Below are 71498 nucleotides of genomic sequence, written 5' to 3' on the forward strand. Positions count from 1 at the left end.
TAGTCCCTGCTCCCTCCACAGCTCTTTACAGTAAACACACAGAGAGAATGAAATGGTCAAACACTGTCTGAGAAACAGCAGCCATTCCAGCTCTGCAGCCCTTGTGTATTCGGAGCAGATTCCGCCCAACTTTAGTTCTTTAAATGTGGACGCCGGGCAGGGTGGGATGTGACGGAGGTCCCCGGGGTGTTTGGGTCACGAGGGGAGGGGGGGAGACAGGCTGAGGGTGGGGGGGACTCGGTTTGAGGTGAGGGAAGAGGGGGAGACAGGCTGAGGGTGGGGGTGACTCGGTTTGGGGTGAGGGAAGAGGGGGAGACAGGCTGAGGGTGGGGGTGACTCGGTTTGGGGTGAGGGAAGAGGGGGAGACAGGCTGAGGGTGGGGGGGACTCGGTTTGGGGTGAGGGAAGAGGGGGAGACAGGCTGAGGGTGGGGGGGACTCGGTTTGGGGTGAGGGAAGAGGGGGAGACAGGCTGAGGGTGGGGGGGACTCGGTTTGGGGTGAGGGAAGAGGGGAGACAGGCTGAGGGTGGGGGGGACTCGGTTTGGAGTGAGGGAAGAGGGGGAGACAGGCTGAGGGTGGGGGGGACTCGGTTTGGGGTGAGGGAAGAGGGGGAGACAGGCTGAGGGTGGGGGGACTCGGTTTGGGGTGAGGGAAGAGGGGGGAGACAGGCTGAGGGTGGGAGGGACTCGGTTTGGGGTGAGGGAAGAGGGGGAGACAGGCTGAGGGTGGGGGGGACTCTGTTTGGGGTGAGGGAAGAGGGGGAGACAGGCTGAGGGTGGGGGTGACTCGGTTTGGGGTGAGGGAAGAGGGGGAGACAGGCTGAGGGTGGGGGGACTCGGTTTGGGGTGAGGGAAGAGGGGGAGACAGGCTGAGGGTGGGAGGGACTCGGTTTGGGGTGAGGGAAGAGGGGGAGACAGGCTGAGGGTGGGGGGGACTCGGTTTGGGGTGAGGGAAGAGGGGGAGACAGGCTGAGGGTGGGGGGGGACTCGGTTTGGGGTGAGGGAAGAGGGGGAGACAGGCTGAGGGTGGGGGGACTCGGTTTGGGGTGAGGGAAGAGGGGGAGACAGGCTGAGGGTGGGGGGACTCGGTTTGGGGTGAGGGAAGAGGGAGAGACAGGCTGAGGGTGGGGGGACTCGGTTTGGGGTGAGGGAAGAGGGGGAGACAGGCTGTGAGGGTTTCAAATCAGTAAAATAGGTCCTTGAAATGTGGCTCATTCCAGCAGACAGGTCTCCTGGTCAAACCAGTCCTGCCCTGGGCTGTCCCTGGATTAACATGAGAACGGACAGGTCCCTGAGGGAGACACATTGAGATTCAGTCTAATATCTCAAAGGCTGAAGCAGGGAGCTCCCCGGGGGTAGGGGATGGCCGTGTGTCTCGTCCCAAACCCTCCCCAGGGGCGGGGACAATCTCTCAGTCTGCCGGGGTCCTCCAGCCTGTCCTGGGTGTATTTCTCTCTCTGTCTCTCTCCCAACTTTTCTCTCTCTTTAGATTCTCTGGTTTGTAATCGGGATTTGTGTCTCAGTGTTGGTGCTGAGGGATTGTCGGTGTAACTGGGAGAGGGAGGGGGGAGAGAGGGGGAGTGGGAGGAGAGGAAGCTCTGGGCTCTTGCTGTGCCTTTTTTATCCCTTGCTTTTGTATTTTAATCAATTCCCTCTCTCTCCCTCCTCAGGAAACATTTCGATGAAATGCTGCAAGGAGATGATCCAGAAAGAGACATTTTGTGAGAAGGAGGAATACTGGGCCAAGAATCGTTCTCACCGCTGGGGACTGACTGACTGAGACCTTCACCGCAGCCTGGACCCGATGGGGGCCACGTGAGTAATGTCTGGGTTACTCTGGGGGATCACTGGGACATTCTGGGGACACTGGAGGATCACTGGGACATTATACAGGAGCTGACACTGAGACAAACACTGACCGTCTGACAGTGCAGCGCTCCCTCAGTACCGACCGTCCGACAGAATATCAGCATCTGTTCGATCCCAAATTCCTCCCTTCGTTCATTGCAAGTGCAACTTTTCAGAAATAACACAAAGTGGATCAAACTATTATTCAGAGGCTGACAATGTGACATATCTCGGGTCTTAATTGAAATTAAAAACTCTTTCAGGGAGCGTCCTGCAGCACCCAGAGGGCCCAAATGTGAAAACAGCCTCCAAATGTTTTCTGAGTTTGAAGTTTAATTTTTGAAAAGGTCACTGACAACTCAGAAAGAAATAGTGTTAATTCCGAAGCCATTTTGGGCCCCCATGTGAAATTGTATTGTAATGGAACCACACAGACACATGGGGAAGCTCGGGAGCAAACTGATTGGAATTTGAGATTTTAATCCCATATTCATTTGTGGCACAGCTCAGCTCAATTCAAACCCAGTGTCTGTACAAGGATCACGTGTCTCCTGACTGTACAGTCTGTGTGTGTGTGTGTGTGTGTGTGTGTCTCAGTCTCACTGGTCCCATAACATAACTTTAAAGCAGTAAAATTAACCCGAACCTGCTCCAAAGACAAAACCGATCCAGATCTTGAAGGTGTGATGATTTCCTCCTTCTCTCTGCTCTGTTGGTGGGAGGCTCATTTCCAGTCCCAGTTTTTTGTCTATTCCCCATGTCTGATGGGTTGGTTCCTGTGAACAGTTTGTCAGAGAGTGTTTCACTGCCTCAGGGTGTTTCCAGAGAGAGAGAGAGAGAAGCAGCTCCCATCCTGGTCTGAAGGACCCAGTCAATGAGAGATTTATAAAACAATCCAGCCCAGTGCAGTTAAACCTTGTCCCCCATTAATCCAAACACACCATATTGTGAGCAAAATTCAATATTTCACAGGGCCAGTGAGTCCCAGACACGGATTGTACCCACCTCCCTAAACTAAACTCAACTCCTTTAAAAAGTGTCTGTCAAAACACAGCCCGTTTCGGGACTGAACCCCTCAAATAACCGTTACACTCAACATTGCAATCTCTCAGTGAATCGTTCCCTTTTACCCACTGTGTGCTGTGCATGTACAGGAGCTGACACTGAGACACACACGGGCCGTACCGTACCTGAGTACTTTTCAATCAAGAGAAATTCAGAGAGACAACAGAGAGAGGGGCAGAGAGAGAGAAAAGGACAGAGAGAGAGGGGCGAGAGGCAGAGAGAGAGAGAGAAAAAGGCAGAGCGGGGAGAGAGTCAGAGAGAGAAAAACAGACAGTGCGAGAGGCAGAAGGAGAGAGGGGGATAGAGAGAGATAAAAAGAGAGAGAGGGGCAGAGAGTGTGGTAGAGAGGCAGAGAGTGGATTGGTCCTGCCTGGTGATTTACCCGATTCCCGCGAGCAGCCAGGCCTCTCTGGGCTGTTTAATGGCTTCTCACCAGCAAGGGAGGGCCCCCATCTCCCACCTCGCAATAAACTCTTTCACTCAGATGCTTCCTCTCACCCTCACACATTACCACTGTTGCAAGCCGCACACCCACAACTCATAGGTCACACACACTGGCAGCTATTCAACCATGACAGGCACATCACCCAAACACCCTGCAGGACCCTCACCGACACACGTCCCACTTTCTGGCAGGAGACCCCCTCACACTCTCTCTCCCCCTCGCTCTGTCTTTTTCTCTCACTCTCTGTTCCTCTATCTTTCTCTGCCTCTCTCCCCTCTCTGTCATTTTCTCTTGATCTCTCTGCCTCTCTCTCTGTTATTCTCTCTCTCTCCCCCCACTCTCTCTGTCTTTTTCTGTCTCTGCCTCTCTCTCTCTTTGCCTCTCTGTCCTTCTCTCTCTGTCCTTCTCTCTCTGTCCTTCTCTCTCTGTCCTTCTCTCTCTGTCCTTCTCTCTCTGTCCTTCTCTCTCTGTCCTTCTCTCTCTGTCCTTCTCTCTCTGTCCTTCTCTCTCTGTCCTTCTCTCTCTGTCCTTCTCTCTCTGTCCTTCTCTCTCTGTCCTTCTCTCTCTGTCCTTCTCTCTCTGTCCTTCTCTCTCTGTCCTTCTCTCTCTGTCCTTCTCTCTCTCTGTCCTTCTCTCTCTGTCCTTCTCTCTCTCTGTCCTTCTCTCTCTCTGTCCTTCTCTCTCTGTCCTTCTCTCTCTGTCCTTCTCTCTCTGTCCTTCTCTCTCTGTCCTTCTCTCTCTGTCCTTCTCTCTCTGTCCTTCTCTCTCTGTCCTTCTCTCTCTGTCCTTCTCTCTCTGTCCTTCTCTCTCTGTCCTTCTCTCTCTGTCCTTCTCTCTCTGTCCTTCTCTCTCTGTCCTTCTCTCTCTGTCCTTCTCTCTCTGTCCTTCTCTCTCTGTCCTTCTCTCTCTGTCCTTCTCTCTCTGTCCTTCTCTCTCTCTGTCCTTCTCTCTGTCCTTCTCTCTCTCTGTCCTTCTCTCTCTGTCCTTCTCTCTCTGTCCTTCTCTCTCTGTCCTTCTCTCTCTGTCCTTCTCTCTCTGTCCTTCTCTCTCTGTCCTTCTCTCTCTGTCCTTCTCTCTCTGTCCTTCTCTCTCTGTCCTTCTCTCTCTGTCCTTCTCTCTCTGTCCTTCTCTCTCTGTCCTTCTCTCTCTGTCCTTCTCTCTCTGTCCTTCTCTCTCTGTCCTTCTCTCTCTGTCCTTCTCTCTCTGTCCTTCTCTCTCTGTCCTTCTCTCTCTGTCCTTCTCTCTCTGTCCTTCTCTCTCTGTCCTTCTCTCTCTGTCCTTCTCTCTCTGTCCTTCTCTCTCTGTCCTTCTCTCTCTGTCCTTCTCTCTCTGTCCTTCTCTCTCTGTCCTTCTCTCTCTGTCCTTCTCTCTCTGTCCTTCTCTCTCTGTCCTTCTCTCTCTGTCCTTCTCTCTCTGTCCTTCTCTCTCTGTCCTTCTCTCTCTGTCCTTCTCTCTCTGTCCTTCTCTCTCTGTCCTTCTCTCTCTGTCCTTCTCTCTCTGTCCTTCTCTCTCTGTCCTTCTCTCTCTGTCCTTCTCTCTCTGTCCTTCTCTCTCTGTCCTTCTCTCTCTGTCCTTCTCTCTCTGTCCTTCTCTCTCTGTCCCTCTCTCTCTGTCCCTCTCTCTCTGTCCCTCTCTCTCTGTCCCTCTCTCTCTGTCCCTTTCTCTCTGTCCCTCTCTCTCTGTCCCTCTGCCTCTTTATCCCTCTGCCTCTTTATCCCTCTGCCTCTTTATCCCTCTCTCTGTCTCGCTCTCTCTGCCTCTCTCGCCCTGTCTTTGCCTTTTTCTCTGTCTCTCTCTCGTTCTCTTTCTATCTCTCTCCCCCTCGCTCTCTTTCTCTCTCTCTCTGTTTTCCTCACTACTTATCTGTCCCCCTCGCTGTCTCTCTGCCTATCTCCCACTCTCCCGCTGTGTTTTTCGCAGTCTCCCATGTGAAATTGTATTGTAATGGAACCACACAGACACATGGGGAAGCTCGGGAGCAAACTGATTGGAATTTGAGATTTTAATCCCATATTCATTTGTGGCACAGCTCAGCTCAATTCAAACCCAATGTCTGTGCAAGGGACACGTGTCTCCTGACTGTACAGTGTGTGTGTGTGTGTGTGTGTGTGTGTGTGTGTCTCACTGGTCCCATAACATAACTTTAAAGCAGTAAAATTAACCAGAACCTGCTCCAAAGACAAAACCGATCCAGATCTTGAAGGTGTGATGATTTCCTCCTTCTCTCTGCTCTGTTGGTGGGAGGCTCATTTCCAGTCCCAGGTATTTGTCTATTCCCCATGTCTGATGGGTTGGTTCGTGTGAACAGTTTGTCAGAGAGTGTTTCACTGCCTCAGGGTGTTTACAGAGAGAGAGAAGCAGCTCCCATCCTGGTCTGAAGGACCCAGTCAATGAGAGATTTATAAAACAATCCAGCCCAGTGGAGTTAAACCTTGTCCCCCATTAATCCAAACACACCATATTGTGAGCAAAATTCAATATTTCACAGGGCCAGTGAGTCCCAGACACGGATTGTACCCACCTCCCTAAACTAAACTCAACTCCTTACTGTAAAAAGTGTCTGTCAAAACACAGCCCGTTTAGGGACTGAACCCCTCAAATAACCGTTACACTCAACATTGCAATCTCTCAGTGAATCGTTCCCTTTTACCCACTGTGTGCTGTACATGAACAGGAGCTCACACTGAGACACACACGGGCCGTACAGTACCAGACAGGAGTGAATCGTTCCCTTTTACCCACTGTGTGCTGTACATGTACAGGAGCTGACACTGAGACACACACGGGCCGTACAGTACCAGACAGGAGTGAATCGTTCCCTTTTACCCACTCTGTGCTGTACACGTACAGTACAGTTGTGGTGGTGGTTGTTCTGGTGGCCCAAACGCAAAGGCCGCCGCTCTGGCCTCGCTCTGGGATCCCCGGCTGCACCCTGGCCTCACTCTGGGCTGACTGGGTGCACTCTGGGACCCCGGCATCACTCTGGGGTCACTGGGACATTCTGGGGTCACTGCGGGATCACTGGGGACACTCTGTCGGCCGCTTGCCGCCATCTGATAAGATGGCGGCGGCGGTGGCCATTTTTTCCAAGATGGTGGCCGTGCTTGCCGCCATTGCGCTGCCGCCATGTTTTCCAAGATGGCGGCCGTGCTTGCTGCCATTTTTTCCAAGATGGTGGCCGCGCCGGCCGCCATTTTGTCCAAGACGGACTCTGCACTTGCCTCCATTTTGTCCAAGCTGGCTTCATTTATTATATAAATAATTGAAAAGTTTAAAATGTAATATAAATAACTCAATATTTTAATTCATTAAATAAATAATGAATTGCTTATTTTATTATATCAATAATTTAATTGTTTTCAAGTGTTTAATTTATTAAATGAATACTTCAAATGTTTCATTTATTACAAAGAGAAGTCAATAGTTTAAATTATTCGATTGATTAATTTATTATGTAAATAACCAAGAGTTTAATTTATTGTATAAAAAATTCAATAGCTAAATTTATTATGTAAATAGTTCAATTGTTTAACATTATAAATAATTCAAGTGTTTAATTTTTATGTAAATTATTGAATTGTTTAATTTATTATATGAATAATTAAATTGATTAATATATTTGATCAATAATTCAGTAGTTTAATTATATAATAATTGAAGTGTATAATTTACGATGTAAATAGCTCCGTTGTTTAATTTATTGTATAAATAATTCAATTGGTGAATTTATTATACAAATAAACAAGTGTTTAATTTATTATATGAAGCATTCAAGTGTATAATTTATTACGTAAATACTTCATTTGTTTAATTTATTATTTAGATAATTCAACTGTTTCATTTATTATACAAATAATTCAATAGTTTAATTCATTATATAAATAATCAATTGTTTAATTTCTTACATAACTACGTCAGTTGTTAAATTAAACTATTGAATTATTTTCATAATAACTTAAGTATCCAAATAATTCAATAGTTTAATTTATTATATAATAATGCATGTCTAATTTATTATATAAAAAATCAATTCTTTAATTTATTATATAAATAATTCAAGTGTTAAATTTATTCTATGAAGAAACAATGGTTTAATTCATTATATAAATAATTCGTGTTTAATTTATTATATAAATAATTCAACAGCTTAATTTATTACATAAATCACACGTGTTAAATTTATTATATAAAGAGGTCGTGTTTAAATTATATAATTAATTCACAGGTTTAACTTATCATACAAAGATTCAAGTGTTTATTTAATCATATCAATAATCCATTATTTAATTTATTGAATGAAGACTTTCAAAACATTATTTATCATATAAATAATCAAGTGTTTCATTTATTATATAAATAATCAAGTGTTTCATTTATTATATACATACACATAATCAATTGTTTACTTTATTACATAAAGAAGTCTCGTCTTTAATTTATTATATAAATAATTCAACGAAATATTGAATTCTTTACATAATAAATTAAACAAAGGAATATTTATATAATGAATTAAACTATTGAATTGTTTACGTAATAAATTAAACAATTGATTATTTAATGAATTGAACGATTCAATTATTTAGAAAATAAATTAAACACTTGAATTATCTGCTTCCAATGTCTTTGTTTTCCGGCCTGATATTAAGATCATCAATGGCGGCTGCATCACCCAGCATGCAGCGCGGTACAGATTGTGCCCTATCTGAATCAGTGGAGCCCAGTGCGCAGGCGCAGTAGTGACTCATTACCGGTCAGTGTGTCCTGAGCATGCGCGGCCAGTCGAGGCTGCGGGAGGAGCGCGTTCGGTGCAGGTCAGAGGATCGGAGCAAGAGGATCAATAAACCCCGGGGCCCGGGTCCGGGCTCAGGCCCAGGCTCAGGCTTTACAAACCCCGAGTGCGGCCCCAGACCCGAATATAAAACAGTGAACATTATCCCCCCCTCACTACCCGCCGGGAAATGAAGGGGAAATGGGGATCGGTCAGGGAGCGTCTGTAAATGAAGGAGAAATGGTGATCGGTCAGGGAGCGTCTGTAAATGAAGGAGAAATGGGGATCGGTCAGGGAGCGTCTGTAAATGAAGGAGAAATGGAGGTCGGTCAGGGAGCGTCTGTAAATGAAGGAGAAATGGTGATCGGTCAGGGAGCGTCTGTAAATGAAGGAGGAATGGTGATCGGTCAGGGAGCGTCTGTAAATGAAGGAGAAATGGTGATCGGTCAGGGAGCGTCTGTAAATGAAGGAGAAATGGTGATCGGTCAGGGAGCGTCTGTAAATGAAGGAGAAATGGTGATCGGTCAGGGGGCGTCTGTAAATGAAGGAGAAATGGTGATCTCTATACCTTTCGTCATCCAGGGAGCTCTAGCTTTGGATGCTGTTCCTTTCCTCCTCGTGGGAATCTGTCTACTCTGTACCCAAACCAACTCCTCCTTGAAGGCCTCCCACTGTTCAATTACTGTTCTGCCTGCCAATTTTTGATACCAATCCACCTGGACAAGATCCCTTTTTAACTCACTGGAATTAGCCCTCCTCCAGTTAAGAATTTTCACATTTGACTGTCCCCTGTCCTTTTCCATAACTGTTCTAAACCAAATGAGATTATGATCACTGCTGCCCCACTGAAACATGCTCCACCTGCCCCACTTCATTCTCCACATCGAGCCCACTGCTGTACTCACACTCTCTCACACTCTTTCACACACTCACACTCTCTCACACTCACTCTCTCACACTCTCTCACACCCTTTCACTTATGGTTTAGGGCCACTGAAAGATGATGCGATGGGTTTGGATTTCAGCACAGGGAGGAGGGAGAGTGTGTGGGACGGGGATTTACAGCTTTGAGGAATGAGAGAGGAAATAATGTTCCATAGAAAGTAAAGTTATCTGATCTGAATTTCTATCCTGTAATTACAGTGATAACTTTTATAAACTCCTTTTACAGGGGAGGATTTGCAGAGGGAAACTCAAACCAAAGATCACGTCAAGATCTGACAGAGACACTCGATTCATCAGGACCTGAATATCATCGACCTTTGAATGTGGAAGGAGAAATGTTTGTCTGTTCTGTCTGTGGGAGATGATTTTAGACATCAGTGTGAGTGGAAAAGCACCGAGACACACACACACCTGAGTGAGAGTGTTCCAGTGCACTGACTGTGGAAAGAGCTTCAACCAGTTACACAGCCAGAAAAAACATCGCACCGTTCACAGCGGGGAGAAACCGTACACGTGTTCTGTGTGTGGACGAGGCTTCAACTGATCATCAACCTGGAGAGACACAAGGACACCCAGACCATGGAGAAACCGTGGAAATGTGGGGACTGTGGGAAGGGATTCAATTACCCATCCAGGCTGGAAATTCATCAACACAGTCACACTGGGGAGAGGCCGTTCACCTGCTCCGTGTGTGGGAAGGGATTCGCTCAGTCATCCGGCCTCCTGACACACCAGCGAGTTCACTCTGATGAGAGACCTTTTAAATGTTCTGACTGTGAGAAAAGGTTTCAATGCAAAAGGAACCTGCTGACACACCAATGTACCCACACTGGGGTGAGGCCGTTCACCTGCTCCGAGTGTGGGAAGGGATTCACTCAGTCATCCCTCCTCCTGAAACACCAGCGAGTTCACACTGGGGAGAGACCGTTCACCTGCTCCGTGTGTGGGAAGGGATTCACTCAGTCATCCCTCCTCCTGACACACCAGCGAGTTCACACTGGGGAGAGGCCGTTCACCTGCTCCGTGTGCGGGAAGGGATACACTCGGTCATCCACCCTGCTGACACACCAGCGACTTCACTCCGATGAGAGACCTTTTAAATGTTCTGACTGTGAGAAGAGGTTTCAAAGCAAAAGTAATCTGCTGTCACACCAACGCACTCACACTGGGGAGAGACCGTTCATCTGCTCTGTGTGTGGGAAGGGATTCACTTGGTCATCTGAGCTTCTGACACACCAGCGAGCTCACGCTGGGGAGAGGCCTTTTAAATGTTCTGACTGTGAGAAGAGGTTTAAAAGCAAAATTGAACTGCTGAGACACCAACGCACTCACACTGGGGAGAGACCGTTCATCTGCACCGTGTGTGGGAAGAGATTCACTCAGTCGTCCATCCTGCTGACACACCAGCGAGTTCACACTGGGGAGAGGCCGTTCACCTGCTCCTTGTGTGGGAAGAGATTCACTCGGTCATCCATCCTGCTGACACACCAGCGAGTTCACTCCGATGAGAGACCTTTTAAATGTTCTGACTGTGAGATGAGGTTTAAAAGCAAAATTAATCTGCTGATACACCAACGTACCCACACTGGGGAGAGGCCGTTCACCTGCTCCTTGTGTGGGAAGAGATTCACTCGGTCATCCATCCTGCTGACACACCAGCGAGTTCACTCTGATGAGAGATCTTTTAAGTGTTCTGACTGTAAGAAGAGGTTTAAAAGCAAAATTGAACTGCTGAGACACCAACGCACCCACACTGGGGAGAGGCCGTTCATCTGCACCGTGTGTGGGAAGAGATTCACTCAGTCATCCAACCTGCTGAAACACCAGCGAGTTCACACTGGGGAGAGGCCGTTCACTTGCACCTTGTGTGGGATGAGATTCACTCGGTCATTCATCCTGCTGAGACACCAGCAAGTTCACTCCGATGAGAGACCTTTTAAATGTTCTGTCTGTGAGAAGAGGTTTAAAAGCAAATTTAATCTGCTGATACACCAACGCACTCACACTGGGGAGAGGCCGTTCTCCTGCTCTGTGTATGGGAAGGGATTCGCTGGGTCATCCACCCTGCTGAAACACCAGCGAGTTCACACTGGGGAGAGGCCGTTCACCTGCTCCGTGTGTGGGAAGAGATTCACTCGGTCATCCAACCTGCTGAGACACCAGCGAGTTCACTCCGATGAGAGACCGTTTCAATGTTCTGACTGTGAGAAGAGGTATAAAAGCAAATTTAATCTGCTGACACACCAACGCACCCACACTGGGGAGAGGCCGTTCACCTGCTCAGTGTGTGGGAAGGGATTCGCTTGGTCATCCTCCCTGCTGAAACACCACCGAGTTCACACTGAGAGACCTTTAAATGTTCTGACTGTGGGAAGAGATTTAAAATCAGAAACGAACTGCTGAGACATCGACGCACTCACACTGGGGAGAGACTGTTCACCTGCTCCGTGTGTGGGAAGAGATTCACTCGATCATCCCACTTTCTGAAACATTAACTTGTTCACACTATTGAGTGACCTTTTAATGCAGTGACTGTGAGAAGAGCTTTAAAAGCAGAAATGAACTGCTGTCACATCATCGCATGCCCATTGGTTGAGAGACTGTTCACCTGCTCCGTGTGTGGGAAGGGATTCACTCAGTCATCACACGTGCTGAGACACCAGCGAGTTCACGAAATGAGCAGGTCCAACGAGCCGGTCTGTAACACAGGCCAATGACTCAGTGCAGCTCGTTACCCAGTCACTGGGCTCCGTTATAGCCTCTCCTGTCAGTAACACACAAAGAGAAATTGTAAATCTGAAACAGAAAGAGATAATGTATAACACTTCATATCAACCACCAGTTTTTCCCTCTTTCCGGCTTTTAAAACAATCTGTTTCACAGTTTGTCAAACCCGAAACAGCCTCTGGGATTTGCTGATTGAGAATTTCAGTGGAAATTGGGACCGTCATTAAGTATCGGAACAAATATCCCCGCTGAGGTTTCAGGATTGTTACTGGTTTATTTATATCAGTGAGTGACCAATTTTAAACTAGGTGAGGGTCTAAACCTAAGGTAAGAGCCTGGGATAGACAAGAGATTCTTCAATGTATCAAGTTAAATTACACTGATTCCACCAACACTGGACATCACATCCCTCAAACATTGTTACCTGTTACTGTATAAAACTGGTGAGGGTGGAAATGGGAAATAACTGAAAAAAACTTCATTGTATCAAAGTTAATTATGATCTTTATTATTATTCAAACATTCTACAGCCTATCCCTTAAAAAGGACCCAATATCAAACCAGTCCCCAGTCCTTGGGCCTGTGCCTATGTTGTGATTTGCACCCGCTTCTGACTGACTTGGTATCAGACGCACTCCCGTCAACAGTAAACGGATGGAGCCGGATCCATAAGAGAAAATGAGGACCGACCTCCGCGGTTCTCCCAGAGTGCGGGAGGCGGAGTAACAGCAGCAGACAGAGAGATCTCTCTAAACCAGCCGCTGCCGCCGGAGAGAAGCGAGTCCCGTTCCGAGCCGTGTCTGTCAGGCGCCCGCTGACCCTCTCTTCACTGAAGGGGACCGATTCAGCACCAACTCACACACCCACCATTGGATCATTGAATCACCTTCAACACCTGAATTACATCACCACTTAATCCTCTATACACGAGGAAATACAAACCTTGTCCACGCAACTTGCCCTCATAATGTAACCATTTTAGCCCCGGTATCATTCTGGTCTTTCTGCGCTGCACCTCCTGCAAGGCCAATATATCCTTCCTGAGGTCTGGTGCCCAGGACTGAATGCCGTACTCTAAATGTGGCCTTAGCAGAGTTTATAGAATTCTAACATAACTTCCACCCTTTTGAATTCCAGTTCCCTTGAGATAAAGGCCGATATTCCATTAGCCATTTTAATTATTTTTTGCACCTGTCTGCCAACTCTTCCTGATTTCCCGAAGTATCTCTGCTCACCCACAGTTCCTGGCTTCTCACCATTTTGAAAATACTCTGATTTATCTTGCTTCGGGCCAAAGTGGATGGTCTCACATTTCCCCAGATTGAAACTTTGAACAGTCTGGGGCTCTTTTGTATCGAAAAGAGAAAGCTGAGGCTGACCTGATACAGGACTTTAAGATTATGCAAGGGTTTGATAGGTCAGATGTAGATAAGGTGTTTGTACTGTTGGGAGTGGGGACGTCAGAACTTAGGGCCATGAATATAATAGTCATCAATAAATCCAATCTGGCATTCAAGAGAAACATATTTATCCAGAGAGGCGTTAGAATGTGCAGCTCGCCACCACAAGGAGTAGTTAAGGCGAATCGCATGGATGCATTTACAGGGAAGCTGGATAAACACATGGAGGAGAAAGGAATATTCGGGTTTGCTCATAGGGTGAGATGAAGAGGGGTTGGAGGAGGCTCGTCTGCAGCATAAACACTGGTATAGTCTAGTTGGGCCGAATTGCCTGTTTCTGTGATGTACATTCGATGTAATTCTATGTAAGCTCCATCTGACACAGTTTTACCAACTCACTGAATCTATCAATTTCCCTTTGTAACTTTATCCTCCCATCTACACTACTCACTGTGCACCCAAACTTGGTGTCGTCGACAAACCTGGATATACCGCTCTCTATTCCTTTATCTGCCTCATTTATACAGATCCCTGGGGGACACCACTAATCACATCCTGTCAATTTGAGTACATACCCATTAACCCTACTCTCTGTCTCCTACCTCCAAACCAACTCCCTCCCCATGTCAATGGGTTGCTTTGAATTCCACATGTTCTCATTTCTGTTAACAGTCTCTGATGCTAAACCTTAACGAATGCCTCTGGAAGTCAATATACACATAACCCCCATAGACACTCCATTATTTACCACGTTAGTTACATCTTCAAAAAGTTTTGTTAGACTTAACTTGCACTTTACAAATCCATGCTGGCTCTCTCTGATCAATTCATGTTTATCCAAGTGCTCAGTCATTCTTTCCCTAATAACAGATTCTGGTAACTTCCCCACAACAGACGTCAGACTAATCGGTCTATAATTTCCTGTTTTATCTCTCCTACCCTTCCTATATAATGGAATGACATTTGAGTTTTTTCAATCCATGGAATTATTCCTGAATCAAGAGAGTTTTGAACGATCATGACAAAAGCATATACAATTTCCTCACCTGTTCCCCTTAGTCCCCTGGGATGGTAAACATCAGGTCCTGGAGATTTGTTTATCTTTCGTCGAATTGTTTTCTCCAATACCATTATTTTACTTGCACTGAATCCCCTTGATTTATTTTCAGTTTTCCTCGTGTCTCTGGTACATTATCCTCATGCTTTTCTGTGAGTGTCAAAAAAGGCTGCTATTTCCTGATTTTTCAATTACAATATCACCTCCATTTGTCTTTAAGGGGCCCACATTACTCTTCGTCACCCTTCTTTCTCTTAATGTACGTGTAAAAACTTTGAAAGTTGTCCTTAATTTCACTCACAAGTTTTTCTCGTTTTCCCTCTTTGCACCTTTTACGTTTTTTCGTTTCAGCACCACAATAAACAACTCTTCACTGTGAAATTTACTCAATTAGTTCTTCAGTGTCAGAGCGAGAATTGTCCATCCCGAATTTATTTAAAGTAACAAACACAAGCACAAATATTCATTCGTCTATCAAAGCACTGATGGACACAGAAAGATAAACACAGCCTGAAACGCAGTCAGTATCGGGATTCACAGGGAAACGGGCAAGCGAAATCGACAAAGATCAAACAGTCTGAACCCCCAACAGAATGTGATGTGTAGCTGATAGATATTAATGAGAGGAGGTGGGCAACAGTACCATGACTTGGCACCGTGGCTTAGTTGGTTAAAGCGCTTGTTCAGTAAACAAGAGATCCTGGGTTCAACTCCCAGCAGTGCCTTTGTTTAATTCGTGGTGTTTAGTGAATCTTAGACGGAAAAACACACAGTGCGGTGTTTGTGTTTTGTTCAGGAGCCAACACAGAACTGATCGGGAAGTCTCTTCAAAAATGCCTTTTCATGAAACAGTCAGCCCTCTCATAGAATGTGTCAGTGACACGTTCTTGTTTCTGGGCTCATTGAGGTCGGGGGATAATTCTCGATTCGAGGGTCATACCCTGGAGAAGCCCTAATTTAACCCTAGACTTTTGATCTTGACGTGCGGTTCAAACTTTGCAAAGAGGAAAAATAAATCCCCAAATCACTCCACCTGAATCTCAAGCGCTTTCGGAAGAAGTTCAGTTCAAACAATCAGGACTTTAAAGGCACCTCAATGAGCTGCACTTTCATTGAATGAGCTTTGCTTACAATTACATTCGACCTTGAAACCGCTCTGGGTTTTCATCTCACTGAAGCAGAGTGTGGCCGCTCTGTATCTGTGAGCATGTCGGTGACGAGGTTCGCTTTGATATTGGTCGCTCTCAATTTTTAAGATCTCGTCAAGTTCAGGGAAAAGAAACCGAGAATCGAATTGTCCCTGTAAGTGATGAATTGAAGGGATTGGTGCTCCAAGCAGATCTGGAAAATGCGCAGTGCGGTCTCTCAGGAATTCCAAATCCACTCTCTCGCCACTCGGCGATCATATTAACTGAGCTTTACTCTGGCCCAGTGACACCGCGCTGAAATCGAGTATTTCTCTGGCACGTTTCTCTTAACTTCACAGTTGCTGGTTTAAGAGTGAAGACCGGCTCGTTGGATTTTCACTCCTGCAAGTTTCAACCATTCATTTTGGAAAAGTAAACTGACAGTAGACAGCTGTTATATTGGTCACTGCAGCCTCAAGGTTTAGCTCAGTGAATTACTGGTTTCGCAGGTGACCTCTTCACTTGTCTTGATGGTGCTATTGGTTAGATTGATTCGAGCCCTTATTTTATTTTTCCTCAGGATTCATTGCCTCAATGTTCCAGGGTTTCAATGTGTGTTTTGTCTGCAAGAAAATGTACCGTGATCATTGCCGGCTGAGCAGAGCTGATATTCCACCATTTACCCTGTGGACTAAAAAAAACCTTGTGATCGGAGAGCAGGCACATGAAACTTATAAAGGAATGGAACATTGGCTTCACGGAAATCACAATTCATCTTGACAGACAAGATCCTGAAAGGCGAATTCGCTGTGACATGGAGATTTCTGTAGTGAGCGAGACCAGACTGTTTCTATGTTCAGAGAATAAATGGCGCACGCTTTATGTTGGAAAAGCAAAACGGTGGGGATTTTTGTCATAGCCCGATGCCTTTCGTGTTGTATCAACTGTCCCTCGTTGCGTTACTTTCATCTTGATCGCATAACCAGTTCGGGCGTTCTTGTGATAAATGGCGACAATTGCCTGCTTTGATAAATTTAACAACGGCTGCACCAGATTCCTGGCGTCAAAAACACTGAACTTTTAACCCCACTCTTAAGATACAGTCTGTAAAATAATGAAATTTCATCACATGCAAAGCACAAAAATCAAAGATTCCAACCACTCGCTGTGTAAAGAAGTTTTTACTCATGTCACCTTTGGTTCTTTTACCAATCACCTTAAATCTATGCCCTTTGGTTCATGTCCCTTCCGCCAATGGGAACAGTTTCACTCTATCTACTCTGTCTGGGCCCTTCATGATTTTGAATATCTCCATCAAATCTCCTCTCAGCCTTCTCAGTTCCAAGGTGAACAATCCCAGCGTCTTCAGTCTATCCATGTAATTTAAGTCCCTCATCCCTGGAATCATTCTAGTAAATCTCCTCTGCACCCTCTCAAGGCCTTCACATCCTTCCAAAAGTGCACTGCCCAGAACTGGACACAGTATTCCATTTGTGGCCGAAATAGTGTTTTATAAAGGTTCATCATGACTTCCATGCTTTTCTACTCTATGCCCCTCTTTATAAAGCCCAGGACCCCGTCTGCTTTATAAACCGCTTTCTCAACCTGCCCTGCCACTTTCAACGATTTGTGCACATATACCCCAAGATCCCTCTGTTCCTCTAACCCTTTTAGAATTGTGCCCTCTCGTTTATATTGCCTCTCCTCGTTTTTCCCACCGAAATGCATCACCTCGCATTTTTCCGTGTTAAACTTCATCTGCCACGTGTCCGTCCATGCCACCAGCGTGTCCATATCCTCTTCAAGTCTATCCACCTCACTGTTCTCTACCCTTCCAAGTTTTGTGTCATCTACAAATTTTGATATTGTACCCTTTACTCCCAAGTCCAAGTCATTAATATATATCAAGGAAAGTAGTGGTCCCAGCACCGACCCCTATGGAACACCATTGCCCACCTCCCTCCTGTTCGAAAAACAACCATTCACCACAACTCTCTGTTTCCTGTCATTTAGCTAGTGTTGCATCCATATTGCTATTGCCCCCATTATTCCATGGGCTGCAATCTTGACAGCAAGCCGACCACGTGGCACATTATCAAACGCTTTTTGAAAATCCATATACACCACGTCAACTGCATTGACCTCATCTACCCTCTCTGTTACCTCATCAACCAACTCTATCAAGTTGGTTAAACACAATTTGCCTTTAACAAATCCGTGCTGGCTTTCCCTAATCAATCCACACTCGTCCAAGTGACTGTTAATTCTGTCCCGGGTTATCATTTCCAAAACTTTCCCCCTCACCGAGGTTAAACTGACTGGCCTATAGTTGCTGGGTTTATCTTTACACCCTTTTTTTGAACAAGGTTTTAACATTTGCAATTCTCCAGTCCTCTGGCACCATCCCCATATCTAAGGATGTCTGGAAGATTATGGCCAGTACCTGTGCAATTTCCCCCTTTACTTCCCTCAGCATCCTCGGGTATATCCCATCCGGACCAGGTGACTTATCTATTTTAAGTACAGCCAGCCTTCTTTCTCATTTTTTAGCCCATCCAGTATCTTGACTATATCTTCCTTTACCGAGAATCTGGCAGCATCTTCTTCCTTGGTAAAGAACAATGCGAAGTACTCATTTCGTACCTCAGGCCATGCCCACTGCCTCCATGAGTAGATCTCCTTTATGGTCCCTAATCGTCCCCACCCCTCCTCTTACTACCCGTTTACTGTTAACATGTCTGTAGAAGACTTTTTGATTCCCTTTTATGATGTCCGCTATTCTTATGCTCTCTCTTTGCCCCTCTTATTTCCTTTTTCACTTCCCCTCTGAACTTTCTATATCCTCTCTGGTTGGCACTTGTGTTATTAACCTGACACCTGTCATACACCACTTTTTCCCACTTCATCTTACTCTCTATCTCTCTTATTATCCAGGGAGCTCTGGCTTTAGTTGCCCCACCTTTCTACCTCGTTGGAATGTACCTTCTCTATACCCGAATCATCTTTTCAAAAGCCGCCCACTGTCCAATTATAGTTTTGCCTGACAATCTTTAATTCCAATTTACCGGGGCCAGATCTGTTCTCATCGCACTGAAATTGACCCTCATCCAATTGAATACTTTTACTTCAGAGTGGACAGAGTCCATTTCCATAGATAGTCTAATCCTTATGATACTGATCGCTGCTCCCTAAATGCTCCCCCACTGACACTTGCTCCACTTGGCCCGCCTCATTCCCTTGAACCAAGTCCAGCAATGCCTCCTTCCTCAGTGGGCCAGAAACGTACTGGTCGAGAAAGTTATCCTGAACACATTTCAAAAATTCTTCCCCTTCTTTGCGCCTTATATTATTGTTATCCCAGTCTATATTAGGATAGTTGAAATCCCCTGTTATCACTACTCTATGACTTTTGCAACTCTCTGTAATTTCCCTGCAAATTTGCTCTTCCATATCCGTCCCACCAGCTGGTGGCCTATAGAATACACCAAGTCGTGTAATCGGACCTTTATTGTTCCTTAACTCGAACTCAGTACCCAGTAGAAATCCCCTCGTTCCTGGGAACTTTGTATTAAGCAGAAGTGAGCAGCAAAAAGTGTTCGTGGTGGGACTGAGAAATGCTGAAACAGCCGGCTCCCTGTAAAACAGAGCTCCAAGTATCGGTTTAAATAAAGTCCTGAACTGACAGAGCGGCGGGCAGATGAGGATTGAATTAAATCCCAATTCACTGAATCTAAACAAGGTTTAAATCACTGAACCTGTCAGGAGTGGGATTCCTGAGCTTGTGTGTGAGCTGAAACTGGATCGGTCCCGTTCTGTAAAGACTGAATGGCAGGCGGCTCCCAGACAGGGCTCAGGCCGGGACTGGCAGCTCTCCGCTGGGAACGGCTGGATTGGAGAGCGGGGCTCCTGCGGTGTTGCTGCTGCTGCTTCCGCCTCTTCGAGTCCCTGTGGCGGTCGGTACCGATCTCCCTCCTATGGATCCGGCTCCAGGTGGGCGCTGTGGACCTCGTGGCGCAACGGTAGCGCGTCTGACTCCAGATCAGAAGGATGCGTGTTCGAATCACGTCGGGGTCATTGCATTTTCACAACGTTTCAGTGTCACTCTGTTTTATCGCGGGGCAGTCTTTCAGGGATGGTCTGTTCACTGTGTGTAAAATAATATTTATCACAGAATGAACACACCACAGAAGGAGGCCATTCAACCCATCAATCCCTTACCTGCCTTTTGTAAGACCAATCCCATTAGTCCCATTCCCCGTCCCTTTCCCCGTGGCCCTGCATTTTCCCCTTCAAGTATTTATCAAATTCCTTTTTGAAAGCCACGATTGAATCTGCTTCCACCGCCCTTTCAGGCAGCGCATTCCAGATCATAACCATTCGCTGCGTAAAAAGATTTTCCTCATGTCGCCTTTGGTTCTTTTGCCAATCACCTCAAATCTGTGTCCTCTGGTTCTCGACACTTCCGCCAATGGGAACAGCTTCTCTTTATTAACTTTATCTGAACCCTTCATGACTTTGAACACTTCTATCAAATCTCCTCTGAACCTTCTCTGCTCTGAGGAGAACAACCCCAGCACGGCGTAAATGCGGTCAATTAGCTCCAATTTATTTATTTGGGCATTAAACAAAATGTGAGAGACTGGCGAGGCGTTGTGTGAACGGAGCTCACTACTTTAAGACAATAAATCCAATCACTGCGTGGGCGCTGGGTTCAAATCTCACCACTGATAGAATTTCTGGCAATGTTCATTTTGACCTGTTCGCAGAAAACCCGATTGTCGTGCGATGGAGCAGAGGATGTGAAAGAAGCTGAAAGTGGAAGTGCAGATATTAGTTTCATCACAGTGACTGGACACGTTTCCACAGGTTCGGGCCTCTCACCTTAAGATTCTTTCCAGCAGAGCGGGACAGGTGATCAGAGTGACCGGGCTCCAGCGGCGCAATCGGTCAGTGCGCGGTCCTTATCTGACAGGACAGGGTCGGGAAATACCGAGGTTGTTAATTCGAGTCTCACCGAGATCAAACAATCCTTTTGCTTGTCAACATTTCGACCGGAGTTGAAGGTACAATTAGTTTGTTCCAAAATGCATCTACTTATTTGTATTGCCATGTGGTTCCTCCGGTCTGCGCTGTTGCAATAGCAGATGAGATGTTCAGTATTACTTGTTTACAGGAGGGAGGCTGCGGTTTTGGAGACACAAACTATGATTTTGAACCATCCACAAATCGTGGGATTTAACTGGAACTTTATACCAGCGCCTTAGACCGCTCAGCCAGGATACTTTCCAACCTACACTTCAGGAGCTAGTTTTACAGGAATAGAATTACTGCAAGCAAGAATTCTACCCCTCCAGCACCAATGCTCACACGGCAGCAGGATGCATGTGTCCAGTTAGAAACCTGTCTGAAGGAACATTCAGTCTGACAGAGCCGGAAGTCCAGCAGATTGACTTTCGGTCTGAGCAGATGATGAGTCTCCTCCTTGAGAGAGTTTGCGCGGTTTTGCTGCAAAATTTCACTTCCCAGCTCCTGATCCGTGAACTAAAACCCAACTCTGGTGGGACTCGAACCCACAACCTTTGAATGTCCCCTCCGATTATTAAGTAGAAGTCCAACACGCTATCCATTGCGCCACAGAGTCGGTGATGGAATTTGAAGGAGAGCGGGGATCCTGTGCTGTGGTTGAGGCGGTCAGGCTGCTCCTGTTTCCGCCTCTCACATTCCGAGAGCCGCGGCGGCAGTCTGCACCGATCGCCCTCCAATGGATCCGGCTCCAGCCGCTTGTTGTGGGCCTGGTGCAAGAACAGTCGCGTCTGACTCCACATCAGAAGGCTGCGTGTTTTGAACCAGGTTGAAATCACAGCATTTTCACTGTGTCTCAGGGTCCTGCCGACTGATTTTAGATCGGGACAGTGTTTTAGCGATGGGATGTTCAGTGTTTGTGCAACAATATCAAAATTAAATTTGATACATTAATGAGCTTTTTGTTCTGTTACTTTCTATTTACACCCTCTCCAGTTTTATGTAGAAACAGTTAACAATGTTTAAGGGATGTGGTGTGCAGTGTTTGTGGAATCAGTGTAATTAAATTTGATACTTTCATCTGTTCCTTCTCCAACCCAGACCCTTATCATTAGATTTGTAGTTTCACCCTGTTTAAAATAGGTTACTCAGTGATAGAAATAAATCAGTAACAACCCCGAAACCTCAGCGGGTATATTTGTTCCAATACCTTGTGATGGTCTCGATTTCCATTTAAATTTTCAATCAGCAATTCCCAACGGGTGTTTTGGGTTTGACAAACTAATTTAAGTTCTTGACTGTTTCCTGGAAATGATCCAGTGGGGATTTCCTTACCGGTACAGATATAGAAATAAATACATTCCATCATTTCACAAATGACAGTTGTGTAAATAAATATATCGCGATCTGTAAGATGGAAAAGCAGCTCTTCATGTTCATAAAAAAATGTCCACGTTTTATTGTATTAATCCTCTCACATTTCAATGTAGAACATATATTCAGAGCATCCCTCTAAACTTAAAGAATGGTAAAACAATTGCAGATTTTACAAACACATAACACGCTATCGTATAAGTAAGATTAATCCCTACTTTGTGAAAGTTGTATTCTAATTGTCTTTATGATGTTAAGAAAAATATTTCTAGATGTACATCCCCAACTTAACGGAGAAACTAAGATGTAAACCGAAAGGATTTTTCAAAAACTATTTGGGGCGATATGATCAGTTCCCCATCTCCTTTCTTTAATTGTTACCTTTTGCTAATTGTTCATCTTGATCCGTTTGCTTCATTTTTTTCTCAGTCATTTATGGTGAATTTTCTATCTGTTAACATTCTTAAATATTTGATTTGTTTGTTCCTTTCCTCTTGACTTGTGATTTGTTGACCTCCAGGTTAAAGTGTGAAACAGAAATGTGTTTATATTCAGGCGTGACTCTGAAGTGTGAGACCGAGAGGTGATGCCGGATGTGTGACCGAGAGAACAACTGCTGGAGGCGGAACTGTCCGTGACCTAACATACCCCGTGTGGCATTGCTCATGGTGGGTCGGATGACAATGTTTTATATTGACTGAACGGCTATGTATATAACACACAATGGATTTTACTGCTGCTTTAACTCCACAAAGTATAATCACCATAAATGACCAAAGTCTCAGATCAGTTAGAATTGAATTGCTGTTGGTGAGGGGAGTTTGTACATTGGAAGGAGTTTATCCATTTCCAGCTCCAGGTAAACCTGCAAACCTCCCTCGCCTGTAGGTTACGTCACCATGAGGTTTCGACCTTCCTTTGCGCTTCTGGTCTTCTGAAGTGTGATTGAACCTGACCAAAAGTTTCCTATAATTAGTGAGGAAGGAAGGTATCAGTGTAAATGGGAGATAGAAACGTGGATATTTCACTGGGTACCATGGGAACCAGATACACTGCTCATTACAGTTAATTGTCCAGCAGCAAACAGAAATCATTCTCTTCAACTGTACTCGCCCGAAGGAAAAGGAAACAAACAAAACTGCTCAGTTCTTTGTTTTAGCTTCTTCTGTTGGTTTACGTTCACTCACCGAGAAAGTGAGAGAGAGACTGAGAGATTGGATTGGCTTTTTTCACTTTATAATCAATTCTTCTTTGTACTTATTGTTAGAGACGGTTCCATCCCAACAATCCTGTGCCTGACCTTCTCATTGATACTCAGATGTGTTCAAAATGAGTTTCAACCAATTTTACAAAAGCTGAACAGCGAAAACTGCTCTGAAACGAGCTTCGCTTCGCAACTTTTAATAGAGATTCGGTTGCTGGTTGTAAGTAAAGAAGTTTGTACAATCAGCCCTCTCGAGCAATATCCTCAAAAGGTGTTTCGGACACATTGTATGAGAGGTCCGCCTGTACAGTGCAGGAACATTTACATACTGCAGATCTGGAATCCTTTCCTTGTTGACTCCGGAACTAATACAAATACCGCTCTGTGTTATTTTGTTGCTTAATTCACAAATTGGGTAAATATCACAAAAGGCCCCGACCAAACGGGCACTTTGAGCAGCTCAGCCACGGAGCCAAATCAAACTGCAACTTCACCACCTCCTCTCACTGATACCTGTCAGATACCCGCCACTGTCTGGTGGAGTTTGAGGCCGTTTGGCACATTTCTATATCTCTTGTCTATTTCGCTGTGTTCACCGACACTGTCTGTATCTCTCGCTGTGTTTATCGCTCTGTGTCAATCTTTGGGTTGATTCTGAATGAAAAATGAAATCAAACAGATCAGCTGGGCCAGTGGCGCAATGGATAACGCGTCTGACTACGAATCAGAAGATTGTAGGTTCGACTCCTACCTGGCTCGGATTTATGCAATTTTCCCTCTGACACTGGGGAACTGAGAATCAAATTTCATAATAAAATATTGTTTATGGTGAATCAGCGAAGAAAACATTCCATTTTCAATGATTTCCGTTCAGTTATGTACAGAATGAAACTGTGACCACAGCGTGTTTCGAACACGCCGACTTTTAAGTTGATGTCCGGCTCGCTAACATTACAGCACGAGGTGTGGGCACCGCACTGATAACCTTCAGGTGTATCCGGGCCTTTCAGACACTTCGTGTGACACAAGAGCTTTCCAATCCCCGCCAGCTCCTGGACACCGAGACTTCCGTTCGAAGCAGCATTCACCGCCAGGACCGCTATTCCGCTCCCTTTGCCGGTCTGCATAAAATCCGATGCTAAAATTACAAAGTCGGACGGACAGTAACTGGAAAACAGTTCAACTTTCAGTGTTCAGACTTTGGTGAGAGCTGTGAACAGGACTTTGGGTAAATATAAATTGGGTGTGGATTCGGAGTGCGCTGTTCTGTTATAAACTGTGGGTGTGGAGATATGAGTGTGATGTTTATATATGAACTGTGTGTGTATATGAGTGTGATGTTTATATATGAACTGTGGGTGTGTATATATGAGTGTGATGTTTATATATGAACTGTGGGTGTGTGTATATGAGTGTGATGTTTATATATGAACTGTGGGTGTGTATATGTGAGTGTGATGTTTATATATGAACTGTGGGTGTGTATATATGAGTGTGATGTTTATATATGAACTGTGGGTGTGTATATATGAGTGTGATATTTATATATGAACTGTGGGTGGGTATATATGAGTGTGATATTTATATATGAACTGTGGGTGTGTATATATGAGTGTGATGTTTATATATGAACTGTGGGTGTATATATGAGTGTGATGTTTATATATGAACTGTGGGTGTGTATATATGAGTGTGATGTTTATATATGAACTGTGGGTGTGTATATATGAGTGTGATGTTTATATATGAACTGTGGGTGTGTATATATGAGTGTGATGTTTATATATGAACTGTGGGTCTGTATATATGAGGTTTTTTTTTATTCGTTCACGGGATGTGGGCGTCGCTGGCGAGGCCGGCATTTATTGCCCATCCCGAATTGCCCTCGAGAAGGTGGTGGTGAGCCGCCTTCTTGAACCGCTGCAGTCCGTGTGGTGACGGTTCTCCCACAGTACTGTTAGGAAGGGAGTTCCAGGATTTTGACCCAGCGACAATGAAGGAACGGCGATATATTTCCAAGTCGGGATGGTGTGTGACTTGGAGGGGAACGTGCAGGTGGTGTTGTTCCCATGCGCCTGCTGCTCTTGTCCTTCTAGGTGGTAGAGGTCGCGGGTTTGGGAGGTGCTGTCGAAGAAGCCTTAGCGAGTTGCTGCAGTGCATCCTGTGGATGGTGCACACTGCAGCCACAGTGCGCCGGTGGTGAAGGGAGTGAATGTTTAGGGTGGTGGATGGGGTGCCAATCAAGCGGGTTGCTTTATCTTGGATGGTGTCGAGCTTCTTGAGTGTTGTTGGAGCTGCACTCATCCAGGCAAGTGGAGAGTATTCCATCACACTCCTGACTTGTGCCTTGTAGATGGTGGAAAGGCTTTGGGGAGTCAGGAGGTGAGTCACTCGCCGCAGAATACCCAGCCTCTGACCTGCTCTCATAGCCACAGTATTTATATGGCTGGTCCAGTTAAGTTTCTGGTCAATGGTGACCCCCAGGATGTTGATGGTGGGGGATTTGGCGATGGTAATGCCGTTGAATGTCAAGGGGAGGTGGTTAGACTCTCTCTTGTTGGAGATGGTCATTGCCTGGCACTTATCTGGCGCGAATGTTACTTGCCACTTATGAGCCAAAGCCTGGATGTTGTCCAGGTCTTGCTGCATGCAGGCTCGGACTGCTTCATTATCTGAGGGGTTGCGAATGGAACTGGACATTGTGCAGTCATCTGCGAACATCCCCATTTCTGACCTTATGATGGAGGGAAGGTCATTGATGAAGCAGCTGAAGATGGTTGGGCCTCCGACACTGCCCTGAGGAACTCCTGCAGCAATGCCCTGGGGCTGAGATGATTGGCCTCCAACAACCACTACCATCTTCCTTTGTGCTCGGTATGACTCCAGCCACTGGAGAGTTTTCCCCCTGATTCCCATTTACTTCAATTTTACTCGGGCTCCTTGGTGCCACACTCGGTCAAATGCTGCCTTGATGTCAAGGGCAGTCACTCTCACCTCACCTCTGGAATTCAGCTCTTTTGTCCATGTTTGGACCAAGGCTGTAATGAGGTCTGGAGCCGAGTGGTCCTGGCGGAACCCAAACTGAGCATCGGTGAACAGGTTATTGGTGAGTAAGTGCCGCTTGATAGCACTGTCGACGACACCTTCCATCACTTTGCTGATGATTGAGAGTAGACTGATGGGGCGGTAATTGGCCGGATTGGATTTGTCCTGCTTTTTGTGGACAGGACATACCTGGGCAATTTTCCACATTGTCGGGTGGATGCCAGTGTTGTAGCTGTACTGGAACAGCTTGGCTAGAGGCGCAGCTAGTTCTGGAGCACAAGGCTTCAGCACTACAGCTGGGATGTTGTCAGGGCCCATAGCCTTTGCTGTATCAAGTGCGACATGAGTGCGATGTTTATATATGAACTGTGGGGTGTATATATGAGTGCGATGTTTATTCATGAAGTGCGGATTGACCGGGAGGGGCAATTCCTCCTGGGGTTTTATTTTCTTCCAACATAATGACACAAAGTTCAATTTGCAGTGGGACGGAAATCGCTCAGTTGGGAGGGCGTTAGAATAAAGATCTAAAGATCTCGGGTTTCACAAGTTTGAGTTATTTAGTTTCTGCCTCTTTGAATCCCAGAATCATTGAATGGTGACAGCACGGAGGGAGACCGTTCGGCACGTCGAGTCCGTGCTGGCACTCTGCAAGAGCAATCCAGCTTGTCACAACCCCCCGCCCCACTCCCCCAGTTTACCCGTAGCCCTGCATTTTTTCCCTTCAAGTACTTATCCAATTCTCTTTTGAAAGCCACGATTGAATATGCCTACAGCACTCACTTCGGCAGTGAATTCCAGATCTTAACCACTCGCTGTGTAAAAGCGTTTTTCCTCATGTTGACTTTGATTCTTTTGCAATCTCCATAAATCTTTGTCCTCTGGTTCTTGACCCTTCCGCCCATGGGAGCAGTTTCTCTCGATCCACTCTGTCTGGAATCTTCATGTTTTTAAAAACATCGACGAAATATCCTCTCAACATTCTCTGCTCTAAGGAGAACAACCCCAGCTTCTCCAGTCTATCCACGTTACTGAAGTCCTTCATTCCTGGAACCTTTCTAATAAATCTGTTCTGCACCTTCTCAAAGGCCTTCACATCCTTCCTGAAGTGCGGTGCCAAGAACTGGACACAATACTGCAGTTGTGGCCGAACCAGTGTTTTATAAAGGTTCATCATAACTTCCTTCCTTATGTACTCTATGCCTCTATTTGTAAAGCCCACGATCCTGTATGCTTCTTTAAGCGCTTTCTCAATCTGCCCGGCCATCTTTAAAGATTTGTTCACATGAACCCCCAGATTTCTCGGTTCCTGCAGCTCCTTTCGAATTGTGCCCTTCAGTTTATTTCTCCTCTCCTCGTTCTTCCACCAAAATGTATCGCTTCGCACTTCTTTGCGTTAAATTTCATCTGCCATGTTTCTGCCCATTCCACCAACCTGTCTTTGTCCTGTCACTCTCCTCCTCACTGTTGTTGGACTGGATAAATACGCTTGTGAACCCAGATCCAAACCCTCCAGCCTCCCCTCACCTAACCTGATATATATATAATAAAGAATGATTAGCCACTCCTATCCTCACAAAAATTCGATAGTTAAATCGCACATGTCGCATTTAGGTAGCAGCAAAGCATGATGGGATACTTGACCATTATGGGAGCAGTTCGTAACCCACACTGTAAGAGCTGACAAAGGCAGGTTTGTTGGATTTATGGCCACCCCCTCGCTTATCTCCAGAACACACTAAGGAATGTTTACTCAAGGACATTGTTTATCCTAACTAACTCACTTGGGATGATTAAGGGAGGAACGATGGATATCTCCAAGGTCACCCCAGCACAAAAGGGAGTGAGGGATGAGCTGGTCAGGACTTGTGAAGACCCCCGCCCAGTCTCAATGTTTGGGACTTAAGTGTTTACTGATAAGGGTCCTCCTCAGGAATGTGAGATGTTTAATGTCATGGGACGATCCAAGGTAGCACCTGACAAGTGAGTGGCAGACTATACCACCCAATGAAACCCACTGTAGTTATGTAAACATGTACCCTCACCTTTCACAGCAGGTGGGTGTTGCTTATTGAAAGGTATAAACATGCTTGTAGTGCTGATGTTCCTTTGAGAGTTAGTCACGAGCTTGAGGAAGCTGACCACTCTCCCTTTGTGCACAAAGCTTTCTAATAAACTTTAACTTTGTCAGCAGTTCAGTCTCCGTCTGGTTTTGCTCCAAAAATTCGAGTCTAACAGTTGGTGTCAGAAGTGGGATACTGCGCTGCAGGTCGGCTAACGGATCCTGTATTGGAGGGTACGTGGTATAGTGAAACAGGATAGCCCTGTACTCCAGATGGGGGGTGCCCCTGTTATAAAGCCCTCGAGGGTGAGGCCGGTAGCCTATGGTAGGGGCTCGGCTCATTATTGGAGACAGGATTGGCAGTGGCACTTGCCGCAGTATTAAAATTATCACGTAGTAAAATTCCTCACGGAGACCACGGATTGACGGAATTGACTAGACCTGTAGGTTTATAAGATATAGTGTATGTGTTTGTTTGCTTAGAGTATAAGTTTATGCCGCTATTCCGATACAGTATAAGGTTGGATTTTGAGAGTCACGTGGTGATCGACACGGACAAGGGTGGTGGTTTATCTCAAACACCGAGCCTGAGCCTGAATTAAGAGGACCAAGTCCCACGTGACGGCCAGGATTAAGTAGGCGAAGGGAACGACAACCACCACAGGATTGTGATCCGGGGACCAGTGAGTGTGTATAAATTAGACTATAAGGTGATACGTTTGTGCCGATTAAAGTATAAGATTAGAGTAAAATAAATTAAAGTATAAGATAGAGCATAAGGATATACGTAATGATTGACATGAGTAACGAGGGGAAACCCCTTCCTCCGGACGTCCCGGCTCTGCCCACCAGTGTCTCTGTTGTAAAACGAGTCCAAGAGGCTAATTTAAAATATCAAAGTGAAATGATCAGGAACGGATGGAAGGAGACGAGTCCAGTCGTCGATCAAATAAAGTGGTGGGCGGGACACAAGGCTGCTAAACAAATTAATTATGGTACCGTTCTGCTCGCTAGTTGGGCAGATCAGACAGGATATTTAATCGTGGACAAATGGGGGAGACCGTCTTCTCTCCAGGACTTTTTGAGACCTGTACAAGAGGCTAAAGTTCGAGTTTGCAGCCTTTTTGGATCTGGAAGGGCCAGCAACGGAGGAGTTAGACGATTTACAGGAATGTGGGGGGAATGGTTAAGGCAATGGAGGCTCTGCAGCACAAAACGCCGCAGCCTGAGTGCCTCCCGAATACAACCGTATCTGCCCTTCGGCACCGGGACAACCTGGAAATGGGGAGCCGAAACCCCTGGCCCCTGTCCGAGTAAATCCAAACCCAGCCGGAGGGGCAGCAAATGGGGAAATGGGAGGCAGGGGCACATTGGGGGGAATCTCAGCCTTTAACACCACAGGAGAGATCCAGCCTGATCCTTCTCATTCCCGACCTGAAGTGACATAATCCCAATGTCGACGTATGGGCAAAGATACAAAGCGCCGCCCGACATTTTAATCTGTCCATAAAGGACATAAAAGATATCATTGAGGTTAAGTGCCTCTCTGCTGTCTTTGGGGCGTTGCCCCCTTGGGATTTGCAGGTCCCAGCCACTATGGTCGAGTGTGACACCCAATTTGAAGCTCTAAAGACCTGGGTTCAAGATGGATTGGGTAACGGCACTGCCACCTGGACAGAACTCACGGCCCCACGACAAAACCCGGGGGAAGACCCCAGTGCGGATATTGACCGGGTAATTGAACGGTATGAACATTGGGGACAGACCAACGGCATCCCCGCCAAACACAACGATCCAAGATTTACAGATAGCTTAATTCGGGGACTGGATAAACCATACCAAACAGCGCTTAGGATGGGGGCCAGTCCACAGGCCACTGAGGCAGGGCTTCGGGAATGGACTCGTCGGCTTTTCGGGTTCTATCTGACAGACACCCACACTCTCCGCCAGGGCCACACCCTATCCGTCCTGCCGTGGATCCTGCACCACACTAGCCCAAAAATTAAAACAGAACCGGTGGTAGTAGCCCGAGAGGATCGTGCCTGCTCTAATTGCCAGGAAACAGGCCATTTATATCGAGATTGCCCCGTGTAAAGGAAACCATGCACCAATCGTGGGCGCCCGGGGCATAGCCAAGCCACGTGTTACGGAAAGGGGGGGGAAGGGAAGGACAGGGGCCCCGGGGAACCACTCAGGGGTCGCAAAGACCTACAAGGGAGGGGGGCGTGTTATCCGACCGTGAATTGGAGGGACTGCGAGCTCTCCTCCTCCCATCTTCCCCTCATCAAGGATTGGACACCACGGCCTCCTCCGTCGGAGGACCGGGGGCCACCCGCCCGTGTCTAAACGTACTGTTAGGAGGCCGGCAGTATTGTGCTCTTTTATACACGGGAGCCTCGGTGTCGATAACCGACTCAGATTTTCCTATCGTAAACAAAAAAATACATATCAGCGGGGTTAGTGGGGAGAGCGTGATCCTTCGCCAGAGCATTCCAATCCCCCGACAGCTATCCCCCGGGCCAGGCTCTGGGAAGATCCCAATAACCAGGGTCTGATTTTGGGAATGGACATCTTGCACCAGATAGAGGCGAACCTGCCTTGAGTGACCACTCACTGCAAATAGGGGGGCCGGGAGGGGGAGGTTTCCCTTTTCAGCAGATTATACCCAACAGTGTGGGGTCCAGGTCCTCCGACCGATTGGGCGTGCTTGGGCGGAGGAAGGGATATGGGGGAAAGTTTGCGCAGCTTACCCTCTCGCATGGGCTACCCACAAGCTAGATTGCGGTAGGGCACAGATGGACCCTGTCAGGGTTCACGGACCCTACCACGAGGCTCACCGGCAGTATCCCCTCCGGCCGGAGGCCCAACGTGCCGTTGAGTCAATAGTGGGAGATTTGTTAGAAACCGGGATAGTGATTGAGACCCGTTCCCGGACCAACTCCCCCGTATGGCCTGTGCAAAAGCCAGATGGGTCCTGGAGGCTGACCATAGACTATACGGCCCTGAACAAAGTCACAGATAAACTCCACGCTCGAGTAGCAAACCCCGCTACCATTTTAAACGGACTCCACCCAGGCCTGTCCATATTTACGGCACTGGACATCCAAAACGGGTTCTGGACCTGTCCTCTGGACGCTGGGTCCCGGGAATGTTTTGCCTTCACTGTGCGGTCCACTCAATATACCTGGACCCGGCTGCCCCACGGATTCCACCATTCCCCCATTATTTTCCACGAGTCTGGAAAAGGCTCTCCAACCGGCAATGGTGGATGCCCGCATGCAAACCCCCGCCTGTCTCCAGTATGTAGACGAATTTCTCATCAGAAGCCCTTCACCCTCAGATCATTTAGACGCCCTAACATGTGTCTTGGAGACGCTAATCGTCGGAGGTTTTAAACTGAATCCGACTAAGGCCCAAATGGGGCTCCCACGGGTTATCTATCTGGGTCAGATCATCTCCCCAGAAGGGAGGACGTCAACCCCCGAGGGGGTCCCAGCACTTTTTCAAATGCCGCGACCGTCTCCGTCCTGCGGAGTGTAATGGGTTTGTTCAATTACTGCCTCACGTACGGAACTGACTTCACCGAATTGGCAAGTCCCTTAAACAACCTCCTAAAGGGAGGGCCCCCGGGAGAGGCGAGACTGGATTGGACACCTGAGGCAGTCGAAGCTTTTGAAATGGTCAAAATCACTTTGGCTAATGCACCTGCCCTGGGTCTCCCGGACCCTGCAAAACCCTCCCATTTGTGGAATTGGGTGGGCAATCGGGCGTATAGTGCGGTGGTGGGACAATTCCGGGACGATCACATCCGGCCGGTGGGGTACTATTCCTGCCCAATACCACCCTCTATGACAGGACAGCCTCCATATCTGGCCGCCACCGACTGTGCGGCACCGGCTGTAGAAGCAAGAGAGCCCATGGCAGGTCCCGGTAAAGTTATCCGACACACCCGTCACAGCCTCGTTAAACTCCTCACAGGCAGCGTAAAAACAACTTCCAATCAGGGGCGTGCGAGATGGGAGGCGTGTTTGTTCGGTAAGGGGATCCGGATTGAGGTGATAACTGACCCTCGAACGAACCCGGCGTCTTTCCTGATTGATGAAGGGACTCCTCATGATTCACGACTATTTTACGCTCCGAGAGTCAGGGACCTCTCCTTACGGAACCCATCGTCCGGGCCTGTTTAGAAATGTCTGTAGACGGGTCCAGCTTTTACCACGAGGGCCGACGGGTCAACGGATGGGCCGTGGTGGGTCCGTCAGGACAGACTCTTGCTCAAGGGGCCTTGGGAACGGAGGAGGGGGGCAACTGGCAGAGATCACCGCGCTCACCAAAGCCCTCCAATTGGCGGAAGGGACAACGGCGAACATATAAACTGACAGCCAGGATGCTTACTGTGTCGTCCATGACTACTCGCGTCTCTGGCAGCGACGAGGCTGTTTGACTACCTTAGGCCACTCAATTAAACACGGCCACTGCGATCGCCGAGCTTATTCGGGCAGCGGATGGTCCCACCTTGGGGGCTGTCATTAAGATTCGGGCCCATCAGACGGGGGAGACCCGTCCGGGCTGCGGACTTGGCCGCTCAGCAGGCGGCCTTCACCCCCCCTGTGACGGCTCTTAATTCTGCAGAGGGGAAGCACAAGGGAAGGGTTCCCAAGCTAGCGAGGTAACAAGGGAGTCCCTCCTAACCGCGTACCTTTCTGAGTCCACCGAGAATATCCACCTCTGGGTGCAAGAGGGAGCACATCAAGACGCCCAGGGGTTTTGGCCTCATGAGACCCGGTATGCGGTCCCGAGAGCCTTTAGACGAGCCCTGATACAATCCGACCATGAACCCACACACCTGGGAGGGTACAAATTATACTACCTCATAGCTGACACCTGGTGGTGGCCCGGCCTGGCCAGGGAAATCCACGAGTCCGGACGCTTCTGTTTGCCCTGTCTCCAAACGGGAATTGCCCCCTCCCTCCCAGTGGCGGGTACAGCCATGTTTTTGTCATCATTGACCTTTTCACTCGCTGGGTGGAGGATTTCCCGACCAGGGGGAATACGGCCGAAGCAGCAGCAAAAATCCTAGCCATGGAGGTCATTCCTCGCTGGGGAGTGTCCCACCAGATAGGTTCGGATCAGGGGACTCATTTCACCGGCAAGACAATGAAACAGGCTTTGGCTCTTTTGGGGGTCCGACAGCGGTTCCACATCCCCTGCCATCCTCAATCGTCTGGAATGGGAGAGGGAATGAACCGCACGCTAAAACAATCCATCAGTAAAATCATCCTGCAGACCGGGAAAGGGTGGAACACCGTCCTCCCCGCTAATCTTTGGCGATTACGGGCCACGCCAGCCAAAAGCACCGGCTTTACACCATTCGAACTAATGACTGGACGGGGCATGGTGTTACCCCAAGACGCACCCCCACTGGGCACAGGGGACACCTCCCAGTTCCAAAACACCCTCCTGACATACCTGCGTCTGCTCAGTGAGACCAACCAGGCTAACCATTTCCGGGTCCAGCATTTACAGGAGGCACACTATCTCTCTAGATGTCAGCGTCTCCCTCCTCAAGCTGATTGCTGCAGCATGAACGGATCGGACTGGATTGGAACAGGACGTGTGGAGGGGTTAACAGATGCGTAATAAATCGTTAAGAATAATGCGAATCAGCTCTCTTGTTTTTTTTTTCCAGGACCAAGGTCAGAAGATCGAGTCAATTGTTTAGGATGTTCTGTATCTCTCTCTCTGCCTTACAGGTACACGGGCCGGCCCCAGTACTGCCACCGCTACCGGACATATTGACTCTCCAACTATTGGTTACCCAGGCTGGAATATTTCCCTCCTCTTCATCCTCCCCTCTGTTTCTTTCCTCTTTTCCCAGGTCTATCGGACCCCTCTTCGCCTACCCCGGCCCAGCACTGGTCCCTGAACCTGGGACAGTGGCGACATTGACACTATGAATTGGTCTGTATCAGGGATGATAGGATTGTTTGGACTGCTGGTTTATGGACGGGCAGCTACTGACTCGGAGTTAGAATGGTGCCGGGACGAGTTTGGTACACACACGTGCTATCTGGATGATAACCGAGGTGGGTATGTGTTAGTTACGCTACTTAATGTGTGCCATCCCCAGTCCGGAGTTTAGCTTCACCCCGGAAATTCCTGTACGAATTGGACATGAGGATCTGGTGGACATACACCAGGACAACACGACCTTTCTTCAAGTGTCTGAAGACATTAGGAACGACGTATGGAACTACATCAACACGTTTGGATATCCAATACCTCCATTGCCCGAACACCTGAGACAGTTACGAGAGAAGGTTGAACATTCCCAGCAGGTGTATTATACCATGGAACAGGGGAGCAAGGAGTTGAGGAAAGACATAGACGCGATCAAGGTGACCATGTGGTGGGATGACTTATGGGACTGGGGACTAAATGGACAGATTCACCCATGGATCCGACTAATTTCCCATGTTTTGGTCATGGTGCAGTTAATACTGGTCTTTATTCTGCTATGTATGGCATGTAAGAAATGGAAACGGGCTGAGGCAAAACATCTGGTGGGACAGGTGGTTAAAACAGCTGGTGTATGCGCCCCTCCCCCACCCGTGATTCAGACGATTTCAGCCGCTTATGGGAAAAATCAAGTGTGTGGGTGAGGAGAGCAGCAGGAGATTGAATCGGGAATGGTTTTAATGTAAATGACTAATTACCCTCTTTTGATGCAGACCCGGTGCCTCGACAGGCGGCCGCCTCGACAGGACTCATGTCGGATCATATGGGACCAATAGAGGATCCCCCTGGAATAGCCAGTGGGCTGGGGAGGGGAGAGGGCGAGTAAATTAGGTTGATTATTAGACAAAACCTCAGTCACTTGCGCTCTTGCTTTTCCCTGAATAATCCAATGTCCAGGTTTGGAGGGGGGACTGTTGGACTGGAAAATAGGCTTGTGAACAGAAATCTAAAACCTCCAGCCTCCCCTCACCTAACCTGATATATATATATATATATATATTAAAGAATGATTAGCCACTCCTATCCTCACACACACAAGTAGTTAAATCGCACATGTAGCATTTAGGTAGCAGCAAAGCATGATGGGATACTTGACCATTATGGGAGCAGCTCGTAACCCACACTGTAAAAGCTGACAAAGGCAGGTTTGTTAGATTTGTGTCCACCACCTCGCTTATCTCCAGAACACACCAGGGAATGTTTATCCAAGGCCGAAGCCGACATTGTTTATCCCAACCAGCTCACTTCGGATGATTAAGGGAGGAGCGGTGGATATCTCCAAGGTTACCCCAGCTCAAAAGGGAGTCAGATAGGAAGCAGCTGCTCAGGACTTTGTGAAGACCCTTTGTGTAGTTTCAATGTCTGGGACTTGTGTTTATTGATAAGGGTCCTCCTCAGGAATGTGAGATGTTTAATGTCATGGGACGACCCAAGGTAGCACCTGACAAATGAGTGGCAGACTATACCACCCAATGAAACCCTCTGTAGTTACGGAGACCTGTACCACATTCTACGGCAGGTGGGTGTTGCTTATTGAAAGGTATAAACATGCTTGTAGTGCTGACGTTCCTTTGAGAGTTAGTCACGAGCTTGAGGAAGCTGCCACTCTCCCTTTGTGCACAAGGTTTTCTAATAAACTTTAACTTGGTCAGCAGTTCCGTCTCCGTCTGGTTTTGATCCAAAAATTCGAGTCTAACAAGTCTGAGGATTGATTTAATTGAGGTGTACAAATTTATGTGTGGCCGAGATAGGCTGGATAGGAAGGACCGATTTCCCTTAGCAGAGAGGTCAATAAAGAAGGGGCAGGGCATAGATTTAAAGTGATTGGTGGAAGGATTATTGAGGAGCTGAGGAAGACATTTTTCACCCAGAGGGTGGTCGTTGTCTGGAATTCACTGCCTGAAAGGGTGGTAGAGGCAGAAACCCTCAACTCATTTAAAAGGTAGCCGGATATGCACCTGAAGTGCCGTGACCGACAAGGCTATGGACCAAGTGCTGGAAAGTGGGATTCGGATGGGTGGCTCATTTTCGGCTGGCGCGGACACGATGGGATGAATGGCCTCCTTCTGTGTTGTAAATTTTCTATGATTCTATGATTCTGATTAACAGTAAGCAGGGTAGTTCAGGGATCATGAGAACACTACTGAAGAAAAGTAACTGCTGGGAACCAAGCAATGTGTCCTTGTAAACCACAGATTAGGGAAGTTCCAGCTCCAGTGACAGAGATGGATCACAACAGGGTATAAAAGTGAGGGGATACTGATGTAAGGGGCAGTTGGGACTGGAGACACCGGAGATCAAGCTCAGGGAGTCCGTGGTTCCATCCAGAGGGCTGATCTCGTCCACACGGGGGATTTGCATGTTTAGTCTGGTATGGGAGAGGAAAGAGAATTTACTCGTATATTTCTTCATGAGGTATTAAAGTTGCTGACTCTCAGACTTGTTAATTAATAAGACAATGCATTATTTAGAACCTTCCATCCCTAAGTCTCTCTGCTCCTCTACTTTTAAACTTTGTCCATTTAGTTTACATTTCATCTCATTTTTCTTCCTCTCAAAATGCATCACGTCACATTTCTCTGCATTAAATTTCACCTGGTCCATTTACTAACCCGTGGACGTCACAGTGAAGTCTCTGACACTCCTCTTCACAGTTGCCCCGGTGCCAATTTTGGCGTCATCTGGAGATTTTCACCTTGTGTCCCACATACCCAAGCTCATATCATTCTCTGTATTGTGGTTAGCAATGGTCCCAACACTGACCCTGTGGGACACCACTGTTCACATCCCTCCAGTCTGGAGAACATCCATTAACCACTACTTTCTGTTTTCTGCCCTTCACACAACTTCCTATACACACTGCCTCATTCCTTTTAATACGGTAAGTACTAATTTTATCAACAAGCCTCCTGTCCGGCATCTTACCAAACACCCTTTCACAATCAATGTACACAACAACCACTACATTCACTTCATCAGTAGACTTGAGTTATCTCAAATGATCCATGTTGGCTGTTCTTAGTTAATGTGTTTTTCTTAGAAATGTTGAAATGTTTGCTCCACCTCATCTGGTTTGATCTGTTTCAAGACGCAACAGAAAGGTTGAGTTGTCTCCAGGAGTTTAAGATAAATTAGGTTTTAAAAATTATGTTTCAGACAATGAGGGACATCTGGGCTTCGACCCGCCCATTCGGTGCCACAACTCCCACCCCTCACACACTCCGATTGGTTGGAGGACCAACTCACCCCTCAGCCGCCCACCCCTCAAGTCAATTTCCGCTCCTCCTCTTGGTCCGGAACTCTCCTTAATCACCAGGGCGGGATTAGTGTTGAGACTGACATCCTGAGGTGCAGTTCGAAAATAAATATTAATTGAACCCGTCAGTTGCAACATTTAATAAAACGAAATTAATAAAAGTTACCGAAAAAATATTTTCTGGAGTTCACCAAAGTGGTGGAGCGTCTGCGCTGTGTGTTTGTGCCGATTTAAATGACACGAAGAGCTGGTATTTCAGTTTATTTTATTATCTTTGTTCCAAACGCGCTCTTCCTGCTTCCAATGCCTTTGTTTTCCGGCCTGATATTATGATCATCAATGGCGGCTGCATCACCCAGCATGCAGCGCGGTTCAGATTGTGCCCTATCTGAATCAGTAGAGACCATTGCGCATGCGCAGTAGTGACTCATTATTGGGCAGTGTGTCCTGAGCATGCGCGGCCAGTCGAGGCTGCGGGAGGAGCGCGTTCGGTGCAGGTCAGAGGATCGGAGCAAGAGGCTCAATAAACCCCGGGGCCCGGGTCCGGGCTCAGGCCCAGGCTCAGGCTTTACAAACCCCGAGTGCGGCCCCAGACCCGAATATAAAACAGTGAACATTATCCCCCCCTCACTCCCCGCCGGGAAATGAAGGGGAAATGGGGATTGGCCAGGGAGCGTCTGCAAATGAAGGAGAAATGGTGATCGGTCAGGGAGCGTCTGTAAATGAAGGAGAAATGGTGATCGGTCAGGGAGCGTCTGTAAATGAAGGAGAAATGGTGATTGGTCCGGGAGAGTCTGCAAATGAAGGAGAAATGGTGATCGGTCTGGGAGCGTCTATAAATGAAGGAGGAATGGTGATCTCTACATCTTCAGTCATCCAGGGAGCTCGAGCTTTGGATGCTGTTCCTTTCCACCTCGTGGGAATCTGTCTACTCTGTACCCAAACCCACTCCTCCTTGAAGGCCTCCCACTGTTCAATTACTGTTCTGCCTGCCAATTTTTGATACCAATCCACCTGGACAAGATCCCTTTTTAACTCACTGGAATTTGCCCTCCTCCAGTTAAGAATTTTCACATTTGACTGTCCCCTGACATTTTCCATAACTGTTCTAAACCTAATGAGATTATGATCACTGCTGCCCCAATGAAATATGCTCCACCTGCCCCACTTCATTCTCCACACCGAGCCCACTGCTGCACTCACACTCTCTCACACTCACACTCACTCACACTCACACTCTCTCACACTCTCACACACTCACTCTCTCACATTCACTCTCACATTCCTCTCTCACATTCTCTCACATTCCTCTCTCACCCTTTCACTCATGGTTTCGGGCCACTGAAAGATGATGCGATGGGTTTGGATTTCAGCACAGGGAGGAGGGAGAGTGTGTGGGACGGGGATTTACAGCTTTGAGGAATGAGAGAGGAAATAATGTTCCATAGAAAGTATAGTTGTCTGATCTGAATTTCTATCCTGTACTTACAGTGATAACTTTTATGAACTCCTTTTACAGGGGAGGATTTGCAGAGGGAAACTCAAACCAAAGATCACATCAAGATCTGACAGAGTCACTCGATTCATCAGGACCTGAATATCATCGGCCTTTGAATGTGGAAGGAGAAATGTTTGTTTGTTCTATCCATGGGAGAAGGTTTCAAACATCAGTGTGAGTGGGAAAGCACCGAGACACACACACCCGAGTTAGAGTGTTCCAGTGCACTGACTGTGGAAAGAGCTTTAACCAGTTACACAGCCAGAAAAAAAACATCACACCATTCACAGTGGGGAGAAACCGTACACGTGTTCTGTGTGTGGACGAGGTTTCAACTGATCGTCCAACCTGGAGAGACACAAGGACACCCGGACCACGGAGAAACCGTGGAAATGCGGGGACTCTGGGAAGGGATTCAATTACCCTTCAGAGCTGGAAACTCATCGACGCCGTCACACTGGGGAGAGGCCGTTCACCTGCTCCGTGTGTGGGAAGGGATTCGCTCAGTCATCCGGCCTCCAGACACACCAGCGAGTTCACACTGGGGAGAGACCTTTTAAATGTTCTGACTGTGAGAAGAGATTTGAATGCAAAAGTATTCTGCTGAAACACCAACGCACTCACACTGGGGAGAGGCCGTTCACCTGCTCCGTGTGTGGGAAGGGATTCAATCGGTCATCACACCTTCTGTCACACCAGCGAGTTCACACTGATGAGAGACCTTTTAAATGTTCTGACTGTGAGAAGAAGTTTAAAAGCAAAAGTAATCTGCTGATACACCAACGCACTCACACTGGGGAGAGGTCGTTCACCTGCTCTGCTTGTGGGAAGGGATTCACTTGGGCATCCAACCTGCTGAGACACCAGCGAGTTCACACTGGGGAGAGGCCGTTCACCTGCTCCGTGTGTGGGAAGGGATTCAATCGGTCATCACACCTTCTGTCACACCAGCGAGTGCACTCCGATGAGAGACCTTTTAAATGTTCTGACTGTGAGAAGAGATTTAAAAGCAAAATTCATCTGCTGACACACCAACGCACCCACACTGGGGAGAGACCGTTCACCTGCTCTGCGTGTGGGAAGGGATTCACTCGGTCATCCACCCTGCTGATGCACCAACGCACCCACACTGGGGAGAGGCCATTCTCCTGCTCGATGTGTGGGAAGAGATTCATTCAGTCATCCAACCTGCTGAGACACCAGCGAGTTCACACTGGGGAGAGGCCGTTCTCCTGCTCCGTGTGTAAGGAGAGATTCACTCGGTCATCCCTCCTTCTGTCACACCAGCGAGTTCACACTGAGAGACCTTTAAATGTTCTGACTGTGGGAAGAGATTTAAAAGCAAAATTCATCTGCTGACACACCAACGCACCCACACTGGGGAGAGACCGTTCACCTGCTCTGCGTGTGGGAAGGGATTCACTCGGTCATCCACCCTGCTGATGCACCAACGCACCCACACTGGGGAGAGGCCATTCTCCTGCTCTATGTGTGGGAAGAGATTCATTCAGTCATCCAACCTGCTGAGACACCAGCGAGTTCACACTGGGGAGAGGCCGTTCTCCTGCTCCGTGTGTAAGGAGAGATTCACTCGGTCATCCCTCCTTCTGTCACACCAGCGAGTTCACACTGAGAGACCTTTAAATGTTCTGACTGTGGGAAGAGATTTAAAATCAGAAACGACCTGCTGAGACATCGATGCACTCACACTGGGGAGAGACTTTTCACCTGCTCCGTGTGTGGGAAGAGATTCACTCGATCATCCCATCTTCTGAAACATTAATACAGTCACTAATGTATCCAATCTGGCATTCAAGAGAAACAGACTTACCCAGAGAGGCGTTAGAATGTTCAACTTGCCACCACAAGGAGTAGTTAAGGCGAATAGAATGGATGCATTTACGGGGAAGCTGGATAAGCACATAGAGGAGAAGGGAATATTAGAGTTTGCTCATAGGTTTAGATGAAGAGGGGTTGGAGGAGGCTCGTCTGCAGCATAAACACCGGTATAGTCTAGTTGGGCCGAATTGCCTGTTTCTGTGATGTACATTCGATGTAATTCTATGTAAGCTCCATCTGACACAGTTTTACCAACTCACTGAAAAATGAAATAAAACACATCAGTCAACAGTTGGGCCAGTGGCGCAATTGATAACGCGTCTGATTACAGATCAGAAGATTGTAGGTTCGACTCCTACCTGGCTCGGATTTATGCAAATTTCCCTTTGACACTGGGGAACTGAGAATCAAATTTCATAATAAAATATTGTTTATGGTGAATCAGCGAAGAAAACATTCTATTTTCAATGATTTCGGTTCAGTTATGGAAAGAATGAAACTGTGACCACAACGTGTTTGCAACAAGCCGCCTTTTAAGTTGATGTCCGGCTCGCTAACATTACAGCACGAGGTGTGGGCACCGCACTGATAACCTTCAGGTGTATCCGGGCCTTTCAGACACTTCGTGTGACACAAGAGCTTTCCAATCCCCGCCAGCTCCTGGACACCGAGACTTCCGTTCGAAGCAGCATTCACCGCCAGGACCGCTATTCCGCTCCCTTTGTCGGTCTGCATAAAATCCGATGCTAAAATTACAAAGTAGGACGGACAGTATCTGGAAAACAGTTCAACTTTCAGTGTTCAGACTTTGGTAAGAGCTGTGAACAGGACTTTGGGTAAATATAAATTGGGTGTGGATTCGGAGTGCGCTGTTCTGTTATAAACTGTGGGTGTGTATATATGAGTGCGATGTTTATATATGAACTGTGGGTGTGGATATATGAGTGAGATGTTTATATATGAAATGTGGGTGTGTATATATGAGTGTGATGTTTATATATGAACTGTGGGTGTGTATATATGAGTGAGATGTTTATATATGAAATGCGGGTGTGTATATATGAGTGAGATGTTTATATATGAAATGTGGGTGTGTATATATGAGTGTGATGTTTATACATGAACTGTGGGTGTGTATATATCAGTGTGATGTTTATATATGAACTGTGGGTGTGTATATATGAGTGCGATGTTTATATATGAACTGTGGGTGTGTATATATGAGTGCGATGTTTATATATGAACTGTGGGGTGTATATATGAGTGCGATGTTTATATATGAACTGTGGGTGTGTATATATGAGTGCGATGTTTATATATGAACTGTGGGTGTGTATATATGAGTGTGATGTTTATATATGAACTGTGGGTGTGTATATATGAGTGCGATGTTTATATATGAACTGTGGGTGTGTATATATGAGTGCGATGTTTATATATGAACTGTGGGTGTGTATATATGAGTGTGATGTTTATATATGAAGTGCGGATTGAACGGGAGGGGCAATTCCTCCTGGGGTTATATTTTCTTCCAACATAATGACACAAAGTTCAATTTGCAGTGGGACGGAAATCGCTCAGTTGGGAGGGCGTTAGAATAAAGATCTAAAGATCTCGTGTTTCACAAGTTTGAGTTATTTCGTTTCTGCCTCCTTGAATCCCAGAATCATTGAATAGTTTCAGCACGGAGGGAGACCATTCGGCACGTCAAGTCGGTGCTGGCCCTCTGCAAGAGCAATCCAGCTTGTCACACCCCCTCCCCCCACTCCCCCAGTTTACCCGTAGCCCTGCATTTTTTTCCCTTCAAGTACTTATCCAATTCTCTTTTGAAAGCCACGATTGAATCTGCCTACAGCACTCACTTAGGCAGTGAATTCCAGATCTTAACCACTCGCTGTGTAAAAGCGTTTTTCCTCATGTTGACTTTGATTCTTTTGCAATCACCATAAATCTTTGTCCTCTGGTTCTTGACCCTTCCGTCCATGGGAACAGTTTCTCTCGATCCACTCTGTCTGGAATCTTCATGTTTTTAAAAACATCGACGAAATATCCTCTCAACATTCTCTGCTCTGAGGAGAACAACCCCAGCTTCTCCAGTCTATCCACGTAACTGAAGTCCCTCATTCCTGGAACCTTTCCAATAAATCTGTTCTGCACCTTCTCAAAGGCCTTCACATCCTTCCTAAAGTGCGGTGCCAAGAACTGGACACAATACTGCAGTTGTGGCCGAACCAGTGTTTTATAAAGGTTCATCATAACTTCCTTCCTTATGTACTCTATGCCTCTATTTGTAAAGCCCGCGATCCTGTGTGCTTCTTTAACCGCTTTCTCAATCTGCCCGGCCATCTTTAAAGATTTGTTCACATGAACCCCCAGATTTCTCGGTTCCTGCAGCTCCTTTCGAATTGTGCCCTTCAGTTTATTTCTCCTCTCCTCGTTCTTCCACCAAAATGTATCGCTTCGCACTTCTTTGCGTTAAATTTCATCTGCCATGTTTCTGCCCATTCCACCAACCTGTCTTTGTCCTGTCACTCTCCTCCTCACTGTTGTTGGACTGGAAAAATACGCTTGTGAACACAGATCCAAACCCTCCAGCCTCCCCTCACCTAACCTGATATATATATAATAAAGAATGATTAGCCACTCCTATCCTCACAAAAATTCGATAGTTAAATCGCACATGTCGCATTTAGGTAGCAGCAAAGCATGATGGGATACTTGACCATTATGGGAGCAGTTCGTAACCCACACTGTAAGAGCTGACAAAGGCAGGTTTGTTGGATTTATGGCCACCCCCTCGCTTATCTCCAGAGCACACTAAGGAATGTTTGCTCAAGGACATTGTTTATCCTAACTAACTCACTTGGGATGATTAAGGGAGAAGCGGTGGATATCTCCAAGGTCTCCCCAGCACAAAAGGGAGTGAGGGATGAGCTGGTCAGGACTTGTGAAGACCCCCGCCCAGTCTCAATGTTTGGGACTTATGTGTTTATTGATAAGGGCCCTCCTCAGGAATGTGAGATGTTTAATGTCATGGGACGATCCAAGATAGCCCCTGACAAGTGAGTGGCAGACTATACCACCCAATGAAACCCACTGTAGTTATGTAAACATGTACCCTCACCTTTCACAGCAGGTGGGTGTTGCTTATTGAAAGGTATAAACATGCTTGTAGTGCTGATGTTCCTTTGAGAGTTAGTCACGAGCTTGAGGAAGCTGACCACTCTCCCTTTGTGCACAAAGTTTTCTAATAAACTTTAACTTTGTCAGCAGTTCTGTCTCCGTCTGGTTTTGCTCCAAAAATTCGAGTCTAACAGTTGGTGTCAGAAGTGGGATACTGCGCTGCAGGTCGGCTAACGGATCCTGTATTGGAGGGTACGTGGTATAGTGAAACAGGATAGCCCTGTACTCCAGATGGGGGGTGCCCCTGTATAAAGCCCTCGAGGGTGAGGCCGGTAGCCTATGGTAGGGGCTCGGCCCATCATTGGAGACAGGATTGGCAGTGGCACTTGCCGCAGTATTAAAATTATCCACGTAGTAAAATTCCTCACGGAGACCACGGATTGACGGAATTGACTAGACCTGTAGGTATATAAGATATCGTGTAAGTGTTTGTTTGCTTAGAGTATAAGTTTATGCCGTTATTCCGATACAGTATAAGGTTGGATTTTGAGAGTCACGTGGTGATCGACACGGACAAGGGTGGTGGTTTATCTCAAACACCGAGCCTGAGCCTGAATTAAGAGGACCAAGTCCCACGTGACGGCCAGGATCAAGTAGGCGAAGGGAACGACAACCACCACAGGATTGTGATCCGGGGACCAGTGAGTGTGTATAAATTAGAGTATAAGGTGATACGTTTGTGCCGATTAAAGCATAAGATTAGAGTAAAATAAATTAAAGTATAAGATAGAGCATAAGGATATACATAACAATTGACATGAGTAACGAGGGGAAACCCCTTCCTCCGGATGTCCCGGCTCTGCCCACCAGTGTCTCTGTTGTAAAACGAGTCCAAGAGGCTAATTTAAAATATCAAAGTGAAATGATCAGGAACGGATGGAAGGAAACGAGTCCAGTAGTCGATCAAATAGAGTGGTGGGCGGGACACAAGGCTGCTAAACAAACTAATTATGGTACCGTTCTGCTCGCTAGTTGGGCAGATCAGACAGGATATTTAATCGTGGACAAATGGGGGAGACCGTCTTCTCTCCAGGACTTTTTGAGACCTGTACAAGAGGCTAAAGTTCGAGTTTGCAGCCTTTTGGATCTGGAAGTGCCAGCAACGGAGGAGTTAGACGATTTACAGGAATGTGGGGGGAATGGTTAAGGCAATGGAGGCTCTGCAGCACAAAACGCCGCAGACCGAGTGCCTCCCGAATACAACCGTATCTGCCCTTCGGCACCGGGACAACCTGGAAATGGGGAGCCGAAACCCCTGGCCCCTGTCCGAGTAAATCCAAACCCAGCCGGAGGGGCAGCAAATGGGGAAATGGGAGGCAGGGGCACATTGGGGGGAATCTCAGCCTTTAACACCACAGGAGAGATCCAGCCTGATCCTTCTCATTCCCGACCTGAAGTGATATAATCCCAATGTCGACGTATGGGCAAAGATACAAAGCGCCGCCCGACATTTTAATCTGTCCATAAAGGACATAAAAGATATCATTGAGATTAAGTGCCTCTCTGCTGTCTTTGGGGCGTTGCCCCCTTGGGATTTGCAGGTCCCAGCCACTGTGGTCGAGCATGACACCCAATTTGAAGCTCTAAAGACCTGGGTTCAAGATGGATTGGGTAACGGCACTGCCACCTGGACAGAACTCACGGCCCCACGACAAAACCCTGGGGAAGACCCCAGTGCGTATATTGACCGGGTAATTGAACGGTATGAACATTGGGGACAGACCAACGGCATCCCCGCCAAACACAACGATCCAAGATTTATAGATAGCTTAATTCGGGGACTGGATAAACTATACCAAACAGCGCTTAGGATGGGGGCCAGTCCACAGGCCACTGAGGCAGGGCTTCGGGAATGGACTAGTCAGCTTTTCGGGTTCTATCTGACAGACACCCACACTCTCCGCCAGGGCCACACCCTACCCGTCCTGCCGTGGATCCCGCACCACACTAGCCCAAAAATTAAAACAGAACCGGTAGCAGTAGCCCGAGAGGATCGTGCCTGCTCTAATTGCCAGGAAACAGGCCATTTATATCGAGATTGCCCCGTGTAAAGGAAACCATGAACCAATTGTGGGCGCCCGGGGCATAGCCAAACCACGTGTTACGGAAAGGGGGGGGGGAGGGAAGGGAAGGACAGGGGCCCCGGGGGACCACTCAGGGGTCGCAGAGACCAACAAAGGGGGGGTTATCCGACCGTGAATTGGAGGGACTGCGTGCTCTCCTCCTCCCATCTTCCCCTCATCAAGGATTGGACACCACGGCCTCCTCCGTCGGAGGACCGGGGGCCACCCGCCCGTGTCTAAACGGACTGTTAGGAGGCCGGCAGTATTGTGCTCTTTTATACACGGGAGCCTCGGTGTCGATAACCGACTCAGATTTTCCTACCGTAAACAAAAAAATACATATCAGCGGGGTTAGTGGGGAGAGCGTGATCCTTCGCCAGAGCATTCCAATCCCCCTACAGCTCTGCCCTCCGGGCCAGGCTCTGGGAAGGTCCCAATAACCAGGGTCTGATTTTGGGAATGGGCATCTTGCACCAGATAGAGGCGAACCTGCCTTGAGTGACCACTCACTGCAAATAGGGGGGCCGGGAGGGGGAGGTTTCCCTTTTCAGCAGATTATACCCAACAGTGTGGGGTACAGGTCCTCCGACCGATTGAGCGTGCTTGGGCGGAGGAAGGGATATGGGGGAAAGTTTGCGCAGTTTACCCTCTCGCATGGGCTACCCACAAGCTAGATTGCGGTAGGGCACAGATAGACCCTGTCAGGGTTCACGGACCCTACCACGAGGCTCACCGGCAGTATCCCCTTCGGCCGGAGGCCCAACGTGCCGTTGAGTCAATAGTGGGAGATTTGTTCGAAACCGGGATAGTGATTGAGACCCGTTCCCGGACCAACTCCCCCGTATGGCCTGTGCAAAAGCCAGATGCATCTTAGAGGCTGACCATAGATTATACGGCCCTGAACAAAGTCACAGATAAACTCCACGCTCCAGTAGCAAACCCCGCTACCATTTTAAACGGCCTCCACCCAGGCCTGTCCATATTTACGGCACTGGACATCCAAAACGGGTTCTGGACCTGTCCTCTGGACGCTGGGTCCCGGGAATGTTTTGCCTTCACTGTGCGGTCCACTCAATATACCTGGACCCGGCTGCCCCACGGATTCCACCATTCCCCCATTATTTTCCACGATTCTGCAAAAGGCTCTCCAACCGGCAATGGTGGATGCCCGCATGCAAACCTCCGCCTGTCTCCAGTATGTAGACGACTTTCTCATCAGAAGCCCTTCACCCTCAGATCATTTAGACGCCCGAACATGTGTCTTGGAGACGCTAATCGTCGGAGGTTTTAAACTGAATCCGACTAAGGCCCAGGTGGGGCTCCCACGGGTTATCTATCTGGGTCAGATCATCTCCCCAGAAGGGAGACCGTTAACCCCCGAGGGGGTCCGAGCACTTTTACAAATGCCTGTCTCCGTCCTGCGGAGTGTAATGGGTTTGTTCAATTACTGCCTCACGTACGGAACTGACTTCACCGAATTGGCAAGTCCCTTAAACAACCTCCTAAAGGGAGGGCCCCCGGGAGAGGCGAGACTGGATTGGACACCTGAGGCAGTCGAAGCTTTTGAAATGGTCAAAATCACTTTGGCTAATGCACCTGCCCTGGGTCTCCCGGACCCTGCAAAACCCTCCCATTTGTGGAATTGGGTGGGCAATCGGGCGTATAGTGCGGTGGTGGGACAATTCCGGGACGATCACATCCGGCCGGTGGGGTACTATTCCTGCCCAATACCACCCTCTATGACAGGACAGCCTCCATATCTGGCCGCCACCGACTGTGCGGCACCGGCTGTAGAAGCAAGAGAGCCCATGGTAGGTCCCGGTAAAGTTATCCGACACACCCGTCACAGCCTCGTTAAACTCCTCACAGGCAGCGTAAAAACAACTTCCAATCAGGGGCGTGCGAGATGGGAGGCGTGTTTGTTCGGTGAGGGGATCCGGATCGAGGTGATAACTGACCCTCGAACGAACCCGGCGTCTTTCCTGATTGATGAAGGGACTCCTCATGATTGCACGACTATTTTACGCTACGAGAGTCAGGGACCTCTCCTTACGGAACCCATAGTCCGGGCCTGTTTAGAAATGTCTGTAGACGGGTCCAGCTTTTACCACGAGGGCCGACGGGTCAACGGATGGGCCGTGGTGGGTCCGTCAGGACAGACTCTTGCTCAAGGGGCCTTGGGAACGGAGGAGGGGGGCAACTGGCAGAGATCACCGCGCTCACCAAAGCCCTCCAATTGGCGGAAGGGACAACGGCGAACATATACACTGACAGCCAGGATGCTTACTCTGTCGTCCATGATTACTCGCGTCTCTGGCAGCGACGAGGGGCTGTTTAATTAAGCACGGCCCCTGCGATCGCCGAGCTTATTCGGGCAGCGAGTGGTCCCACCTTGGGGGCTGTCATTAAGATTCGGGCCCATCAGACGGAGGAGACCCCGGAAATCAGAGGGATCCGGGCTGCGGACTTGGCCGCTGAACAGGCGGCCTCCACCCTCCCTGTGACGGCTCTTAATTCTGCAGAGGGGAAGCACAAGGGAAGGGTTCCCAAGCTAGCGAGGTAACAAGGGAGTCCCTCCTAACCGCGTACCTCTGAGTCCCCCGAGAATATCCACCTCTCGGTGCAAGAGGGAGCACATCAAGACGCCCAGGGGTTTTGGCCTCATGAGACCCGGTATGCGGTCCCTTCAGCCCTTAGACGAGCCCTGGTACAATCCGACCATGAACCCACACACCTGGGAGGGTACAAATTATACGACCTCATAGCTGACACCTGGTGGTGGCCCGGCCTGGCCAGGGAAATCCACGAGTCCGGACGCTTCTGTTTGCCCTGTCTCCAAACGGGAATTGGGGGTCACATACGAGTACGTATGGGACACGCCCGACGGCCCAGCGGACCATGGACTCATTTACAGATGGATTTCACTGGCCCCTCCCTCCCAGTGGCGGGTACAGCCATGTTTTTGTCATCATTGACCTTTTCACTCGCTGGGTGGAGGATTTCCCGACCAGGGGGAATACGGCCGAAGCAGCAGCAAAAATCCTAGCCATGGAGGTCATTCCTCGCTGGGGAGTGCCCGACCAGATAGGTTCGGATCAGGGAACCCATTTCACCGGCAAGACAATGAAACAGGCTTTGGCTCTTTTGGGGGTCCGACAGCGGTTCCACATCCCCTGCCATCCTCAATCGTCTGGAATGGGAGAGGGAATGAACCGCACGCTAAAACAATCCATCAGTAAAATCATCCTGCAGACCGGTAAAGGGTGGAACACCGTCCTCCCCGCTAATCTTTGGGGATTACGGGCCACGCCAGCCAAAAGCACCGGCTTTACACCATTCGAACTAATGACTGGATGGGCCATGGTGTTACCCCAAGACGCACCCCCACTGGGCACAGGGGACACCTCCCAGTTCCAAAACACCCTCCTGACATACCTGCGTCTGCTCAGTGAGACCAACCAGGCTAACCATTTCCGGGTCCAGCATTTACAGGAGGCACACTATCTCTCCAGATGTCAGCGTCTCCCTCCTCAAGCTGATTGCTGCAGCATGAACGGATCGGACTGGATTGGAACAGGACGTGTGGAGGGGTTAACAGATGCGTAATAAATCGTTAAGAATAATGCGAATCAGCTTTCTTGTTTTTTTTTCCAGGACCAAGGTCAGAAGATCGAGTCAATTGTTTAGGATGTTATGTATCTCTCTCTCTGCCTTACAGGTACACGGGCCGGCCCCAGTACTGCCACCGCTACCGGACATATTGACTCTCCAACTATTGGTTACCCAGGCTGGAATATTTCCCTCCTCTTCATCCTCCTCTCTGTTTCTTTCCTCTTTTCCCAGGTCCATCGGACCCCTCTTCGCCTACCCCGGCCCAGCACTGGTCCCTGAACCTGGGACACTGGCGACTTTGACACTATGAATTGGTCTGTATCAGGGATGATAGGATTGTTGGGACTGCTGGTTTATGGGCGGGCAGCTACTGACTCGGAGTTAGAATGGTGCCGGGACGAGTTTGGTACACACACGTGCTATCTGGATGATAGCCGAGGTGGGTATGTGTTCGTTACGCTACTTAATGTGTGCCATCCCCAGTCCGGAGTTTAGCTTCACCCCGGAAATTCCTGTACGAATTGGACATGAGGAGCTGGTGGACATACACCAGGACAACACGACCTTTCTTCAAGTGTCTGAAGACATTAGGAACGACGTATGGAACTACATCAACACGTTTGGATATCCAATACCTCCATTGCCCGAACACCTGAGACAGTTACGAGAGAAGGTTGAACATTCCCAGCAGGTGTATTATACCATGGAACAGGGGAGCAAGGAGTTGAGGAAAGACATAGACGCGATCAAGGTGACCATGTGGTGGGATGTCTTATGGGACTGGGGACTAAATGGACAGATTCACCCATGGATCCGACTAATTTCCCATGTTTTGGTCATGGTGCAGTTAATACTGGTCTTTATTCTGCTATGTATGGCATGTAAGAAATGTAAACGGGCTGTGGCAAAACATCTGGCTGGACAGGAGGTTAAAACAGCTGGTGCATGCACCCCTCCCCCACCCGTGCTTCAGACGATTTCAGCCGCTTGTGGGAAAAATCAAGTGTGTGGGTGAGGAGAGCAGCAGGAGATTGAATCGGGAATGGTTTTAATGTAAATGACTAATTACCCTCTTTTGATGCAGACCCGGTGCCTCGACAGGCGGCCGCCTCGACAGGATTCATGTCGGATCATATGTGACCAATAGAGGATCCCCCTGGAATAGCCAGTGGGCTGGAGAGGGGAGAGGGCGAGTAAATTAGGTTGATTATTGTACAAAACCTCAGTCACTTGCGCTCTTGCTTTTCCCTGAATAATCCAATGTCCAGGTTTGGAGGGGGGACTGTTGGACTGGAAAATAGGCTTGTGAACAGAAATCTAAAACCTCCAGCCCCTCCTCACCTAACCTGATATATATATATATATATATATATTAAAGAATGATTAGCCACTCCTATCCTCACACACACAAGTAGTTAAATCGCACATGCAGCATTTAGGTAGCAGCAAAGCATGATGGGATACTTGACCATTATGGGAGCAGCTTGTAACGCACACTGTAAAAGCTGACAAAGGCAGGTTTGTTGGATTTGTGTCCACCACCTCGCTTATCTCCAGAACACACCAGGGAATGTTTATCCAAGGCCGAAGCCGATATTGTTTATCCGAACTAGCTCATTTCAGATGATTAAGGGGGGAGCGGTGGATATCTCCAAGGTTACCCCAGCTCAAAAGGGAGTCAGATAGGAAGCAGCTGCTCAGGATTTTGTGAAGACCCTTTGTGTAGTTTCAATGTCTGGGACTTGTGTTTACTGATAAGGGTCCTCCTCAGGAATGTGAGATGTTTAAAGTCATGGGACGACCCAAGGTAGCACCTGACAAATGAGTGGCAGACTATACCACCCAATGAAACCCTCTGTAGTTACATGGACCTGTACCACATTCTACGGCAGGTGGGTGTTGCTTATTGAAAGGTATAAACATGCTTGTAGTGCTGACGTTCCTTTGAGAGTTAGTCACGAGCTTGAGGAAGCTGCCACTCTCCCTTTGTGCACAAAGATTTCTAATAAACTTTAACTTTGTGTGCAGTTCCGTCTCCGTCTGGTTTTGATCCAAAAATTCGAGTCTAACAAGGCTGAGGATTGATTTAATTGAGGTGTACAAATTTATGTGTGGACTAGATAGGCTGGATAGGAAGGACCGATTTCCCTGAGCAGAGAGGTCAATAAACAAGGGGCAGGGCATAGATTTAAAGTGATTGGTAGAAGGATTATTGAGGAGCTGAGGAAGACATTTTTCACCCAGAGGGTGGTCGTTGTCTGGAATTCACTGCCTGAAAGGGTGGCAGAGGCAGAAACCCTCAACTCATTTAAAAGGTAGCCGGATATGCACCTGAAGTGCCGTGACCTACAAGGCTATGGACCAAGTGCTGGAAAGTGGGATTAGGCTGGGTGGCTCATTTTCGGCTGGCGCGGACACGATGGGATGAATGGCCTCCTTCTGTGTTGTAAATTTTCTCTGATTCTATGATTCTGATTAACAGTAAGCAGGGTAGTTCAGGGATCATGAGAACACTACTGAAGAAAAGTAACTGCTGGGAACCAAGCAATGTGTCCTTGTAAACCACAGATTAGGTAAGTTCCAGCTCCAGTGACAGAGATGGATCACAACAGGGTATAAAAGTGAGGGGCTACTGATGTAAGGGGCAGTTGGGACTGGAGACACCGGAGATCAAGCTCAGGGAGTCCGTGGTTCCATCCAGAGGGCTGATCTCGTCCACACGGGGGATTTGCATGTTTAGTCTGGTATGGGAGAGGAAAGAGAATTTACTCATATATTTCTTCATGAGGTATTAAAGTTGCTGACTCTCAGACTTGTTAATTAATAAGACAATGCATTATTTAGAACCTTCCATCCCTAAGTCTCTCTGCTTCTCTACTTTTAAACTTTGACCATTTAGTTTACATTTCATCTCATTTTTCTTCCTCTCAAAATGCATCACGTCACATTTCTCTGCATTAAATTTCACCTGGCCCATTTACTAACTCGTGGACGTCACAGTGAAGTCTCTGACACTCCTCTTCACAGTTGCCCCGGTGCCAATTTTGGCGTCATCTCGAAATTTTCACCTTGTGTCCCAAATACCCAAGCTCAGATCATTCTCTGTATTGTGGTTAGCAATGGTCCCAACACTGACCCTGTGGGACACCACTGTTCACATCCCTCCAGTCTGGAGAACATCCATTAACCACTACTTTCTGTTTTCTGCCCTTCACACAACTTCCTATCCACACTGCCTCATTCCTTTTAATACGGTAAGTACTAATTTTATCAACAAGCCTCCTGTCCGGCATCTTACCAAACACCCTTTCACAATCAATGTACACAACAACCACTACATTCACTTTATCAGTAGACTTGAGTTATCTCAAATGATCCATGTTGGCTGTTCTTAGTTAATGATTTTTTCTGACAAATGTTGAAATGTTTACTCCACCTCATCTGGTTTGATCTGTTTCAAGACGCAACAGAAAGGTCGAGTTGTCTCCAGGAGTTTAAGATAAATTAGGTTTTAAAAATTATGTTTCAGACAATGAGGGACATCTGGGCTTCGACCCGCCCATTCGGTGCCACAACTCCCACCCCTCACACACTCCGATTGGTTGGAGGACCAACTCACCCCTCAGACGCCCACCCCTCAAGTCAATTTCCGCTCCTCCTCTTGGTCCGGAACTCTCCTTAATCACCAGGGCGGGATTAGTGTTGAGACTGACATCCTGAGGTGCAGTTCGAAAATAAATATTCATTGTACCCGCCAGTTGCAACATTTAATAAAACGAAATTAATAAAAGTTACCGAAAAAATATTTTCTGGAGTTCACCAAAGTGGTGGAGCGTCTGCGCTGTGTGTTTGTGCCGATTTAAATGACACGAAGAGCTGGTATTTCAGTTTATTTTATTATCTTTGTTCCAAACGCGCTCTTCCTGCTTCCAATGTCTTTGTTTTCCGGCCTGATATTATGATCATCAATGGCGGCTGCATCACCCAGCATGCAGCGCGGTTCAGATTGTGCCCTATCTGAATCAGAGGAGCCCAGTGCGCATGCGCAGTAGTGACTCAAAATCGGGCAGTGTGTCCTGAGCATGCGCGGCCAGTCGAGGCTGCGGGAGGAGCGCGTTCGGTGCAGGTCAGAGGATCGGAGCAAGAGGCTCAATAAACCCCGGGGCCCGGGTCCGGGCTCAGGCCCAGGCTCAGGCTTTACAAACCCCGAGTGCGGCCCCAGACCCGAATATAAAACAGTGAACATTATCCCCCCCTCACTACCCGCCGGGAAATGAAGGGGAAATGGGGATCGGTCAGGGAGCGTCTGTAAATGAAGGAGAAATGGTGATCGGTCAGGGAGCGTCTGTAAATAAAAGAGAAATGGTGATCGGTCAGGGAGCGTCTGTAAATGAAGGAGAAATGGTGATCGGTCAGGGAGCGTCTGTAAATGAAAGAGAAATGGTGATCGGTCAGGGAGCGTCTGTAAATGAAGGAGAAATGGTGATCGGTCAGGGAGCGTCTGTAAATGAAGGAGAAATGGTGATCGGTCAGGGAGTGTCTGCAAATGAAGGAGAAATGGTGATCGGTCAGGGAGTGTCTGTAAATGAAGGAGAAATGGTGATCGGTCAGGGAGAGTCTGTAAATGAAGGAGAAATGGTGATCGGTCAGGGAGAGTCTGTAAATGAAGGAGAAATGGTGATCTCTATATCTTCAGTCATCCAGGGAGCTCGAGCTTTGGATGCTGTTCCTTTCCACCTCGTGGGAATCTGTCCACTCTGTACCCAAACCCACTCCTCCTTGAAGGCCTCCCACTGTTCAATTACTGTTCTGCCTGACAACTATTGATTCCAATCCACCTGGACAAGATCCCTTTTTAACTCACTGGAATTAGCCCTCCTCCAGTTAAGAATTTTCACATTTGACTGTCCCCTGTCCTTTTCCATAACTATTCTAAACCGAATGAGATTATGATCACTGCTGCCCCAATGAAAGATGCTCCACCTGCCCCACTTCATTCTCCACACCGAGCCCACTGCTGTACTCACATTCACTCTCTCACACTCACTCTCACACTCTCTCACACTCACTCTCTCACATTCCTCTCTCACCCTTTCACTCATGATTTAGGGCCACTGAAAGATGATGCGATGGGTTTGGATTTCAGCACAAGGAGGAGGGAGAGTGTGTGGGACGGGGATTTACAGCTTTGAGGAATGAGAGAGGAAATAATGTTCCATAGAAAGTAAAGTCATCTGATCTGAATTTCTATCCTGTACTTACAGTGATAACTTTTATGAACTCCTTTTACAGGGGAGGATTTGCAGAGGGAAACTCAAACCAAAGATCACATCAAGATCTGACAGAGTCACTCGATTCATCAGGACCTGAATATCATCGGCCTTTGAATGTGGAAGGAGAAATGTTTGTCTGTTCGATCCATGGGAGAAGATTTCAAACATCAGTGTGAGTGGAAAAGCAACGAGACACACACACCCGAGTGAGAGTGTTCCAGTGCACTGACTGTGGAAAGAGCTTTAACCAGTAACACAGCCAGAAAAAACATCGCACCGTTCACAGCGGGGAGAAACCGTACACGTGTTCTGTGTGTGGACGAGGTTTCAACTGATCGTCCAACCTGGAGAGACACAAGGACACCCAGACCATGGAGAAACCGTGGAAATGCGGGGACTGTGGGAAGGGATTCAATTACCCTTCAGAGCTGGAAACTCATCGACGCCGTCACACTGGGGAGAGGCCGTTCACCTGCTCCGTGTGTGGGAAGGGATTCAGTCAGTCATCCGGCCTCCTGACACACCAGCGAGTTCACACTGGGGAGAGACCTTTTAAATGTTCTGACTGTGAGAAGAGGTTTAAAAGCAAAAGTATTCTGCTGACACACCAACGCACTCACACTGGGGAGAGGCCGTTCACCTGCTCTGCTTGTGGGAAGGGATTCACTTCGGCATCCAACTTGCTGAGACACCAGCGAGTTCACACTGGGGAGAGGCCGTTCACCTGCTCCATGTGTGGGAAGAGATTCACTCGGTCATCACACCTTCTGTCACACCAGCGAGTGCACTCCGATGAGAGACCTTTTAAATGTTCTGACTGTGAGAAGAGATTTAAAAGCAAAATTCATCTGCTGACACACCAACGCACTCACACTGGGGAGAGACCGTTCACCTGCTCTGCGTGTGGGAAGGGATTCACTCGGTCATCCACCCTGCTGATGCACCAACGCACCCACACTGGGGAGAGGCCGTTCACCTGCTCTGCGTGTGGGAAGGGATTCACTCGGTCATCCACCCTGCTGATGCACAAATGCTCCCACACTGGGGAGAGGCCATTCTCCTGCTCTGTGTGTGGGAAGAGATTCATTCAGTCATCCAATCTGCTGAGACACCAGCGAGTTCACACTGGGGAGAGGCCGTTCTCCTGCTCCATGTGTAAGGAGAGATTCACTCGGTCATCCCTCCTTCTGTCACACCAGCGAGTTCACACTGAGAGACCTTTAAATGTTCTGACTGTGGGAAGAGATTTAAAATCAGAAACGAACTGCTGAGACATCGATGCACTCACACTGGGGAGAGACTTTTCACCTGCTCCGTGTGTGGGAAGAGATTCACTCGATCATCCCATCTTCTGAAACATTAATACAGTCACTAATGTATCCAATCTGGCATTCAAGAGAAACAGACTTACCCAGAGAGTCGTTAGAATGTTCAACTCACCACCACAAGGAGCAGTTAAGGTGAATAGAATGGATGCATTTACGGGGAAGCTGGATAAGCACATAGAGGAGAAGGGAATATTAGAGTTTGCTCATAGGGTTAGATGAAGAGGGGTTGGAGGAGGCTCGTCTGCAGCATAAACACCGGTATAGTCTCGTTGGGCCGAATTGCCTGTTTCTGTGATGTACATTCGATGTAATTCTATGTAAGCTCCATCTGACACAGTTTTACCAACTCACTGAATCTATCAATTTCCCTTTGTAACTTTATGCTCCCATCTACACTACTCACTGCGCCTCCTAACTCGATGTCAGCGACAAACGTGAGTGTTCGGCTCTCTATTCCTTCATCTCCCTCATTTATACATATCGGAAAAAGCTGATGCCCCAGAACTAATCACATCCGGCCAATTTGAGTACATCCCTTATTATCCCGGGCCTCTGCCTCCCACCTTCTAACCAACTCCCGACCCATTTCAATCGGTTGCCTTAAATTCCACGCACTCTCATTTTTGTTGCCAGTCTCTTATGTGGTCCCTTATTGGATGCCTTTGGAAGTCAATGTCCATCTCTCACCCAGAGACACTCCATTATCGAGCACGTTAGTTACATCTTCAAAAAGTTCAACGAGCTTTGTTAGACTTGACTTCCCCTTTACAAATCCATGCTGGCTCTCTCTGATTACTCCATATTTATCCAAGTGCTCAGTCATTCTTTCCCCAATAACGGATACTGGTAACTTCCCCACAACAGGCGTCAGACTGATAGGCCTAGAATTTCCAACTTTATCTCTCCGACCCATCCGAAATAATGGAGTGACATTGACAATGTTTCAATTAAAGCAACAATTCCTGAATCAAGAGAGTTTTGATCGATCATGAGTAAGCATGTACAAGTTCCTTACCTATTCCTCTTATTCCCCTGGGATGGTAAACATCAGGTCCTGGAGATTTGACAATCTTCAATCTAATTATTTTTTCCATTGCCATTATTTTATTTACACTGAATCCCCTTGATTTATTTACGGTTTTCCTCGTGTCTCTGCTATGTTCGCCTCATCCTTTTCTATGAAGACCGATCTAAATTAAATATTTAGCAACTCTGCCATTTCCTGATTTTCAATTACAATATCACCTCCATCTGTCTTTAAGGGGCCCACATTACTCTTAGTCACCCTTCTTTCTCTTAATATACCTGTAAATACCTTGATTGTTGTCGTTATTTTCCCTCACAAGTTTTTTCTCCTTTTCCCTTTTTGGACCTCTTCGGTTTTTTCGTTTCAGCACCACAATAAACAAGACTTCGCTGTAAAGTTCAGCTCAATAGTTCTGCAATGTCAGAGCGAGAATTGTCTGAACCCCGAATTTATTTAATGTAACAAACACAAGCACACTTAATCATCCGTGTATCAACACACTGATGGATACACAAAGATAAACACAGCGAGAAATGCAGGCAGTATCAGGATGCACAGGTAAACGGACAAGGGAAATAGACAAAGATAAAACGGTCTGTGCCTCGAACAGACAGTAACGTGTCACTGATCGATATTAGTGAGACGAGGTGGGGAACAGGTGCTGTGAATTGGTGCTGTGGTTTAGTTGGTTAAAGCATCTGTTTTGTAAACAGGCGATCCTGGGTTCAACTCCCAGCAGTGCTTTGTGTCACGTATTATTTTTACCTAATTTGTGGAATTAAGCGACAAAGTCACACTTTGGAATTGGTATTTGTTGAGGTTTGAGGAGGAAACCGATATCAGAATGACTGTTCAAAAACTCCATTTCATCGCACAGACAGACCTCTCATGGAATGTGTCTGTAACACTTCAATTTAAGGACACGTTCTTGTTTCTGGGCTCGTCGGGGTCAGGGTATAGTTCACGATTTATGTCATAGAGGAGCGAATGGTTGTCTCCTCGACCTCCGGATAGCAGTGATAAAGTTCGAGGACACACAGAAGCGGACAGGGTGGTCGGGGTCTGGAACTCACTTTCTGAAAGGGTGGTCGAGGCAGAAAACCTCAACTCATTTCAAAAGTGCATGGATGTGCATTTGAAGTGCCGTAACCTACAGGGCTGCAGACCAAGCCCTGGAAAGTGGGATTAAGCTGGATAGCTCTTTGTCGGCCGTCACAGACACGATGGGCCGAATGGCTTCCTTCTGTGCTGCAGCTTTCTCTGATTCTATGATTCCGTGTGTGGGAAGGGATTCACTCAGTCATCACACGGACTGAGACACCAGGGAGTTCAAAAGTGACGACAGGAGTTGGATTCTGCTGTTAATCCCATCCAGGACTGAACCATGTTCATTCTGACTGTTGGGGTTTGTTTCTCCTGATGTTAATAAGCCCTATAACTGGGCTGGAGTTTAATATTCTGGATATCTGTCAAATAAATCAGCTTTGTTTTAATCACCTTGTTGTAGATTTTGGTCTTTCCCATCTGAGTGTTTAGCATCACCTGACTGGAGCTCAGAAAGGACAATCTGGGGGGAGGATCGTCCGGTGGGAACAGAACTTCAGCCTGGACACAGTCCTTCAGGGCCACACTGAGAGGGGCAAACGGCACTTTGGTCTTTCTCGTCTCTCTTCACTGACAGCAAAGTCACCGTGCAGCGTCCAGTCTAAAAATGACCGTGGTAATTATTCTATGAAGATTTAACCTGTTTGTGTGACAGTCCTGAGTCTACCATTTAAGGCAGGCGTTGACTCATTTAAAATAAACCCGTTAAAAATAAATGGGTTAAAGTCTGCGTTAAAATAGCAGAGGGAGGAGTTCCCAGGAGCCTGTTAACTGCTGGTACAATTATACAACAGTCATTCGATCTCCAGATAAAGAAGGACCTGCAGTGTGTTTCCAGAATTCCCGGTTTTATTGATGTGTGCGTGTTAGACACCAGGATCACTAAAAATACACGATCCGGACCATCCACAGGGTGGGAGCGATCCCGACAGTTACTCTGGGATCACTCCCACTGTGGAACTCCACCACTGACCCTGCTGAAGGTTGTCGGCTCAGGGAGTGGGGCCTCCAGGAGTGGACTGTAAGATAGCTGACAAAGATATGCTGAGGTACCAGAGGAATCCTTACTAAGGAACCGTCTGGGGTTTTCCCTCTCAGTGTGGGTCCAGCGGTGAATGATTCCTGACTCCCCGAACTGTCTTACATTTAACCCAGATCGGATCAGGATGAATTCAGTTTGCAGGAGAATTGGGACAAATATCACCCACAATCGAGGGAGACAAAAGCAGCCATTAGAGAAGCTCAGAGATCTTTGGAAAAGAAGATGGTGCCCAATTCTGAGAATAATAGCAAATGTCTTTCCAGCTACGTCAGGAGTCAGAAGACCATTAAAGATGCTTCAGGGCCACTGAAAGACAGTTCAGGACAGATTCCCGGGCTATGGCAGAGCTGTTGAATGACTATTTCTCATCAGTCTACACTCCTGTGGATGATGCTCAGATTCCAGCTGTGGGATGTGCTGTCAACAATAACATCATAAATATTAAAATAGAAAGGGATGTCACTTTGGATAAAATATGAATTCTCAAAATGCATTGTGCTCCAGGTCCAGATGATATCCACCCCCGGGTGTTTAAAGAGATGGGACGGGTGCTCTGTGAGCCCCTTGCCTGTATCTTCAACAGCTCAATAGAGTCAGGGATTGTCCCCTGAGATTGGAAGGGAGCTCATGTAGTTCCCATTTTCATTAAAGGGGACAAATCAGAGCCGGGGAATGACAGGCCCATCAGTGTGACCTCGATCAGAGGGAAATGCTTGAAGGGATCCTAAGAGATGCTGTTTATGATCACGGGGAAAGAGAAGGAGCCATTGGAGATACTCAACACGGCTTCTGGGAAAGAAATTGGTGTCTTACAAACTTGCTTGAGTTTTTTGAAGAAGTTGCTGGGTTAGTGGATGAGGGTAATCCGGTTCACATTGTCTATCTCAGGGATGTCAAACTCATTTCCGATGGTGAACCTGACCCGATATCCTGGCACTTGGCCTGGGCCACATTCAGCAAACGTTATTAAACTAGAAATAGATGAAGATGAACTGTATTGGTATTTACTTACATTTAGATTTTATTTACAGCTACTGCTGCTCCCGATACCTGGCACCTCTGAGCTTGAACTATTGCACCAACATTTAGAGTAAATGACTGGGCTGAGGCCTGTCTTGGATAAAAACATGAGGACCACTTGTCATTACAGAACTGTGTGCCCCAAACACTAACCGTGGAAGTGAATTCCACAGACTGCCTACTCCCGATGTAAAGAAGTTTCTCTTGACTCCTGCTCTAAAACAGAGAGTGGGGTTAATTGTAGCGACTCACACTGTATAAGGTGGAAAGTGGGGCTCCACAAGGATTGGTTCTGGGACCACTGTTCACAATTCACATCAACGAATTGGACTCGGGAATCGGAAGTACAATTTCAAAATTTACAGATGACGCCAGATTGGCGGGGTGGGGTGGAGTTTGGATAATATTGATGAAGATTGCGACCAAATACAAAATACATCAATAAACTTGCAAAATGGGTCTATAATTGGCCGATGAATTTTAATGCAGATGACAGTGAAGTGGAGCATTTTGGGAGCAAGAATTTGGAAATTGTGCCCTGTATCCCCAAGTCCAAGTCATTAATGTATATCAAGGAAAGCAGTGGTCCCAGCACCGACCCCTGGGGAACACCACTGTACACCTCCCTCCATTCCGAAAAACAACCGTTCACCACTACACTCTGTTTCCTGTTATTTAGCCAATTCTGTATCCATGCTGCTACTGCCCCTTTTATTCCATGGGCTTCAATCTTGATGACAAACCCATTATGCGGCACTTTATCTGACGCCTTTTCGAAGTCCACACACACCACATTAACTGCATTGCCCTCATCTACTCTCTGTTACCTCATCAAAAAACTGTATCAATTTAATTAAACACGATTTGCCTTTAACAAATCCGTGCTGGCTTTCCCTAATCCTTGTCCAATTGACTGCTAATTCTGTCCCGGATTATCGTTGCGAGAACTTTCTCCACTACCGAGGTTAAACTGACTGGTCAGTAGTTGCTGGATTTTTTCTTTCACCCTTTCTTGAACAGGGGTGTAACATTTGCAATTCTCCAGTCCTCTGGCATCACCCCCATATCTAAGGATGTTTGGAGGTTTTTTGCCAGTACCTCTGCAATTTCCACCCTTACTTCCCTCAGCAACCGAGGATGCATCCCATCCGGACCAGATGACGTATCGACTTTAAGTGCAGCCAGCCTTTCCAGTACCTCCTCTTTATGAATTTTTAGCCAATCCAGTGTCTCCACAACATCTTCCTTTACTGACACTCTGGCAGCGTCTTCTTCCTTGGGAAAGACAGATGCAATGTATTTATTTAGTACCTCCGCCATGCCCACTGCCTCCCACTGCTACTAATTCGTTATAATCTGGGCCAGTGGTGCAATGGATAACGCATTACGTTCGATTCCTACCTGGCTTGGATATTTTAATGCAAAATTTTATGGCCTTCAATACCTTGCAAGCTGTCCTACTTGGTGGTGCTGCCTGGCTCCATACCTGGTAAGTGCCTTCTCAGTGCAGCAAGCAGTGCATCAGTGTCATAATCTGAAGGTCCTGAATTCAATCTTCAGAGAAGGTATCAAGGATTACGAAGCTTTTTTTCCATCTCTCACCTCATCTTTCCATCTTTGCTGCATCGCAAAATCAAGAACTTTTGCTAACTGCAGCACATCAAAAGATTTGCTGCCCCTTGATCTCTCTGTACCCAAACACACAGTGAAGTTTAGGAAGTCCATGGGCGATGGACTCACTGACAACACTCTTGTTTCTGTATAATTGCCCCAAGACAAACGGTGAGTGGAGAATATAATCAACGATCCCGCTACTTCTCACAGGCCAAGTGAGCGCTCCACCAGTTGAGCTAATTCCTCGTTTGCTGTTTGTAAATCGCCCCTCACAGTTCCTGCCTCACACTCGCCTTCAAGCTGCTCCAAGACCAGCAGAGAAATCTTGCCTTGGGTTGTCGCTCCCTGAATATATTAAATACTTTGCTCCAATCGGCGGTATCGAGCATCAGCAAGTGAGGAACAGCAGAACGGGAAGCCACAGTAATCATGAGCGATGCTGAGAAGAGCCCGAGCCTTCGGAAGGAAGACGAGGTCACCGGAAAGCAACAGCCGCCCGAGCTCGAGGAGCAGTGAGAGCCCTGACTGACTGACTGATCGAAGACCATTTTGCCTGAAATTGAGGGCGATTTGAAGTGTTGCTGCTCAAAGGCACTTCCTGCTGGTGAGCAGAGGGAAATGCTCGAGTGAAACAGCCGTGCTCAGGCAGACACAGAAAGCTTTCAGGTTTTGGAAAGGAAAAGTGGTGTCCTGTGCCTGAGTGGCAACATGTTAATCTGTGAGCTGCCTGCAAAGTTCAGAGAGTGACCTTGAGGTTATTGCTGCTTATTCCAAAATCACACTCACTCCTTCGAGCCGGAATTGAACCAGCGACCTAAGGATGACTTTATTTTGTTTTATTCACTACAGTCCTCCGCTCTACCAGCTGAGCTATCGAAGGGAAGTGATAAACAGTGCTGTCTTTGGTGATTGTTCACCGTGCGCCTGTTGACACGTTCAGACTCGTGGAGTCCGGTGCTGATCGAAGACTTCTTTTGCCTGAAAGCGAGAGCTGAGTGTTTTGAAGTATTGCTGCTCAAAAGCGCTCCCTGCTGGTGAGCAGAGGCAGAGCAGCCTTGTTTGGGCAGACACAGAAAGTTTTCAGGTTTGAGAAAGGAAAAGAGGCGTCCTGTGCCTTCATGGCAACATGTTAATCTGTGAGGTGCCTGTAAAGTTAAGAGAGCGACCTTGAACTAATTGCTGCTTATTGCAAAATCACACGTTCTCCTTCGAGCAGGAATTGAACAAATGACGGAAGGATGACTTTGTCTTATTTTCCACGACAGTCTTGTCGCTCAACCAGCTGAGGTATCGAAGGGAAGCGGCAAAAATGTTTCACTTCGGTGATTGTTCACCGTGCACCTTTGACACACCCGGACTCGTGGATTCCAGTGCTCATGACTGAGGCTGACTCGGTACCTGCTCATACCACAGTGCTGTGGGAGTGGGAGCTGCTCCGTGTTCTCCACAGCCTGGGCCAGTGACACAATGAATAATGGGACTGATTATTGATCTGGAGATTGTGGGTTCAAGTTTACGGAGGGTGTAAAGTGGAAGGCCGGGCCTGGAGAGCATTGGAATAGTCGAGTCTGGAGATAAACAAAGGCACGGATGAGGGTTTCAGCAGCAGAACCTCATTCTGGAAGTTGGGATTTGTTTCTGCTGATGTTAATAACCGCAATAACTGGGCTGAAATTCAATATTCTGGATCGATGTCAAATAAATCAACTTTGTTTCAAACAGAATGGGTCAATTACTTGATGAATTCAAGATAAGAGACTAATTGATGTCCTCATTACCGATTATTCTGCCTGTTCTCCTTTCTCACTGTAGATTATTTCAGTTCTCATACCTTCAATTACTCTCATGGCCAAGTCCCAGCTCCCCGGTCCTTCCCGAGTGCCTCTCCCAGCCTTGGGATCCAGGGAAGGTATCAGTAATGTACCCGGGATCACTGAACACAAAACCCAGTCTGTGAATCACTTTCAGCTACTGGACTTATCGTGTGTCCCACAGCATCTCTCTCACCTTCGATGTGTGAATAGAGCATCAGGCCTGGGAATCTCATCTTCAATTTAAATACACTCAGCAAATGTATTTAACAAAATACAAACAAGTAAACACATCACGGCCCAATAATCCAGCACTAAATTCAAAGGAGTAAGTCTGTTATCAAACTCCTTGAGTGGACAGAATAAAGAAAAATCCCAACTCTAAGATCCCCTAGAATCCTTTGCAAATACCTTATAAATCTTGACAATAATCAACAAGTCTAATTGAATGTTGACCTTTATCTCGAGTGGGGTTGGAATACAGAAGTGATGCTTCAGTTGTAATGAACCTTGGTCAGACCCCACCTGGAGAACTGGGCACCGAACCGAGGGAGAGATAAATCGGCCTTAGAAAAGGTACAGTGCAGATTCACCAGAATGATGCCGGGGTTAAAAGGGTTAAATTATGAGGATAGGTGGCATAAACTTGGTTTTTATTCCCATGAGTTTAGAACATTGAGATGTGACCTCATCGAGGTGTTTAAAATAATAAAATGATTCAATAAGGTAGATACAGAGAAATGATTTCTTCTGGAGGGGAATCCAGAACAAGAGGGCATAAGAAATAGGAGCAGGAGTGGGCCATACGGCCCCTCGAGCCTGCTCTGCCATTCAGTCAGAATCTGGCTGATCTTCTACCTCAACTCCACTTTCCTGCCTGATTCCTTGATTCCCTCGGTGTCCCAAAATCTCTCGATCTCATTCTTGAATATATTCAATGACTGAGCATCCACAGCCCTCTGGGGTAGAGAATTCCAAATATTCACAATCCTCTGAATGAATAATTTTTTCTTCATCTCAGTCCGAAATGGCTGATCCCTTATCCTGAGACTATGCCCCTTAGTTCTAGACTCTCCAGCAAGGGGAAACAGCCTCTCAGCATCTCGCCTGTCAAGCCCTCCAAGAATTTTGGACGTTTCAATGAGATCACCTCTCATTCTTCTAAACTCCAGAGAATATCGGGCCATTCTGCTCATTCTCTCTTCATACAAGAACCCTCTCATCCCAGGAATCAATCTAGTGAACCTTCGTTGCACCCCCTCTAAGGCAAGTATATCCTTCCTCAGGTAAGGAGACCAAAACTGTTCACAGTACTCCAGGTGTGGTCTCACCAAAGCCCGATATAATTGCAGCAAGGCTCCCTTACTCTTATACTCCAACCCCCTTGCAATAAAGGACAACATACCATTTGCTTCCCTCATTGTTTGCTGCACCTGCACATTAACTTTCTGTGATCTGTGTACAAGGACACCCAAATCTCTCTGAACAACCAACATTTCTTCGTCTCTCACCTATTCAAAAAATATTCTGCTTTTCTATTCTTCCGACCAAAGTGAACAATTTCACATTTCCCCACATTTTACTCCATCTGCAACCTTCTTGATAATGTTAAAATTAGAGCTGGGTCATTTACGAGCAAAATAAGGTGGCAATTTTTCACACAAAGGGTGGTGGAAATCTCAAGCTCAACTCCCCGAAAGGCTGTGGATGCAGGGGGTAATTAAAATTTTCAATATTGAGATCGATAGATTTGTGTTGTGTGAGGGTTGAAAGGGATATGAAGCAAAGAAGAGTAAATGGAGTTGTGGTACAGATTAGTCCTGATCCAATTGAACAGCGGAGTGGGCTTCAGGGGCTAAATGGTTAATTCCAGTTCCTGAAACAAGTCACTGACACCAATCTCATCCACTCTGATATAAACCAATCCCACAGTCACTGACACCAATCTCCTCCACTCTGATATAAACCAACCCCACAGTCACTGACACCAATCTCCTCCACTCTGATATAAACCAATCCCACAGTCACTGACACCAATCTCCTCCACTCTGATATATACCAATCCCACAGTCACTGACACCAATCTCCTCCTGTCTGATATAAACCAATCCCATACTCACTGATACCAATCTCACTGAATGGTGGAACAGGATCGAGGGGCTGAATGGCCTACTTCTGTTCCTAATGTTTCGATGTCACACTGAAGTTGCTAAAATTCCTCTTCACATTTCTTCATGCTCCCTATCTTGAGGCTGTCAGGAAATGTTGATTTTATGCCCTTGTACCCAAGCCCAGGTCATTGATCTGTATTGAGAAGAGCAATGGCCCCAACACTGCCCCTGGGGGACACCACTGTTTACATCCCCACAGTCTGAAAAACATCCATGAACCAATACTCTGCCCTTAATCCAACTTCCCATCCACACTGACCCACTCCCTGTAATACCGTGAGCTTTAATCTGATCAACAAGCCTGCTGTCCGGCAACTAATCAAACACTTTTTAACAATCCATCTTCACAACATCCATTGCATTTTAACCTCAAACTGTGTTATTTCCTCCAATAATCCCTGCGGTCTGTCCTGAATTAATCCATTTTATCCCTACACTGTGTTATTTCCTCCAATATTCCCTGCGGTCTGTCCTGAATTAATCCATTTCATCCCTACACTGTGTTATTTCCTCCAATAATCCCTGCTGTCTGTCCTGAATTAATCCATTTTATCCCAACACTGTGTTATTTCCTCCAATATTCCCTGCTGTCTGTCCTGAATTAATCAATTTTATCCCTACACTGTGTTATTTCCTCCAATAATCCCTGCTGTCTGTCCTGAATTAATCAATTTTATCCCTACACTGTGTTATTTCCTCCAATATTCCCTGCTGTCTGTCCTGAATTAATCCATTTTATCCCTACACTGTGTTATTTCCTCCAATAATCCCTGCTGTCTGTCCTGAATTAATCCATTTTATCCCGACACTGTGTTATTTCCTCCAATAATCCCTGCTGTCTGTCCTGAATTAATCCATTTTATCCCAACACTGTGTTATTTCCTCCAATATTCCCTGCTGTCTGTCCTGAATTAATCCATTTTATCACTACACTGTGTTATTCCCTCCAATAATCCCTGCTGTCTGTCCTGAATTAATCCATTTTATCCCTACACTGTGTTATTTCCTCCAATAATCCCTGCTGTCTGTCCTGAATTAATCCATTTTATCCCTACACTGTGTTATTTCCTCCAATATTCCCTGCTGTCTGTCCTGAATTAATCAATTTTATCCCTACACTGTGTTATTTCCTCCAATAATCCCTGCTGTCTGTCCTGAATTAATCAATTTTATCCCTACACTGTGTTATTTCCTCCAATATTCCCTGCTGTCTGCCCTGAATTAATCCATTTTATCCCTACACTGTGTTATTTCCTCCAATAATCCCTGCTGTCTGTCCTGAATTAATCCATTTTATCCCTACACTGTGTTATTTCCTCCAATAATCCCTGCTGTCTGTCCTGAATTAATCCATTTTATCCCTACACTGTGTTATTTCCTCCAATAATCCCTGCTGTCTGTCCTGAATTAATCCATTTTATCCCTACACTGTGTTATTTCCTCCAATAATCCCTGCTGTTTGTCCTGAATTAATCCATTTTATCCCTACACTGTGTTATTCCCTCCAATAATCCCTGCTGTCTGTCCTGAATTAATCCATTTTATCCCTACACTGTGTTATTTCCTCCAATAATCCCTGCTGTTTGTCCTGAATTAATCCATTTTATCCCTACACTGTGTTATTCCCTCCAATAATCCCTGCTGTTTGTCCTGAATTAATCCATTTTATCCCCACACTGTGTTATTTCCTCCAATATTCCCTGCTGTCTGTCCTGAATTAATCCATTTTATCCCTACACTGTGTTATTTCCTCCAATATTCCCTGCTGTCTGTCCTGAATTAATCCATTTTATCCCTACACTGTGTTATTTCCTCCAATATTCCCTGCTGTCTGTCCTGAATTAATCCATTTTATCCCTACACTGTGTTATTTCCTCCAATAATCCCTGCTGTCTGTCCTGAATTAATCCATTTTATCCCTACACTGTGTTATTTCCTCCAATAATCCCTGCTGTCTGTCCTGAATTAATCCATTTTATCCCTACACTGTGTTATTTCCTCCAATAATCCCTGCTGTCTGTCCTGAATTAATCCATTTTATCCCTACACTGTGTTATTTCCTCCAATAATCCCTGCTGTCTGTCCTGAATTAATCCATTTATCCATACACTGTGTTATTCCCTCCAATAATCCCTGCTGTCTGTCCTGAATTAATCAATTTTATCCCTACACTGTGTTATTTCCTCCAATAATCCCTGCTGTCTGTCCTGAATTAATCCATTTTATCCCTACACTGTGTTATTTCCTCCAATAATCCCTGCTGTCTGTCCTGAATTAATCCATTTTATCCCTACACTGTGTTATTTCCTCCAATAATCCCTGCTGTCTGTCCTGAATTAATCCATTTTATCCCTACACTGTGTTATTTCCTCCAATAATCCCTGCTGTCTGTCCTGAATTAATCCATTTTATCCCTACACTGTGTTATTTCCTCCAATAATCCCTGCTGTCTGTCCTGAATTAATCCATTTTATCCCTACACTGTGTTATTTCCTCCAATAATCCCTGCTGTCTGTCCTGAATTAATCCATTTATCCATACACTGTGTTATTCCCTCCAATAATCCCTGCTGTCTGTCCTGAATTAATCAATTTTATCCCTACACTGTGTTATTTCCTCCAATAATCCCTGCTGTCTGTCCTGAATTAATCCATTTTATCCCTACACTGTGTTATTTCCTCCAATAATCCCTGCTGTCTGTCCTGAATTAATCCATTTTATCCCTACACTGTGTTATTTCCTCCAATAATCCCTGCTGTCTGTCCTGAATTAATCCATTTTATCCCTACACTGTGTTATTTCCTCCAATATTCCCTGCTGTCTGTCCTGAATTAATCCATTTTATCCCTACACTGTGTTATTCCCTCCAATAATCCCTGCTGTCTGTCCTGAATTAATCCATTTTATCCCTACACTGTGTTATTTCCTCCAATATTCCCTGCTGTCTGTCCTGAATTAATCCATTTTATCCCTACACTGTGTTATTCCCTCCAATATTCCCTGCTGTCTGTCCTGAATTAATCCATTTTATCCCTACACTGTGTTATTTCCTCCAATATTCCCTGCTGTCTGTCCTGAATTAATCCATTTTATCCCTACACTGTGTTATTCCCTCCAATATTCCCTGCTGTCTGTCCTGAATTAATCCATTTTATCCCTACACTGTGTTATTCCCTCCAATAATCCCTGCTGTCTGTCCTGAATTAATCCATTTTATCCCTACACTGTGTTATTTCCTCCAATAATCCCTGATGTCTGTCCTGAATTAATCCATTTTATCCCTACACTGTGTTATTTCCTCCAATAATCCCTGCTGTCTGTCCTGAATTAATCCATTTTATCCCTACACTGTGTTATTCCCTCCAATAATCCCTGCTGTCTGTCCTGAATTAATCCATTTTATCCCTACACTGTGTTATTTCCTCCAATATTCCCTGCTGTCTGTCCTGAATTAATCCATTTTATCCCTACACTGTGTTATTCCCTCCAATATTCCCTGCTGTCTGTCCTGAATTAATCCATTTTATCCCTACACTGTGTTATTCCCTCCAATATTCCCTGCTGTCTGTCCTGAATTAATCCATTTTATCCCTACACTGTGTTATTCCCTCCAATATTCCCTGCTGTCTGTCCTGAATTAATCCATTTTATCCCTACACTGTGTTATTCCCTCCAATATTCCCTGCTGTCTGTCCTGAATTAATCCATTTTATCCCTACACTGTGTTATTCCCTCCAATATTCCCTGCTGTCTGTCCTGAATTAATCCATTTTATCCCTACACTGTGTTATTCCCTCCAATATTCCCTCCTCTTTGTCCTTTATTAAAGTCCAGTTTTTTCCCTCGAGTTTGACATCAATCAGGTTTAAAATTGATGCAGAGTTTCAGCCAATGAGGGAGATCCGGGCTCAGCCCCGCCCACTCGGTGCCGCAAGTCCCGCCCCTCACCCACTCCCATTGGTTGGAGGACCAACCGCCCGCACGGTCCTCCAGCCCCTCTCCGCTCTTCCTATTGGTCCGGAGCTCCCGTCAATCACCCGGGCAGTGTGAGCTGAGCATGCGCGGCGGGCGGGGAGTGATGCCGAGATCGTGTCGGCAACAGGTGAGAGATGGGCGGGGGGAGCGGGTTAATAAACCCCGGGGGAGGGGGCGGGGGCTTCACAAACCCCGAGTGCGGCCCCGGGCCCGAATATCAAACAGTGAACATTCTCCTCTCTCTCTCTACACTCCGGGGGCTCCGGTTTAGATCAGACCCGAAACTCAACACACGGCCCGCGGCCTCCGAGCATGCGCAGTGTCAGCGTCAAACCTCGTGACTCATCGAATCAGGGAGCGTCTGTAAATGAAGGAGAAATGGTGGTCGGTCAGGGAGTGTCTGTAAATGAAGGAGAAGTGGTGATCGGTCAGGGAGCGTCTGTAAATAAAGGAGAAATGGTAATCAGTCGGGGAGCGTCTATAAAAGAAGGTGAAATGTTCATTGGTCAGCGAACGTAAGTAAATGAAGGAGAAATGTTCATTGGTCAGGAAGCGTCTGTAATTGAAGGAGAAATTGATTGGTCAGGGAGCGTCTGTGAATGAAGTAGAAATTGATTGGTCAGGGAGCGTCTATAAATGAAGGAGAAATTGTGATCGGTCAGGGAGCGTCTGTAAATGAAGGAGAAATTGTGATCAGTCATGGAGCGTCTCTAAAAGAAGCAGAAATGGTGATAAGCGAGGGAGCATCAGTGAATGAAGGGGAAGTGGTAATCGGCCAGAGAACATCTGTAAATGAAGGAGAAATAGTCATCAATTAGGGAGCATCTGTAAATGAAGGAGACTTGGTGATCAGTCAGGGAGCATCTGTTAATAACGGACAAATGGTGATCGGTTAGGGAGCTACTCCAACCGCCTTGCAATAAATTCCATCATTCCATTTGCTTTCCTGATTGCTCGCTGTACCTGCAAGTTAATTTTCAGTGTTTCTTGTACGAGGACACCCAAATCCCTCTGAACACCAACATTTAATCGTTTCTCACCATTTAAAAAGTATTCTGTTTTTCTATTCTTCCTACCAAAGTGAATAACCTCACATTTCCCCACATGATACTCTATCTGCCACCTTCTCGCCCACTCACTTCACCTGTCCATATCCCTTTGCAGACTCTTTGTGTCCCCCTCACAACTTACTTTCCCACTTAGCTTTGTATTGTCAGCAAACTTGGATACATTACACTTGGTTCCATCATCTAAGTCATTGATATATATTGTAAACAGCTGAGGCCCAAGCACTGATCCTTGCGGCACCCACTAGTTACACTTCTAGGTCATTAATATATCTCAAAAAAGAGTCATGGTCCGAATACCAACCCCTGTGGAACATCACTGTATACTTCCTTCCAGTCTGTAAAACAACGGTTCATCACTGATCTCCACGTTCTGTCTCTCAGCCAATTTTGTATCCATGCTGCCATGGGCTTCAATTTTACCAACAGGTCCATTTGGTGGTACTTTACCAAACGCCTTTTAAATGTCCATGTGCACAACATCGAGTCACTACCCTCATCAACCC

At 46.9% G+C, this 71498-nt stretch overlaps 1 protein-coding gene and 7 non-coding genes across 9 annotated transcripts; 6 read left to right on the plus strand and 2 right to left on the minus strand.

The window, feature by feature from the left end:
* Positions 1–1654: 1654 nt before the first annotated feature.
* Positions 1655–16545, plus strand: LOC137310895 (zinc finger protein 585A-like). Of its 2 annotated transcripts, XR_010960214.1 has the most exons (3): positions 1655–1814; positions 9300–12108; positions 15965–16545. XR_010960214.1 is itself a non-coding variant. In XM_067978446.1 (2 exons), exon 2 carries the CDS (start codon positions 9653–9655, stop codon positions 11474–11476), a length of 1824 nt encoding a protein of 607 aa, XP_067834547.1. In that variant the 5' UTR covers positions 1655–1814; positions 9300–9652; the 3' UTR covers positions 11477–16545. The 2 variants fall into 2 exon arrangements, 1 of the variants encoding a protein (XP_067834547.1); XM_067978446.1 differs by having other exon boundaries at positions 9300–16545.
* On the plus strand, positions 14909–14982 carry trnat-agu (transfer RNA threonine (anticodon AGU)). The gene has a single exon. It is a non-coding gene; the product is annotated as a tRNA-Thr (tRNA).
* A 2841-nt stretch (positions 16546–19386) lies between the features above and the next one.
* Positions 19387–19458, plus strand: trnaw-cca (transfer RNA tryptophan (anticodon CCA)). Its single transcript has one exon. It is a non-coding gene; the product is annotated as a tRNA-Trp (tRNA).
* Positions 19459–20933: 1475 nt separating this feature from the next.
* trnar-ucu (transfer RNA arginine (anticodon UCU)) lies at positions 20934–21025 on the minus strand. Its single transcript is given in 2 exon segments — positions 20934–20969; positions 20989–21025. It is a non-coding gene; the product is annotated as a tRNA-Arg (tRNA).
* Positions 21026–23670: 2645 nt separating this feature from the next.
* On the plus strand, positions 23671–23743 carry trnar-acg (transfer RNA arginine (anticodon ACG)). The gene has a single exon. It is a non-coding gene; the product is annotated as a tRNA-Arg (tRNA).
* Positions 23744–40996: 17253 nt separating this feature from the next.
* On the plus strand, positions 40997–41069 carry trnac-aca (transfer RNA cysteine (anticodon ACA)). Its single transcript has one exon. It is a non-coding gene; the product is annotated as a tRNA-Cys (tRNA).
* Positions 41070–57858: 16789 nt separating this feature from the next.
* Positions 57859–57932, plus strand: trnat-ugu (transfer RNA threonine (anticodon UGU)). The gene has a single exon. It is a non-coding gene; the product is annotated as a tRNA-Thr (tRNA).
* Positions 57933–62754: 4822 nt separating this feature from the next.
* On the minus strand, positions 62755–62848 carry trnay-gua (transfer RNA tyrosine (anticodon GUA)). Its single transcript has 2 exons — positions 62812–62848; positions 62755–62790 (listed from the first exon to the last, which is right to left on the minus strand). It is a non-coding gene; the product is annotated as a tRNA-Tyr (tRNA).
* Positions 62849–71498: the final 8650 nt, after the last annotated feature.

This window comes from Heptranchias perlo, unplaced genomic scaffold (genome assembly GCF_035084215.1).
Source record: "Heptranchias perlo isolate sHepPer1 unplaced genomic scaffold, sHepPer1.hap1 HAP1_SCAFFOLD_289, whole genome shotgun sequence".
NCBI classification, from domain to species: domain Eukaryota; kingdom Metazoa; phylum Chordata; class Chondrichthyes; order Hexanchiformes; family Hexanchidae; genus Heptranchias; species Heptranchias perlo.

Coding starts and splice junctions, on each gene's coding strand:
- LOC137310895 (XM_067978446.1), top strand. CDS start 9,653: ATGGAGAAACCGTGGAAATGTGGGGACTGTGGGAAGGGATTCAATTAC.